The following is a 72089-nucleotide window of genomic DNA, read 5'->3' as shown; positions in this document are numbered from 1 at the left end:
ATTTTTATCGGCTCCAACTCAAGTGGTTTTGGAATCAAAAACTGTTCCTCCATCTTCTTCTTTTCCTCCTCTGAGCCATACCTGTCCTTCGGAGCTGGTGGAGTTGGAGCTGATCATTGTGGAGCCTTCAGAACCAACACCTGCTCTAATGCCATCAGTTCTGATTACTTGGACCTCCTTGGAGCCCATCGAGGAGTCTAGGAGCTGTCACTCGCCAGTCAGGTCTGGAGAGGATAGTCACACTGATCTTTCGGTTCCGACTTTACCTCTTGGGGCCTCAGCTCAGATGAGTTTGGCTCCTACCTCTCGGTCGGAGCCCACTGTCCTGGTGCCGAGGAAATCATTTGTTTCCTTGGATCCATGGTTCCTTCCCACTGGAGCAGAGGTGCTTTTGAAGCCACGAGGAGAGTAATATTCCCCAGGACATCCACAACTTCAGGGCCAACTACCTCTTCCCTAAAAGCGCCTGTGTCTACTTCTGCATAACAGATCCATTTGAAGCATAGAGACCCTGAGCCTCAGGAAGCTCCCTTGGGTGGTCCCTGCTCTTCTGAATCAGAAGGGTCCCCACTGTTCCCCTCTGAAGATATCTCATTTGCAGATATCTTGGAAATCCTAAAGCAGAAGGGTGGCTGGAAGCCCAGCAACCCTACTGAGGATGCGTCGGTCCTCCTGAAAGCTTTTGGGTCTCAGCCCTCCACCTCTTGGGTGTCTCCACCCTTCAATGAGCTTATGGAGCTGGTCTCAGGAAGGGAGTGAGAGTCTCCGGACACCATGGAGCCTGTCTCTAGGAGGCCCAATAAATTTATTTCTGCCCCTCACAATAAGACCTTTCTCACAAAGGGAGTGCCTGTTGATGCCATTGTGATGGTGGTAGCCATCAAAAAGGAGATGTCAGAAACTTCTTCCTCTGTCCATCCTCCTAACAGAGACTCTAGGATCATGGATAGGTACGGTAAGTGCATGCTTAGTTCAGCGACTTATGCCATGCGTTCACTAAACTACCTCACACATTTCACAAGACTGCAAAAAGACCTCCTAAAAGAGCTTGGCGATACTCTACAGGGTATGGTAGCTGAGGGAGCTACAGACAAGGTTGCATCCCAGCTTGCTACTCTTAATTCCATAGTGAACTCTTCCATGCATCTGATTTCATATGCAGCTGATGGAATGAATAGGGCAGCGGCTACAGGAATTGCTCTTAGGAGACACTCCTGGATGCACTTATGTTCCTTTGTGGAGCCCTTTAAGTCATCCTTTGTCAGCATCCCTTTTGATGGCTCATTTCTTTTTAGGCCCAAAGTTAAGGAAACTCTGACCAGGTGTGAGCAGGAAGGAAAGACTCTGTCTGCAGTCAGAGTTTGTTTTTCCACCCCTACTAGACCCTACCACAAGGGTCAAAAGGGAGGAAAGATGTGGTTCTGTAAAGCCCAAGGAGCCTTTCTGGACAAACATGGTGAACCGTCCTCCAGGGGCAGAGGAGGGGGCAATAATGGAAGACATGCCCTCGCAGCAGAGGGGGTCCACAAAATCAGGGCAACAGAGACCAGTTCTTTGGGAAGCCCTACCAGTGCTCCTGAAAGGAGGCTCAACTGTCCTACTCTGGAGGCAGTGGGGGGGGTCACTTATCTTTGTATCCAGATGCCTGGCTAAAAATAACAAATGACAACTGGGAACAAAGCATAATTTCCAGAGGATATTTTATTCCCTTTGCCATTCCTCCCCCCTTGATAACAAAAATTCCAGACGTTCCACCCAGTTGCAGGGAACAAGCAACAGTAGAGGTCCAAAAGTTGCTAGAAAAAAAAGAGTCATCCAACCAATCCCAGTAGACCAGATAGGATCCAGAACTTACTCAAGATTCTTTTTAGTTCCAAAAAAGACAGGGGACTGGAGACATATTTTGGACCTCAGCAGACTAAACAGATATGTCAAGAAAGAGAAGTTCCAGATGGTCACACTACAGTCGATACTTCCCTTCTTAGGGAAAGACAATTGGATGTACTCAATAGATCTCCAGGATGCGTACTACGACATAAAAATGGCTAGACCATCCAGGGATCATCTCCGCTTCCAGCTGGGAGACAATCCCTACCAGTTTCTTGCCCTGCCCTTTGGTCTCACTACAACCCCCAGAGTGTTCACCAGATGTATGGCAGTGATCACACCTCACCTGAGGAATTTGGGATTCCAGGTGTTTCCGTACCAAGACGATTGGCTCCTCTCCACCACCACTAGGCATCAGCTTATAGAAGCCAGGGACACTACACTTACTCTTTGCAATCAACTCAGGATTACCATGTTGTGTCTTTCGGCTTTTCCCAGTTAGGGGTTGCCACAGCGGAACTCCGGTCTGCTAATGATTGGCAGTAGATTTTTATGTGCCGAGTTGCCAGCCCTGACGCACAACCTTCAATGAAGGTACGCCCATTCACGCATGTCTCCATGCAGAAGACGCTCTAGCTGAGAATCGAACCGGACAGCGTCTTACTGTGAGTCGACAATTCTATCGCAGCACCACCACCGCGGATCAACTCAGGATTACCATAAACTTAGAAATATCTGCCTTGTCACCATCGCAACCTATCATTTATTGGAGCAGATTGGGACACCACCACCACTTTAAAACTTCCTTTAGAAAGGATATCAGTACTTCGTCAGCAAATTCTGAATGTCATTTCCAGAGACAAGGTGCCAGCCTCAGAAGTATTCAAATTGTTGAGTATGATGGCAGCTGCAATAACAGCAATTTCATTGGGTCGTATACACATGCGGATTCTACAATGGCTTCTGTTCATGCAATGGTCTTATCAAGAGCTCCCAATGTCACTTCTCATTATTCTAACAAACACATGCAAAAAGGATCTTCAGTGGTGGTTGACCTCTCTCCAAATAACGATAGGTCATCCTTTTACCCTACCCTCACCATCAGCCACGGTGACCACGGATGCTTCCCTGATCAGGAGGTGGAGCATTTTCAGGGAAGAACAGCCCAAGGCACATGGACTGAAGAAGAGACCCATCTGCACATCAATATCCTGGAGATGTGAGCGGTACTCTTGGCGTTGCAGTACTTTCAGAACTCTCTCCCTCTGGGGACAATTGCGATTCAAGCAGACAACATGTCGGTGGTCTGGTACTTAAACAAACAAGAAGGAACCATGTCCTATCCCCTTTGTCGAGAAGCCCTAAGTGTATGGCAGTGGGCTACATCCACCCAGTGCTTTCGGCTAGCAATGCACATCCTGGGGAAATCCAAAGTGATTGCAGACAAACTGAGCAGGGCAATTGTGTTGCCTCATGAGTAGTCCCACAAAAAAGAAATAGCGGAAAGAATATTCCGCAAATAGGGCCAGCCTTGCTATGATCTCTTTGCATCCCCCATGAACACAAAATGCAGAAGCTATTTTGCCCTGATTCCCCCTCTGAGAGATTCCCCAAGGGATGCACTCATATGCGATTGGCCTCTGGGTCTCCTTTATGCATTCCCACCAATTCCCCTGATACCCAAAGTATTACAGAAAGCCAAAGCCCTGGGAAGGACCATCATTCTAATAGCCCCTCATTGGCCTCGTCAGATTTGGTTCCCCTTCCTTTGACCTCATCTGTTGGAAGAGCCTTGGATTCTGGACTCAGTTCCAGACCTGATGCACTCCTTGGGGTCTCTTCATCCCTCCCTTCAGTCCCTAAAATTGACAGCTTGGCTGCTCCAATTCCCAACATAGCAGGGTTCCATAACCTCTCAAACGAAACACAACATATCTTAATATCTTCTCATAAATCCTCTACTAGGAAGTTGTACATCAGCAAATGGAAGAGATTTTTCTATATGGGCTTCTCAGAATAACATTGATGCTTACCAAGCCTCTATTTCCTCTATTGCGAAGATTGGGTGAAGATAGACGAAGGCTGCCAGCCTAGCCAGATAGGATTTTATACATAATTCTATCATTTGTAAATATGAATGGAAACTACAAGCTTGTTTTCTTAAATGAAAGAATATGCTGTGAAATGTTGAACTTAAAACAATGTAGCAACATTGCCCTCTGCTGTAAAGAAAGCTAAGTCAAACATTTCTTGTCTGTCCTTTGAAGTTAAAACTATTTCATGTCTGTCCCTTTGAAGTTAAAATTTGGAGTCGATGAGTCTGGAGTGAAGCATCCTACCTATTGTTTTAACTTAAGGAATAATTACTAGAACTTACATGTGGAATGTCTTTTATGGCTGTAGTTTCCTGCAGGTGCAAGATAACAAGAATGCAGTTTCTGTTAGCATGGGAACACCAGGAAAGTGTGGAAAAAATGATGTAATGAGAACAAGAACTGCAACAGCAATTTAAACAGAGAGAATCAGAAGGCATTAAGCATTTTTGTCTCGACCTCATCAGCACTCTGCCTGTTTTCTTATGTAAGTTATCTTAGACTTGTGTTTTCTCTTAGAAATAACTAGAAACTAGAAAGATTAAACTAAGTATTTTTCTGTGATGACAGAACTGTACTCCTGAATTATTTTAAGTATTTCTCTGTGATCTCTGAACTCTTGACTAGCGCTGTGTAGTAAGAAGTATTGTCTTGTGTTTGTATTATTTATTATTAAATATTTTAAAACTTTTCAACTGTGGCTATTTTGTAGAGAGATAAGTTAAGCTCTAAGAGTACATTGCATGCATATAAGTATCCTGTACCAAGTCACTCTAATAAGCCTTGACTGTTTAGTTATACTACCAATTGGATAATAATATTGCACAGTAATAATTGGACACCCTTTCATAAGGGCCTTGGAGTAGCTGATAAATATTAGTTGGGTGATGGCAAGTGGTACTACCATATAGTCTGGGTAAAAGAGGCACAGCTGGAGAACTTGTGCCAGCCTTCCCCAGAAGTGTCTGTGTGGTTGTATAAACTCTTATCTCAAAGTGTGTGTGTGTCAGCTACTTGGGCAGGGACATGAAGTACTGATTGGACAGAGAGGGTGCTGGAGATTTTAGCTTGCCCAGCTGGCTGAGATTTGGACCCTATAGCTGTGCCAGTTGGGAGACTTATTGGGGACCTGGAGAGCAAGGGACCGATCAGCCCCAGACTGACTGCAATCTCTGTGTTCTCTTAAGAGAAATTGCACTTTACTGTGTGTATTTGTTATCCTTTCCTCATATATGAGACGCCCTCTCTGGTGTTAGTGATGAGGATTGAGGCTCTTTGATTGCTGGGCCAAGGCATGGGCATCACATATTAATTGGTGGCAGTGGTTGGGATATCCACACCATATTAATTGGTGGCAGTGGTTGGGATATCCACAACATATTAATTGTTTGGCAGAGGTGGGATATCCACACCACATATTGATTGGTTTGCAAATACTAATTGGCTTGTAGTGGTGTGGGTAGAGTGAATTCCTGTAGCTTGTGTACAGTGAGCTTTGAAGGTGTTTTGTACTCTAAATCAGCCACACAGTGAATACTCAGAATTCAGATCACAATTGTTTTATTTCTTTTGTTAGCTTAGTTAGTCAGGGTGAGCAGCCAGGATGTCAGCAGAGGAGTATGGCAAGCTGACAAGGAGCCAGCTGGCAGAGATGTTCCAAGCTAGGGGACTGGTGCATGGAAACCTGACTAAGGCAGACCTGATTGCAGTCTTGGTTACAGCTGCATCAGAAAGGAGCAACCAGGAGGACAATTAGACTGGCAGTGGAGATATAATACCCTCAGAGAATGCACAGCTCAAGCTTTCTGCAGTGAACTTAAAAATCCAGCTGGAGCTAAAGAGTCTTGAGTTGGAGGCCAGCCATATGGAAATAGAAGCAAATGAGAGACTGCAATGTTTGCAGACTGAGGAGAATGAGAAACTGTTACATCTGGAAGCTGAGGAAAAGGAGAGGCAGAGGCAGTATGAGAAGGAGATGCTGAGTCTTTGCCAGAGTCATGGAGGTAATGCGAAAGGGAGTAACTGGACCCCAGAAGCACAAAAGGGCAGTACATTTCTTATGCAGTTTAAAGAGAGGGATACTTTTGATAGTTTCAATCATATGTTTGAGAGGGTATGTAAACAGTATGAAGTTGACCAAGGGCTCTGGGTACAGTTCCTGACCCTCTTACTCCATGGCAAATCTATAACTGTATTATCTAAAATGTCTGACGTTGCATGTTTTGATTATACTGCTGTAAAAATTGTCTATTAGAGTTTTTTAAGCTAACACCTGAAACATATAGGAAAAGGTTTTGTGAGCACAGACGCAAATTAGATGAAAGTGTGTGTGAATATGTTGCTGAATTGAGCACTTATTTCCATAGGTGGGTGAGTGGATGTCAGGTCACCACTTTTGAAGGGCTGGCAGACCTTTTGGTGACAGAACATGCCCTTAGCACTTTGCCTGAGGACATGAGGATCTGGTTAGCTGATAGACAATGTGCTACTTCAGATGAGTTGGGGAAGAAGGGAGACCTATACCTGGCAAGCAGGGAAGCCCTGCACAGGAAAGGGACCCCCGAGTACTGCACATGGGTCTAAAGGAACCCAGGGTGGGCAGCACAGACTGCCCCAACAGAATCTGCCAGCAGCAGGGGAAGCTACTAGTCCAGGTACATGTCCAGGACCTAGGGTTAAATGTTTTGATTGCAACCAGTGGGGCCATGTGGCATACAGGTGTCCATGGAGGCAAGGTGGGAAACTAAAGGTGAGGGAGCCAGTAAGTGGGAAAGACAAAATGCCAATAGTAGGTTGTCTTGAGACAACAGAGGTGCTAAACTACCATCCTGCAGATGTCCTGAGAAGGAAGGATTTGGATGAGGCAGTACCATGTGATTATTCAGTTACACATGGTCAGGCTAGGAGACAAGCATGTGGGTCTGGTACCCTGGGGGAGACCCAGACAGACTGCATACTTGTAGCCAGGACTGGTGAGGTGGTTACGTCAGGGAGGGAGCTACTCTGTAGCAGTGAAACTTAAGGTGAGCCATAGCTGCTTGTGGGTACTAATGGTCCCTTGGACAGAGTGACTGCAAAGGTAGAGGTGAGTGGTAGGACCCAGGCTGACAGTGTGGTACCACTGTCAGAGGATGCCAGAATTCCTGTGGAAGGGGAGCTGGGAAGGGTTACAAGGAGACAGTTGAGACAGGCTCAGCTCTCAGGCCCTACATTGCAAGTCCTGAGGCAGGTAGCTAGGGAGGCACCTGATTCTCAAGAAAAGGGGGAATCTGTATACTGGGACAAAGGGTTACTATACAGAGAGTGGACCCCTGAGGGGGGGGGCTAGAAGGTGAGAGAGTACAGCAGTTGGTAGTGCCTAGACCCTACCATCTGGTGCTTCTAGCCGTAGCCCATTATATTTCCTTTGCAGGTCATATGGGCATAAAATGTACAAAGAGGTGTATTATGCAGAACTTCTATTGGCCTGGAATTTCCAGAGATGTAATAGGGTTATGCAGGACCTGTGAGCAGTGCCAAAAGTTAGGCAAGGCAGGAGACAAGGTGAGAGCTCCTTTGATGCCTTTGCCTGTGATTAAGGAGCCATTTCAGAGGGTAGCTATGGATATTGTGGGTCTTCTTTTTTTTTAAAACAAATTTATTGTTTTAACATATAAGAGACATATCATAACAATTTTATACAAATAATTAAAAATAGGTATTATTATAATATTCAACAAAACAACTAAAGTATTTACAAAGACATCCACTACAATCAGATCCATTAATTAAACTAAAATACTGTGCTATTGAAATTAGAATTTTTTTAACAAATTTTGTAAATTATCCCATACAATAAAATGTGATGTTTTTCTAGTTGTTCTCATTCTAATTGTGCTTATTTCCATATGACACATTATATTCATAACATTTTTAAATTCATTGAACGAAGGAGGTGTATCTGAAATCCAATTTCTAGTTATTATTTTCCTAGCCACTGCTAGGATAGACCATAACAAGGGAAGCTTAATCTTTTAACACATTGAGGTACAGGTGTGTTGAATAATATAAGAGACTTAGAAATAATGAAATTATCTGTAAAAGAGCCTGCAAAAATTCATTAATTGACTTCCAGTATTCTTTCAACTTCATACAGTCATAAAACATATGAGCCCAGTCAGCATTAATTTTTACATTACATCTCTTACATAGATTATCTTTATTATTAATTTTATTCATCATCAAAGGTGTATAAAAAGATCTATGTAAAAATTTCCATGTATAAAGTCTCCAGACAATGGAAGATGTAGTTCTATAAGCAGATTTCAATATATATTGTTTATCTTGTTGAGTTGGTGGGTCCCCATTAATAGAGGTGACATAATTCCAGTATGAATCTACATTGTAAAAAGTTTCTTGTCTGATAATTTTATGTATATATGAAAGTTTACCTTTATCAGAAACTTTATGCTGTAAATTTATTATCAAGTAATCAATCAGTTTTGGAATAGATTCTTTAACTGTTATAGACATTAGATCTATTCTATCAATGAGATGTTGTCTAAAGATCTGAACCTCTAACCAGCAAGTTTCTCTTAGATCAAATTCTTGTTTTAAGAAATCTAGATTTTTAACTTTATTATCAGATATCAGCTGATACCAGTACTTTAGATTATTATCTATAGCTAAATGAGCTCCTTCAGAAGTAGATGACATAAGCATACCCTGAGTATAAATTATAGGGAATACAATAAAATTCCATTCCCTATACTTAGGGTGCATGAATATAAAGTTACAATAACTAATAATAATATTTAATGGGTAACAGACCATATGTTTAGGTGTAATAGGTGAAGTACAAAATTCCTTTAGCAACCACAACATGGAGTTATTTATAATCATATTTTTATGTGTTAAGGAGATTTTCATGAAGTGCATACTAATTAGCTCCCAATAATCTTTCCATTTTGCGACATATGACCGATCTATTAATAAAGTAATAACTTTTATAATAGAAGAGATAATATATAAATTAAAGTCTGGAAAAGAAATTCCCCCTTGAGACCAGCTATTAGTATGTTTCTTTAATGCAATCCTAGGTCTATTAGGTGCCCATAAGAAATTTAACATTAGTGTATTCAGTTTCTTGATAGTTATTTTTGTAGGTGAAAGTATTATTGATTGTATTAAGTATAAAATCTTGGGGAATATTATCATTTTAATAATTGTAAGTCTCTCCTCCATAGTAAAAACATATTATTCCAGGTATTAAAAAGATTTTATATATTAAGAAAACAGGTATTATAGTTATTATATATAATAGATTTAATATCTTTAGATAGTATTATACCTAAATAAGTTATCTGACCTGAGTTGGGTACATATTTAGTAAAATCACTAATGAGAGTATTTTTTCGTGTATATATAGGTAGTATTTTAGTTTTTTCTTCATTGAATATTAAACCAGAAATACTTTTAAAATTCATCATTTTATCAAATAAAGACTGCATAGAAGAATTAGATCCTGCTGATGTAGTTAGAACATCATCTGCAAAAAGTTGAATTTTTGATGTTGTATTTTCTTCTATTTCAAAACCCTCTATGTCAGTACTGTTTCTAATCAAATTAGCCCAAGGCTCCATTACTAAAGTGAATAATAGTGGAGAAAGTGGACATCCTTGCTTTGTACCTTTAAGAATGGGTACTTTTTGTGAAACATATGTTCCTACCTTAATATAAGCCAGCGTTCCTTTGTATAAATGCTCAATTAAATTTACAAATGCATCAGAGAAATTTGTGCACTTCAGTAAGGTAAACAGATAGTCCCAACTTACTGAATCAAATGCTGAACCTATATCAAGACTAATAAGTGTTAAATCTTTCTTTTTCCTATTTGCAAAATCAATTAATGTTAAAGTTCTTCTTATATTATCAAAAGTATTTCTATTTACAATGAAGCCCGTCTGATCTATGTCTATAATGCCGGGATAATTGTCTTCAATCTATCAGCAAAAATACTCATAAACATTTTATAATCAACATTAAGTAATGAGATGGGTCGATATGAAGAACATCTAGTTGGATCTTTATTAGGTTTTAAAATTGATGAAATAAATGTATATTGCCAAGATGGGGGTTATTAACTCAGTTTGGGCCAGAATAAAACCTTATGTATTAATGAATATGTAGTTTTAGAAAGGATTTTATATATCTCTGGTATAATACCATCATTACCCGGTGCTTTGTTTGATTTAAGCTTATTTATTTGTGTAATAACTTCTGTATATGAAATACTCTTGTCCAATAGTTTAATCTGTTGTTTATTAAGCTTTTTATTCATGTTTGTGGTTATAAACTCCTTTATTTTATCTTTAGGTTCCATATTAATGTTGTTATGGTTAATCTTGTGAAAGTGATTTCTAAATTCATCCAGTATTTCTGGTATACTAGAAACATTCTTCTTTTTCCTTAGAGAAAAGATTTCTTTGATATGGTTTTGTTTATTCAATCTTTTTGTTTTATTTTTAAGTCTATGTAAGTATTTGGGGCTTATTGAATAAGACAAAAACTTGTATTTCTCTAAAGTTATTTTAACTTTATGAGTTAAAATTTCTTTGTATTTCTCATTTAGTTTATTTATTTCTTCAATAACTTTCTTGTCCATAATATTTTCTTTATTATTATGTTTATAAGAGTCTAGTTTACTTTGAATATCTAACAATTCCTTATCCCAAGATTTCCTTTTGTTATTATACCATCTGATACTTTGTCCATATAGATATGATTTTAAGGCATCCCAAACATAGACAATGGAGACTTCAGGAGTATTATTTATGTCTAGAAAATGTTGTACTTCTGAAAGTATATATTCTTTATAGTCTTTTAGCTGAGTTAAGTATGCTGGTATCCTTTTGATTTGAACATTATGAGTATTTTTATCATGAATTCAAAACAATTGAGTTATGATCAGATATAGGACATGAAATGATTTTGGAATTAATTAAATCTGTTACCATCTGGTTAGAAATAAAGACCCTATCTATTTTTGAATAAGTTTTGTATCTGTTAGAAAAAAAGGTGTATGGTAATGATTTTGACTCTATCTGATTATTAATATCATTCAAATGATAAGAATTAGCAAAATCATTTAAATGTTTTGCATTAGATGTAATTCTTCTTTTCTTTATAGTGGTAGTATCACTTTCATGTAGTATACAATTAAAATCACCAGCTAAAATAATATCCCCTATAGAGAATGATATGATCTTATCAATATGATGTTTCACTGTATTAATACCAATTCCAGGTATCCAGTATACATTAATTAAAGTGTAAGTCTTCCCATTAATTTGTATTGTAACTATACAAAACATTTCTTTGTCATCCTGATAAGACTTAATGGTTTTAGGAATGGGCATACTTTTATTCCATAAAATAGCCACTCCTCTTTTTTTCTGAGTGTGCTCTGAACTAATCAATACTGCATACTTATTAGTGGCTAGTTTATCAATATCTTTTTTCAAGAGATGGGTTTCTTGCAGAAAGACTAGATTGGCCTTGTGTAGATTAATGTATCTTATTAGGCTTGCCCTTTTACACGGATTATTCAATCCATTAATGTTTAAAGAAATTCCTTTTAAAGATGTCATTTGGCATTTTTAAAACTCAAGAATCTTATGATCAAAATAACAAATAACAAGATAAATAATGTTACATCTCCTCTTTTAGGTGTACCTTTAAATATAGCTGTATTTATTAAATCTCTTATGGGATTTTGTATAGGATTCAATTTTGTTTGTAGTGACAATGAGTGTACAAAATATATTGTGGATGTCAAAACTATATACATATAACAATGAACAAGTGAAAATAATGTAAGGATTAAACCTTGCATCCCGCCTGGAGTTGAAAACTCCAACTTAGAGCAGTATTTACTACTCAAGTTAACCCCTACCCTAAGCAGCAGTACCTCAGCTACCACCTTATCAATTTAATACTAGTTATATTTAACTGAGGTTAACAGTTTTCAATTCAATTATCTATCAAGACAAAACTACACATTTGGTAAAACAGCATCATATAAACTAAAATAAACTTTTTTTTTTTTTTTTTTTTTTTTTTAAACTGTTCATACTATTATATAGATCTATGTAATATATAACACTTGAATTCTAATAGCATTCAAATAATCTTAATGTTAGAAATCAAGAGGAGAGAAAATTATGTTCTAACATTCATTTAAATCAAAAACTTTGGCTAATATGATTCAGACATTACATGCATTAAGATGCATCTATTTTCTGTCATGTGAATTCTGTCAACAGCTTCCAAAAAAATCTTGAATTGTTTGTATATGAGCATTTACTTAAACTCATTATTGTCAATAGAGTAAAATATTGTATTCATAAAATTATTATAAATCATATTGCATAGTTATGCAGATTCTCAGAAACACCTGCGTCATTACCTAAAAAAAAAAAAAAAAAAGCCATCACACACATAAACACAGACACACACACATACATATACACACACACACACACACACACACACACACACACACACACACATACATATACACATACACATATATACATAGATACACACACACACACACACACACACACACACACACACACACACACACACACACACACACACACACACACACACACACACACACACATATATATATATCTGATCTCACTGAGTTGTGTGTTAGTAGAGCACTATCCTACTTGCTGTCCCTAGAATAAATCTGTCTGCTTTATACAAAATAATGCACAGCAAACACATATTAGTAACCAGATTTTACAATCATGCTAACCTACTGCTTTAAAATATATCACATGACATTTCTTCCAGAATAGAGTTATAAGATTATTTATGCTTGCCAATCAGATGAATTAAATGAGTTATAGTAAAGTATATGTTTGGGACACAAGTTTTAACACAGATTATTATGCTACCGTTAAGTAGATTTTCAAAAACATTTAAATAAATGTTTCATTTTCTATGCCTTCTAAAATAAGATATTTACTTGCTACAAGAAACTACATCATCCAAACTCATCATAACTGACATATTTTATGAATAGAGTATTTTTCCTGAATCTGTGGTGTGTCAGTGTGATAACCTTGTCAATGTTTATACTAACTGCTTTCAGTTTCTCTGTGAAAATTCTGTGAGTGAAGCTTCTGAGGAAACTCATGGACACTATGCATGAGACAGCCCACATCCCAGATTGTCTCCCTTAACATTTTGGCGGGAAACTTATTAAAACTTGTAGCAAACATTCATTTTGTCAACAGAGTAAAATATTGTATTCATAGAAATTATTATAAATCATATTGGATAGTTATGCAGATTCTCAGAAAAAAAGCCATCACACTCACACACACACACACATACATACACACACACACACACACACACACACACACACACACACACACACACACACACACACACACATATATATATATATATATATATCTGATCTCACTGAGTTGTGTGTTAGTAGAGCACTATCCTACTTGCTGTCCCTAGAATAAATCTGTCTGCTTTATACAAAATAATGCACAGCAAACACATATTGGTAACCAGATTTTACAATCATGCTAACCTACTGCTTTAAAATATATCACATGACATTTCTTCCAGAATAGAGTTATAAGATTATTTATGTTTGTCAATCAGATGAATTAAATGAGTTATAGTAAAGTATATGTTTGGAACACAAATTTTAACACAGATTATTATGCTGCTGTTAAGTAGATTTTCAAAAACATTTAAATAAATGTTTCATTTTTATGCCTTCTAAAATAAGACATTTACTTACTACAAGAAACTACATCATTTAAACTCATTATAACTGACATATTTTATGAACAGAGTATTTTTCCTGAATCTGTGGTGTGTCAGTGTGATAACCTTGTCAATGTTTATACTAACTGCTTTCAGTTTCTCTGTGAGAATTCTGTGATTTGAAGATTCTGAGGTAACTCAAGGACATTGTGCATAAGACAGCCCACATCCCAGATTGTCTCCCTTAACATTTTGGCGGGAAACTTATTAAAAACTAGTGACAAACATTCATTTAGCAGTGTAAATGCATCTAAACATGACAGAACCTCCACAATGTATTCCACAGATCATCACAGCCTCTATGCAAGTGAAATTAAACTCAAAATCACCAACAAGCAATAAAACTCAGCATTCTTCTCCCAACTCAATTTTCATACAAATCCTATTATTCACTGTGCCCACACAGTCTAAAGCATTTCTATATATTAATACAGAAAAGAAAAAGAGAATAGAAAATAAAAGGGAGTGAGGCAGAAATAAAAAAATGTAAGAGAAAGCTGTAAGAAGTATATACAATGGAATGTTACTTACTGTTTATATTAATAGAGTTAAAAATAAAACATATTATTTACTCTTATTTAGTTCTGATTATTATTAGTTAAAGCATGACAGATTATTTACAAACAATCATAAGCAGTATAATCAAGAAAGTATAATTAGAAATAGCATTTGAAGAACTTATAAACTTTTACAAGAAATAAATATGTTATTATTCTATTAATGATATTTTCATTACTGTTCTCTCCCTGCCCTCCCCCACCCTTTACCCACTACATAATCTAAATAGAATGTCATTGTTTAAACAAAGAAAATAATAAAAGAAGAAGGAAAAAAAAGGTAAAGATAAAAAATGTATCAAATTACTAACCTTACTTTTTTCAGAAAGAAAAACAAATCGAGTCACAGCCTGCCATTAAATCCTCAGGCATTTTGACTGGTTATGAAACAAAACATTTCTTTGCACATAGAGAATAACTTTGATTAAATCTTTTCCAAAATATTTGTGGCTTTCTGGAAATGCAGGAACTATATTCAAAAGATTAATAATGAACTAAAATGATGAGAGAGAAAAAAACATATAACAAATCATTTGTTTTTAGTCTCTTCTTCTTCTCTGAAGTCTTCCAGGAAGCTTCAGTTGCCAATCTCTTTAATGAAGAACTAGCCCATTCCATTTCTTCTATTTTATCCAAAATCCTTTTTCTTTGACAAACAGTAAAGCAGAGTCTAAATCATCGAAGACCTTAGGACCATCAGGAAGGAAGATTTTAAGCTTGGCAGGAAACAGAAGGTATGTTTTAAACTGTGCTTTTTTTAAGCTCCCTTATTAGTGGCAGAAAAACTTTTCTTTTAGCAATTACCATGGAAGAATAGTCATTGTCAAAACGCACAGTTGTCTCATTAAACTTAACAGGAGATTTAGCCCAAGCAGATTTAAGAACCATCTCTTTATCAAAAGATGATAGAAATCTAACTATAACTGATCTAGGATAGTTTTTGTTAGAGTTAGTATTAGCTATAGATCTATGTGCTCTTTCGATACCAAAAGAGAATGCTTCTGGTAAATCTAAAGTTTTAGGGAGCCATGTTGTTAAAAAGAAGTAATATTGTTACCTTCAATATTTTCTGGCAGTCCAAAAATCCTAATGTTATTGCCTAGATCTATTTTCCAGGTCATCCAGCTTTGTTTGTAAATGTGTATTTTGTTTCAGCAGAAACTCAATGTTGATTTCCTGTTCTTGTATTTTATTTTCCATGTCATTCACAGCTTCTTCTATGCCTGTCATCTGGATCTTCTGTTATTGCAGGTCCATATGTAACAAGTCTATTTGTTTTGTAGTTTTTTCTATGAAAGTGTCTATTTTAGTATCCGTTTTATCCATCTTAGCAGTAAGTTGCTGGACTATAATTATCAGAGACTGAAGTTCTTTCTTGATGCTGGAGTCTTGAGAATTTGTCTTACTGGAACTCATTTCAGACTGATAAACTAACAGGAAAATTTCCAAAGTAATTTCTGACAGGAATATTATTAAGATTTCCTTTCTTTTTAGATATAGTTCAAGAACTATATAAAACAAACATATTTAGAAAGAAAATTACTTCAAGAATTAATTTTTTAAGTAATTAATTCCTGTCAATGTAATGAAATTGGTGGAGCTGAAGAAATCTGCTGCTATCCTGTGTTCATCCTTGATATTGTGGGTCTTCTGAGTACCTCGAGTTCCACAGGAAAAAAGTATATTCTAGTGGCAGTGGATTATGCTACACGATACCCTGAGGCAGTGGCTTTGTCCTTCATTGAAGCAGAAAAGGTGGCAAATGCTTTGTTAGAGATTTTCAGCAGGGTAGGTTTCCCAAAAGAAATACTGACTCTGGTGCCAATTTCATGTCAGACCTGCTGGCTTGTCTGTGGAAGTCATGTGGAGTGAAGCATATGAAGACCACCCCCTACCATCCCCAGACTAATGGTCTTGTTGAGGGGTTAAACTCTACAATCAAGTCCATGCTACGGGCATGTTTAAGAGGGAGTGGGGCAAATATTTGCCCCATCTGTTGTTTGCTTACAGAGAGGTTCCACAGGAATCCACAGGTTTTTCACCCTTTGAGTTGCTGTATGGGCATAGGGTGAGGGGACCTCTAGATTTAATTCGAGATAAGTGGGAAGGTGAGTGTGAGTCTCACAAAGAGTCTGTTGTGGCATACATCCTAAACCTCAGGACAAGGCTCAGGGAACTCATGGGCTTGGCCCAGGAGAACCAGGCAAAAGCCCAACAACAGAAAAATGTGTGGTATGACAGGAATGCTCAAGCTAGAGAGTATGCTGTACGCAGCAGGTAATGGTTCACATTCCTGTCAGACACAGCAAGCTGCAAGCAGCTTGGGAGGGTCCCTACAAGGTGGTAAAAAAAGTAAGTGATGTTAACTACATGGTGGAACTGCCAGGCAGATGGTAGGGGCACAGATTGTACCATGTTAACATGATGAAACCTTACCATGATTGGGAGGCCCTTGTGCTGAGCATTTGCATTGGATTGCAGGAGGAATCTGAGGGAGATCTGGGGGCTGCTCTCCTCAATGAGGCTTGGGCTGACACCTCAGTTGAAGGGGTAGCAATGTCCCAGTAGCTATCTCCTACCCAGGTTTGAGAAATACGAGCAGTGTTGCAGGAATTTGGGGACATGTTCACTGGGAAACCAGGGTGCACTCACCTGGTGCAGCACCAGGTGGATACAGGACCCCAAAGGCCTATTAGGCAGGCCCCTTATAGAGTGCCTGAGAAAGTCAAACAGACTCTGAGGGAGGAGGTATAGGAGATGTTGGAACTAGGGGTTATTCAAGAGTCCAACAGTCCCTGGGCCTCCCCAGTGGTGCTGGTGCCAAAGAAGGATGGCAGCACCAGGTTCTGTGTTGACTACAGGAAATTAAATAGTCACACAGAGTTGGATGCTTACCCCATGCCTAGGACAGATGAGGCCCTAGAACAGCTGGTTGTGACTAAGTATCTTATAGGTTCATAGGTTCATAGGTAGGTACTAGGCTATCAGCCCTAGGGCCCATACAAGCCTAGCCAAAAAATGTACCCTGGCTTTCGCCACCCAAGAAAATTATTTTCCTGTGCCCCTGTCAAGCAGAGCCACAGAAGTGATCCCCGGGGTGAATTTCCCATTTCCCATCCAATCATCAAGATTTTTCTTGAAGATTGCTAATGAGGAGCTCTGTTTGACATAGATAGGTAGTCTGTTCCAGAGTTTGGGAAGTCCCTGGGACAGGAATCTATCCCTCCAGCATGTTCTGTTTATTGTGGTGACAAGATTAAGGTCCCTAGAGTGTGTAGCTCGGAAGGATTGGGATTTCTTTAAGTGGAGCATGTCCAACAGCTCTGGATTTGACATAGCTTTGTATGTTAGGCAGAGATCGCCCCTGAGTAGGTGATATGCGATAGAGTAAAGCTGTAGTTTTTTGAGACGGTCTGCATAGGGCATCTGTTTGAGGCCAGTAATCCTCTTTGTGAGGTATTTCTGTGGTCTTTCCAGTTGTTGTAGATGTCTTGTGAGGTACATACCAAGAGGGGCGTTGTACTCTATAATGGGTCTAGAGTGATGAGTAGAGGGGAACAATGACCTCTTTTTTTCTGGATGAGAATCCTTTTGTGATGAGATGAGCCACGTAGAAGGATTTCCTGACCACTGTGGCGATGTGATTATCAAAGGAGAGACTACTGTCCACCTGTGCCCCAAGGTCTCTTATCACATTTTTGGCATTAAGTAGACTACTAGCTATGTGGTAGTTCATGGGTACAGAGTTTTTACCAAAGGGGATGACAATACACTTTTTGGCATTGAGCTTCAGGCCATGGCTTTGACACCAGGTATCTGTCTCAGTGAGGCCCTTTTGTAGTTTGTCCACATCATTAGGAGTTTTGATTATGGCTCCTAGTTTGCAGTCATCTGCAAACTTTGTTAATAAAGACCTTCTGTGTTGGCCTGCACTTCAGAGAAGTAGATACCAAACAGGAGAGGACCCAGGACTGAACTCTGTGGTACTCCACTTGTCACTGGTCTGATGTCGGATTTGGAATCTGCTACTTTCACAGTGTGGGTTCTGTCTGTGAGCCAGTTGGCAACCCATCTTGTGACATAGGGATTTATACCTAGTTTAGTGAGCTTATCTATAATTCCAGAGTGGGGGATGGTGTCGAAAGCCTTGGCAAGATCTAGATAAGCTGTGTGAACCATTTTACCCTCATCTATGGCTTTGGTGACTGCTTTAAAGAAGTCAATCAGGTTTAGGAGACATGATCTGCCTTTTACAAATCCAAACTGAGTAGGGTCCAGAGTTTGGAGATTACCAATGTCTTTGTTTATGAGTTCCACAATGATACGTTCCATGGCCTTGCAGACCAGGCTCGTCAGGCTAATGGGGCGGTAGTTCCCGGGGTCCGTCATAGCTCCCCCTTTGTGGAGTGGGATAACTGTCACGGTGCACCATTCAGTGGGTACAAAGCCTGAGGTGAGGCTATGATTGAACATGGTACTTAGGTAGGGTGCCAGTTCATTCTGTAATTCATGTAGAACGCAGCCTGGGATATTGTCAGGTCCCATGGATGCTGTATTCTTGGCTTTGGAGAGTGTGTTTTTTACCTGTGCAGCCATGATTATAGGAACTTTGCATTCTTCTGGTATAGAGATGGGCCCTCTAGGGGGTGAGAGGGGGGTAAAGTTAGCACTGAACCTAATTGTAGGATGTTGGCAATATCAGTTGGTTCTGTATATTTAATGCCATTATGCTGTAACTCAGAGCAGATCTGAGTGTTCCCATTTAGATTCTTGACATAGCTATAGAATGCTTTGTGGTTGTCTTTAGGGTCAGTGGCAATTTTATTTTCGTAACTAGCTTTGGAGGATTTTATAAGGGTGTTGGGTTGTACCCTAATACTTTCCAGTGTATCAAGAAATGAGGAGTGTGAATCCTGGGGCATGGTGGGGGGTCTGTAGCAAGCTACAATTTGGATTGCGGTCTTGCCCAGAGTTAGTTGCAGTTGGATAATCTCGGATGCATTATGCTGTGCAACTAGCCTGGAGGTGTGGATATCCTTAATGAATATGGATACACCTCCACCTTTAGTGCTTCTTTCTGGGTTAGGTGGCCAGAAGGTGTGGTATGAATTGAAGCCTGGTAATGCAGGGGTGCTCTCTGGAGCTTTGAACCAGGTCTCTGTCACTGCACAGATGTGAATGTTTTCCATTTTAAGGAGTGCCTCGAGTGAGTGCATTTTGGGGTTTAGACTTCTAGCATTGAGTAGCATTACCCTCAGATTTTGCTTGCTTGTACCTGTTACGGTGGTGAATTTGTCATTTGAACCTTGCCTAAAAAAGGCACTATAGGGGGTGGCAAGAGCCTTAGCCAGTATCCGGAATCCTAAGGGCAACAGGTGCAGGCCATCTCTGGCAAAGCATCGTGGACTGTCGATCATGTCATCCCAGGCAGACAAATACTGGATCCCCTTAGAATGACACCAGAAGCTTAGCCAATTGTTGAAGTCAATCATTTTGTCCTTGTACTGTGATATCATTCTGGGTGATGGCAGGATGCTACTCAGTGTTAGGGTCATACCTGCCTGGGATACAAGATCGGAGAGCTCCTCCATGTCTCTTTTCATGTAGTCCAGGGAGGTACATCTCAGGTCATTCCACCAACATGAACCATTGATCTTACCAAGGGTTACTGGCAGGTGTCCTTGACTCCCAGTGCTAGAAAGAAATCAGCCTTTGTGACCCCTTTTGGCTTGTATGAGTTCACAAAGATGCCCTTTGGGATGAAGAATGCCCTAGCAACTTTCCAGAGGCTGGTATATCATATCCTAGCAGGATCAGAAGGGTTTGCCCTTGCTTACCTAGATGATATTGCCATCTACATCCATTCCTGGCCAAAGCATCAGCAGCATGTCAGGGAGATGCTGTGCAGACTACAGAGGGCAGGGTTGACCATTAAGCTGAGCAAATGTCTGGTGAGTATGGCAGAGGTCTCCTACCTAGGACATAGAGTGGGGAGTGGTAAGATAAGGCCAGAACCTGCCAAAGTGGAAGCCATTCAGGCATGGCCTGCACCTGTTACTAAAAAGCAGGTGAGGGCATTTTTAGGGACAGTAGGGTATTACAGAAAGTTCATCCCCAGTCATCGTACCATAGCTGCTCCCCTCACAGACCTGACAAGGAAGAACAGGCCAGATAAGGTAGTGTGGTCCCCAGCATGTGAGCAGGCATTCCAGAAGTTTAAAGAAGTTTTGGGAGGACCCCCCTGTGTTAGCCAGTCCAGATTACAGCAACGGATTTGTTGTGCAGGTGGATGCTTCAAACCATGGGGTGGGGGCTGTACTTAGCCAGATTTCTTCAGAGGGGGAAGAGCACCCAGTGGTTTATCTCAGTTGTAGGCTCCAACCCAGGGAGGAATGCTATGCAGCTGTAGAAAAGGAATGTCTAGCCATAGTGCGGGCATTACAGAAACTTCAGACTTATCTGTATGGAAGGAAATTCACTGTTATGACAGATCAGAACCCCCTAACATGGTTAAACAGAGCCAGCCAGCAAAATGCCAAGTTGCTAAGATGGAGCCTAGGCTTGCAAGCATATGATATGTCAGTGCAGCACTGCAGTGGGAGTAGCAATGCCAATGCAGATGGGCTCTCAAGACAGGGAATGGGGTAGGTATATTCAGATAGACCTGACCCTCTCAAGCAGCATTTCTCACTTGAAAAACTAGCTTGAGTTCTCCGGGGGGGGGGGGGAGATATGTCAAGATTGGGTGAAGATAGATGAAGACTGCCAGCCTAGCCAGATAGGATTTTATACATAATTCTATCATTTCTAAATATAAATGGGAACTACAATCTTGTTTTCTTAAATGAAAGAATATGAACAATGTAGCAACATTGCCCTCTGCTGTAAAGAAAGCTAAGTCAAGCATTTCTTGTCTGTCCTTTGAAGTTAAAATTTGGAGTCGATGAGTCTGGAGTGAAGCATCCTGCCTATAGTTATAACTTAAGGAATAATTACTAGAGTTTAAATGTAGAATGTCTTTTATGGCTGTAGTTTCCTGCAGGTGCAAAATAACAAGAATGCAGTTTCTATTAGCCTGAGAACACCAGGAAAGTGTGGAAAAAATGATGTAATGGGAACAAGGACTGCAATAGCAATTTAAACAGAAAGAATCAGAAGGCATTACATATTTTTGTCTTGACCATCCAACTCATCAGCACTCTGCCTGTTTTCTTATGTAAGTTATCTTAGACTTGTGTTTTCTCTTAGAAATATCTAGAAACTAGAAAGATTAGACTAAGTGTTTTTCTGTGATGTCAAAACTGTACTACTGAATTATTTTAAGCATTTTTCTGTGATCTCTGAATTCTTGGTAGCACTGCATAGTAAGAAGTATTGTCTTGTGTTTTTATTATTTATTATTAAATATTTTAAAACCTTTCAACTGTGGCTGTTTTGTGTAGAGATAAGTTAAGCTCTAAGAGTACATTGCATGTATATAAGGATCCTGTACCAAGTCACTCTAATAAGCCTTGACTGTTAAGTTATACTACCAATTGGATAATAATATTGCACAGTAATAATTGGACACCCTTTCATAGGAGCCCTGGAGTAGCTGATAAATATTAGCTGGGTGGTGGCAAGTGGTACTACCATATAGTCTGGGTAAAAGGGGCACAGCTGGAGAACTTGTGCCAGCCTTCCTCAGAAGTGTCTGTGTGGTTGTATAAACTCTTATCTCAAAGTGTGTGTGTGTGTCAGCTACTTGGGCAGGGAAACCAAGGAAACCAAACAAAGCACAAAAAAACCAATAAAACCAGGTCCAAGTCAAAGCACGAGATGAGAAACCAAAGTGCAATAGCGTACTTCAATGTTTAATGCCCGCTTTCGTCATTCAAACATTGAAGTACGCTATTGCACTTTGGTTTCTCATCTCGTGCTTTGACTTGGACTTGGTTTTACTTGGGCAGGGACATGAAGCACTGGTTGGACAGAGAGGGTGCTGGAGATTTTAGCTTGCCCAGCTGGCTGAGATCTGGACCCTATAGCTGTGCCACTGGGAAGTCTTATTGGGTACCTGGAGAGCAAGGGAGCGACCAGCCCCAGACTGACTGTGATCTCTGTGTGCTCTTAAAGAAGCTGCACTTTAGTGTGTGTATTTGTTATCCTTTCCTCATATATGAGGCACTCTCTCTGGTGTTAGTGGTGAGGATTGAGGCTCCTTGATTGCTGGGCCAGGGCATGGGCATCACATCTATATTAGAATTTTGACTATGCTTTTCAACAAAGGAGTGGTGGCAGCTACAATTCGTGTGCAGCTTGCTGCCATCACTAATTTTCATTTTGGTACTGAAGGCTTTAACATAATGTCACACAAGCTATCCAAAGCCTTTCTCATAGGGACTTTCCATCTTAGACTACCAGTTAAATCCCCTTATACCACCTGGAACTTAAATTGTATGCTCTCACGCATTATTCTCCCACAGTTTGAGCCAGCTTCTTCATGCGATTTGAAATTTTTGTCTTGGAAGACTATCTTTTTAGTAGCCATCACGTCTGCTCAAAGAGTCTCAGAACTACAAGCCTTGTCCATAAAACCTCTGTATTTGGTTTTTCATGCTGACAGAGTTTCACTGTGAACAAATCCTTCATTCTTCCCTTAAGTTTGTACTGAAACTAACCTTAACCAAACTATAGATTTACCAGTTTTTCCCTAAACACACCAACAATTTGGAGTATATGCTGCACAAACTTGATGTTCACAGACAACTCAGATTTTACCTAGATAGAACCAAAGAATTCAGAAGATCTGAACAACTTTTTGTTTCCTTTTCAGATTCTAGAAGGCAAAAACATCTCTATCAAAATGGTTATCTGATTGCATCAGTTTCACTTACTCAGCTGCCAATTTACCTCTACAACACAAAATTAAGGCTTATTCAACCAGACATGTGTCCACATCTTCTGCATTTTCAGCTAGGCTACCAATAGACAATATTTGTGCAGCAGCCACTTGGTCAAAGCCGCATACCTTTATCACTCATTACAAAGTTGATAGGGCCTTCAGGAACAGGGCCTCCTTTGGTTCTACTGTCTTGAGAAACATACTCCCGTGAGCCTCCCAAGAAAGATGGTGCTTGGAACACTACCCATCTGTAAGAATGAACAGTGAGATAGAACAACTTCACATAAAGAAGTTATGTACTCACCATAACGTTCCATGTGAGTTGTTTATCTTGCCTTTATTCTTACTTCCCACCCTCCTACCCCTCCAAATTTTTTTTGAGAACCATGATTCATGTTTTATCATGGTTGCCTTGTCTTTCATATGGTTTTTACCTTAAAAAGTGACAGAATGGCATATGGTATTATTAGAGGCAGCAAACAAGATCTGAGGTAACTCAAGGTGCATCATGGGATAGGGACTGGGCCTCGTGCTGTCTGAAGACCTCAAGCTTTGTAGTTGGCCGATTCGGAGCTGAGGATTGGCTCTGAATTGATCTGCAAGAATGAAGGCGAGATGAGGAACTCACATGGAATGTTATGGTGAGTACATAACTTCTTTTTTGTTTGAAGTAGCAGAACACTGTATCTAGTTGATGAAAATTCATTTTCTTTAGTCTTTTTTGGTTATTATTACTTCTTAGTTAAGACAAGGAGCCTAGCATTTGTTAAACTTTTGATCTGATTATGTTCCCATGCACACTTATTATTCCTTTTCCCGCAGAGTGCCTGAAACAACATTAACTGATACTTTCTGTTAGGTGTAGTTCCTTATGCAAGGATGCAGCCCTATTCTTTTGCATGGTACCAGTTTTAAATTCCAAAACACTCAAGTGAGTCCCATAGGAATAAGACTGTATGGATTAAAATGCGGATTTGCACAGCAGTAAATCAGGGATGACTTTTTCTGAGTATCCTCTCTCCTAAAAGGTATGGCTATTTTGGAGTTATTATTCATAAGTAGATAGGCATGTGGATACAGGCTTCCACACTGCAGAGGTACAGAGGTAGCTTGCTACCTGAAAAATACCTTTAAAGTATAACTGTTAATGTCAACATTCATTGATCTGTTTTGCTGTTTTTTTCCCCATTTACTTTCTTATAAGTTATTAATGAGCTACTAGACTATCTGCTCTTGCAGGCCATTTTAAGCCTAGTCAATTTCCCTTTTTGTGTTCAAAATAGCCTATCCTGTTTGGTTAGAGATTGGCTTTACCCAGCCCATGGTCAATAACTATTACCCCTAATGAGAATAACTGAGATCATACCATATATAATTTGAGAGGACTCGTGCGTGGGATAAAGCATTTAGGAACTGCTCATTAGTAGTACAGGGGATAGTTTGGGGGTAAATTTTCTTTCTCATTTATAGATCTGAGTTGCGCTTGAAAATAGATAAGAATGAACTTTGTTTTATATGGATGAGAAGTCTGCTCCACAGCGGCAGTTTCCTCTGCGAGATATACTTGTTCCTACAAACCATTCTGTTGATGATCTTAATTTCTGAACTCACAATTACAGAGAGGGAATTTAATAAAGCCTACACAGACTTTTTTTCTGTGTAGGCATCATGGCACGCTGCTTACATGAAAGTAAGCAGGTTTGCGATCCAGTAAATAGAGCTGGGCAGCACGCATGCAAACACCAACATGGAGGTATCCATGGCATGCAGATCACCTCATAAGCAGGTGAATTGCATGCAAATGAGGGAGGTAGAGTGATCCAGCAAGAAGACAGGCAGTCCTGCTGACCCCATGTTGGTGTCCATAGTGTACACAGAAAAATTCCGTGTACAGGATTTGAAATAGACAACAGGGGCAGTAAAGGTGTAGTTTGATGGACAGAAGTACCATAGCAGACACAGATATGAGCCACATTATCCACCGTGTCCAAAACTGTATGGGAAATAATTTTATGGGAGTGCGGCAGTGCACATATGTGCTGTTATGAATAAAAAAATGTATAAAAACCAAATGTATCAATATGTTACAGTAATGTATTACAGGACCCTGTGTGGAGTTTCTATAATGGTGGAATGGTGCTGTTGTCAATGAGGCGGGGCCTGGAACCATGTAGTTTCCAGGTTGTGTGCACGGATCCCTCTGCAAATGAGGTGGGGTTACTGAATAGCACAAATGGGTATCCGTGTCCACAGATCTCATCCATGTAGGGACAACCGTGTTGGTGTCCAGAGAAGAGGTAGATGACATCAAGGGGTGGATGTGTCTGAGGACTTGTAAGCTCATTGGTGCTCAGCTGTGCCTGTTTGCATGGTGTGCTGCTGTGCTCAGCAGGGGGATGTATAGTTTTGGTGAGCTTTGTTTACCTTTGGGGCATGTGTTTGCATGGTGGACCACCATGCTGAACGTGACCTTTCTTGGGGGTATGTGCAGTGACTACTGTGCATTGTTTAGGCTCGTAGCATGTGTTTGCATGGTGTGCTACAGTGCTGAGCAAGGAAGGCTGTCCAAAAAATATGTAGCCAATCACACAAGCTGCACCTACAGCAGAGCACTATAAAGATTGCATACCCCCTACAATCTGATTTCACCCCCATACTCTGCACCAGTGGAGTGCAGACTTGGGATTTTTAATTGAAGGAATGCTAGGGGCTGCTGCAGGTCTGCTCCATCTGTATGTGCTAGATGCTGAGGTTGATGGTGCTGTGGCTGACAATAGGCCTAGACTGAGAAGAAGAGTGTTCAGGCCCAGGGTAACCTTCTTGGAGCTACATGAGCTGGAGACTGCAGAGAGCTACAGGGTGGAGAGGGATATAATACAAGACCTCCTTGAGCTCTGCCACCCTCAACTCAGACCCAGAGCCAACAGAGGGGAACCTATCCCAGTGGAAACAAAGGTATGTGTAGCTGTTAAGGTACTAGCTACAAGTACTTTCCAAAGGCCAACTGGGGACTTGATGGGGGGCTTGCAGGCATCAGTATCCAGGGTACTCCACCAGTTTCTGGATGCCATGCTACCACATGCCGGTGAGCATCTTTATTTTCCCCACACTCCTGAGGAGAGGGCCAGCAGTATACAACACTCCTGCTCTGTAGCACACTACCCTGAGGTACTGGGTGCCATAGAGTGCTCTCATGTACACATCAAGGCACCACCCGGTGAGGAGAGTAGCATCTATGTCAACCGCAAGGGGTATCACTCCATCAACTGCCAGGTCGTATGCAATGCCTCAGGGTATTATGAATGTGTGTGGTGGCAGCCCTAACAGTTATCATGACTCCAATATCTGGCATGCATCATAGCTGTACCAGATGTTCGCTAGGGGGACAGCCCACATGGCCATTTTCTGGCAGATGCTGGCTACGCACTGGAACCATGGATGATGACACTCATCAGAAATGCATGCACACCCACAGAAGAATGCCATAATGAGGCACATGCACAAACTAGAAACAGCATAGAGCATGTATTTGAGCTGCTGAAGTCACGGTTCTGGTGCCTTGATATTTCTGGTGGGGCCCTGCAGTACTCTCCAGCCACATATGCACATATGTTCACAGTATGTGCCATGCTACACAGTATGATCCTGCAGAAACAGCTGCGGCAGGATAAGCAAAGGGAAGGGATGCACAGCTCCCCACCAGTGCCTAGATCCCCACAGCAACACCCACATGGGGACTCGGAGGAGGAAACCCCTGAGGATGTCCCTGTAGGCAGACATAGGCATTCCCAGTATCCTCTGGCCTTGGCCAAGAGATAACCCATAGCAGATGCACTGACAATCTAGAGCCCTCGGGACTGACACCTTACTCCGGCTTGCATACATATAGTAAAAATGATGCCATCTAGCCCACACAACCTGTACCTAATCATGTATTGGCTGTGTACTGCATGTATCACACAGAATTAGCCCCAAACTACAGGTCTGTCAACTGCTGCATTCGCAAGATAAATCACTCACCTGTACACCACTTGTAAGGGGCACTAAAATATAGTAGCATGTGTATGGATCTTCCGCATATATGCAAGAGAATATAGTGGGCTACTGGGCTATTTGGAGAGATCTAACAGAGACTTGGGACAACAGGTACTCTATCCAATAGTATGTTCTCCATAATATGTACTAGGCCACATGGCTGGAAAATCCACTGCATTATTCATGGGAGATGGCAAACAGTGGGATCACAGGACAGTCACACAACTGTCTATGCCAGCAGAGCATAGGTGGTCGTCCCACACCCTCAACTGATGTAACAGTAAGTCTGCAATGATGTATCAGCAGACCAGCCAATTCCAGGGCTGTGATATAGAACTTGGCCACACATTGTATGTCTCATGTAAGGCAGGGGTGACAATGTATGTCAGTATGCTGTTTGTGTGAAGAATTACACCTTTGTGTCTGGTGGCTGGTTTGGCTAACTGGCCTAGGGACGTTGGCATGGGTGGTGGTGTTGATGGTTTGAATCTGCCAGCATCCACATCTTTTGCATGTGAGGTACTTGTATGATGGTATTCCCACAAACTGTCATACCCCTCAATCTGTTATGGCAAGAAAGCTGGACAAAGTCAGAGGAAATGGGGAGACAAAGGGCCAAAACTACAGACATTAGACATGCTGTGATGAACCTAGAAGGTGACTAGTATAACAGCATGTTGCAACAGAACAGAATAACTGCATGATGTAAAGGCCATCACTTAAATGTGTCAGTAGTTAGTACAATTCAGTGATTGCATTATTGCAGTATTTTACCAGAACACTACAAATGTATGAGGAACAGACTAGACATATGGGGTCAAATGCTGGACATTCTGCTAAAACATGTACAGTGAGAGGTATGCAGATTGTCACCCTGTGTGTGGGGTTACATTTTGTACCCCAGTCACATACTAAGTACAGCACACAACTAAAGAATGCCTTGGAAAATTTCAGGGAAGTGCCGTACTGTGGAAACAGGTGTAGCAGCCAATGTCCGCAGCAGACAAAATCCTAGACCGGAGTACAGGTAGCTCTGGCCTGGAGTCACCTTGTAAGCACTGATAGTCCCACTGGGCATGCTTTTACACCAACTAACTTGAGTGCAACTCTGATGCTTCTTCCTCACAAAGACCTATGTGGAACTATGTCTGTACATACAGACAGCTATGTATGCCTATCTGTCTGTCCCTATCCCCCTCACACATGATTGTTTAGTATCACATATACATAGAATACCAATATCTTTATAACTATATATATATATATATATATATATATATATATATATATATATATATATATTACAGTGATACATAGACCCTCCACTATACCTGCCTAACGCATTTATATAACGTACACACCCAGCAACATTTACAGAGAGATCCCTGTTATACACACACACACACACACACACACACACACACACACACACACACAAATAAATAAATAAATAAATAAATATATATATATATATATATATATATATATATATATATATGTGTGTGTGTGTGTGTGTGTGTGTGTATCTGGAGATGTAAGAATGTCCCCACATACCCTCTGAATTCTGAGGTTATCTGCACTTACACATCACAACAGCTGTCTGAAGAAACACACACCAAGGCTGCAACAGTACATAATCAACTCACCCACAGACCCCTGTGCCTGCAGAATGTCACTTTGTAGACCAACACAGGTGAGCAGGTGTTGTAATATACAATGGTTCAACACATGCCTTGGACAGGCCTTATTGTCCCTGGCCACAAGTTTGCTTATCTAACTGCAACCAGTCACATATGGCCATACTGGTAACTATACACACATATGGATATTAACAGGTATCCCACTCATTGGACACTAGATACAATAACAATATTTATTTATTTATTTTATTTTACAGTTTGTTTGCCAGGATAGTCCATTGGGCCGAGAAGAGCCCATTTTCAATGGAGTCCCGGGGAGAAAAGCTCCATAAAGACATTATACAATGTAAACAAATCATAAGCAATTGAGTGATATAGTAATACAGGTGAAAAACATAGTATTTAAATATTGCAATATACAGTAGGAATTTAAAATGACAACTGAAGAAATACCAAGTACCAAGCAATATTACCCTGGAAGCCAAACATGCTAACGCAAGGCTACTTTATGTTCTCCACAAGTAATGTGCTTGCAGCCACATGTACAACAGACGTAACCTGTGGTGCATGCGATAAGTACTGCAAGCTATAGCGTGTAATAGTAGACAGGTAGGGGTACTAATCTCACATCAGCCAACATTGTGTGTGTGTGTGTGTGTGTGTGTGTGTGTGTGTGTGTGTGTGTGTGTGTGTGTGTGTGTAAATATATCCCCTTGTAGCACTACAGGCATACCCATATGGGCTATCTCCATGCAGTGTTTATTCACTAATAATAATAGATACCAATATATTAGAAGTTAAGGAACTTAGTACAAAATGTAAGTCATTTGAGACCAATAGTAACTATGAAACTATGGTCACAAATCTTTCTAAAGAACTCACACAATACGATAAATTGACAAAAGAGAGGAAAATCAAAAAAATTACCAGGGACGTCACTGACTATAGTCGTGGACGGCCCTTTGAAATACAAAGGTCTGTTAGATTTAAGGACATGCATATGGGTAAGGGCAGGGTGGAACCAAGAAAAAGGCCTAGATCCATTCTTAAACGCAAAGATCAAACATATACCAGTACCTCCGGTGAGGAATCTTCTCTCACCGACAGTGATGGTGTTCCATCAGGAAGCTCACCAGCCAAAAAGAAAAGTAATGTTCCTATCCCTTTAGGAGGAACAATAAACGCAGAGGCGGGCGCAAACATTCAAAAAGGTTTAGATATGGATTCAATCGATGGGTTGATACAAGTGCTGTTGAAATAAATGAGAATGTGTTCAATAATGTTCTTAATCTTTCCAAAACTGCTCTAACTGTAGATCAACACAAGATTTTAAATAAAGGCTTGGGATTCATACCCAGTTTTTTCTGTGATCAATATCAGATAGTTACTGACTTATTAGAGTTTTGCCTTTGCCTTAACCTTAAAATATTTTTTGCAGATAAAATAATAGTAACTCTCAAAGATCAACAGAATTCCATTTTCTTAAATCTACATTTCAACCCCCTATGAACACCTATGTAGCTACCTTTCAACAGGCAGTGCTTAGAGAATTACACTTCCCACCATATACCAGTGACATACTACATGACAATATCAATGAGGTAAAAAGGAAAGCCTTGATGGAACTTGAAAATAATAACAAAATAGTGATCCTTCAGGCAGATAAAGGTGGAGCTGTGGTCATTTTGGATATGGATTATTATATCCAAGAGGGTCTTCGTCAACTGTCGGACTCAAAATGTTATATGTACATGGGCATTGATCCTACTCCTACATTTAAAAAGGAAATCGACGGATTTTTACAAAATGCAGTTGAGGAGGGGATTATATCCTCCAACACAGCTAAACATCTTATGGTCAAAGACCCATGTAAGCAGATATTATATTTACTACCCAAAATACATAAATCTCTGACTTCTCCACCTGGAAGACCTATTGTTTCAGGCCATGGCTCATTGACTGAACCTCTATCAGTTTTCTTGACACAACAATTGCAACCTCTTCTAGTCCATGTTAGAGCTAGAATCAAAGATACCACGCAATTCTTACAGATTATAGAGGATTCACAAATTGAACCAGATTGGTTATTATGTACATTAGACGTAAAATCTCTATATACAAGCGTCCCACATTGGGCAGGGTTACAAGCACTCCATTTCTGGCTTGAGAAATCCAATCTATATCCACCTGGCTTCAATATACTCATCATTTGCATGTCTGAACATGTTTTAAACAAAAATGTTCTATACTTTCAAGGGGAATGTTACTGGCAACTCCAAGGCACAGCGATGGGAGCATCTTTTGCTCCCATTTATGCGGACCTTTTTATGGCCTACTTGGAAGAATGTCTGATATATAACACATCACATAATATCTATTTGGTTGAAATGGACATTTGGCGAAGATATCTTGATGATTGCTGGATGGTGTGGTGTGCTGATATTGAATACCTTCAGGAATTCCTGGAATATCTTAACAATAATGTGTGGAGCATTGAATTTACAGTTAACAGCAATTCAAACTCTATCAAATTTCTGGATGTTACGGTTTATAGAAACCCGGATAATACATTGGGTACCAAAATACATAGCAAATACCCGGAATATAATACATTACTACATGCATCTAGCATGCATCCACGCCACACCGTCCGCAATATTCCAAAATCGCAGTTTCTTCGCATGAAACGTATCAGCTCTTCATTGGATGATTACGAGAATGCCAGCAATGATCTGACTAAACGAGTTTTGGATAGAGGATATCGTCCCTTTGATATTATATCAGCCAAAACATGTTCGGACAGACAACCAAGAACCCAATTGTTGGAGTATAAGACCAGGAAAGCTAAGAAAGATGATTGTGCCCTGAGATTTGTTACAACATATGGGAGAAACCATCAGATCATCAGAAATATCATGGATAATAATTGGGAGTATTTTACGTGCTAATGAATATCTCAGACAAGTATTGGGTGATTGATGCCAATTTTCATATAGAAGGGGTAGAACATTAGGTTCTCTTTTCTCACATTACAAACATCATGACAGTGGGGGAGCTAAATATAAACAGCTGACTATCAGTGGTAATGAATTGGTGGGTACTTTTCCATGTGGGCACTGTATGTCCTGCAACCAGGTGAATAAAACTAAAGAATTCAGTAGTGCCAACACAAGCAAAGTGTATGATTTAAGAATCTTTGGGAATTGTTCAACTAGCTGGGTAATTTACCTGGCTACATGTCAAAGTTCATCGTTTTATGTAGGCAAAACTTCACGGTCATTAAGAATTAGGATTGGTGAACATAGGAGCAATAATAAAAATAAAAAACTACTAATGCCTTGTATCAACATACACTGAAACACCCTACAGCCAACTTTAGGTTCACCATTATCGACCGAATAGTGGGGGACAGAAGTCACCAACAAGGTTGGGAAAATACATTGATGTTCAAAGAAAAATATTGGATAATCCATCTGGGGACCTTGTTTTCTCCAGGTCTGAATGACCATTTATGAATTATAATTCATTTAGGGGTTGTTGTCCTATTGGTAAACAACACTGATGGCTCACAGATGTTTTTCTATTTCTTATCATATATTACCATTATACCAATTATATTGGGGTGATTGTCATTTTTGCCATAAATACAGTGTTACACATTAGGGCTACTATGTGTGGAATAGCCACTTACCATACTTAGCATTATACACTGTTTTGTTAATAGTATATATTTTCTCAGTAATATATATTTTTTCAACAGAATGCTTTTTCTAGATTGCATGTGGATGTTACAGGATTATTAGAATTAATATATTAATAACTATTTCTACTGTCCCATATATATATATATTGATATACTTGTGCAGGTATCATGATTATATATTATATATTGTGATATGTTTATTTTTATGCTGTTTGCTGCCTGGTTATTTTCTATGCAATAATAGAGGATCCAAGCCTAAAGATAGAGGGTATATATGTTTAGCTGTAATCAGCACCACAACAATCAATATGATTGGTGGAATTACTATGTGTCAGGATATATAAAGTGTGCTTCATACATCGGTGGTTCAGTTATTTAGCTTCACTGATGAAGGCTTGATGCCGAAACCTGTTTGAACAACCGTATTGGTATTATTCGGGGCATTTTCATGTCCATTTTGTATGGAATAAAGCTTTGGAACTAACTTGCTGGCCGTTGGTGTTTTTTTTCATGGTTGGTTGGCCGTGCAAGCTCCACGTGAGGGGTATGGTGTTCTTTATTCACTTTATGGCACTGTGACTAGCTGTTGGCCTCTACATTGCCCTCCTCTACATAATCATAACTGATGACCCAGACACAGGATGTTTGTAGATATGCCAACTCCATCACCACACCTTCTAGATTTGTAAGTGCAGAAAACCCAGTTGACACATAGCAAGGGTAGCAGACCTTATCACAAAGTATGAAAGCACGAATATGCTGACTGCTCCCATTGTCCCTGATAGACTGTTCTACATATATGCACCTGGGAAGCCATGCACTTATACTGCCATACCTTGCTGACATCATATTTCTGCTGTACTGATATGCCATCCTGTGCTGCTGTATTGCCACCATGTGTCCATTGTTTATCCCCTCAGACTCCTGGAACAGAAACATACACAGGTCTGTGACACACCTGTCAGTCTGTAACACTCCTGGTCTTCCATCATGCAACAAAGATATACAAAGTGTGATGTGCAGTCATGACACTTGCCAGCATACAGTACCTATTGTGGCCCACAAGTGACATGGCAAAACTGCACTACACAAGTACATGTCAAGTAATATACACACCCTGTGCATCAGACACATAGTAGCATTTCCCTGTATCGATGGCAGGGATGCAGTACAGGTATCATCACATGCACAGGGTGTGGTGTGGTGGTGCCGGAGGTCTAGGCTGTGCCAAACAGTTGACAGCATATGTGAGATGGAGAGGTGCTGTGTGTCTGTTGGTGACCTGCATGTGACAGTAGTGTTTGAGTGTGTGTGTGTGTGTGTGTGTGTGTGTGTGTGTGTGTGTGTGTGTGTGTGTGTGTGTGTGTGTGTGTGCGCGTGTGTGTGTACACAGTCAAGCCCAGTGCTAGCCCTACACATGTGTATGTTGGACAGCTGTGGACCATACATGGTAGAGTGGACAGTTCACATTCTTTGGCTATGGACCTGGAAAATGGCTCTGCCAGGAGTAGAACTGGCACCACCATGCCCGAGGTCATATGCGGTGCTAGTACTTAACAGTGACTGTCTACTTGGGCTATCCCCCATGGGACTACCCAGGGCCACATGCCTATGGCCTGCCACATCATGATGTAGACAGCACACATCCCTCTGTAGCACTGGAGGTACTGCCACTACAAGAATGTAACTATGCATGGCCATTTAGACACTCAGCAGATGGTGTTACTGACCTACAACCACATATCCGATGCCCAACTCCAGCCAGATGTTCCAACACAGACAATGTACAGTCCAAGACAGATACTATCTCATCCCACTGTCTGCCCACTGCATATCCAGGGTGTCCCCAGTGTGGTGGAGGCAGTCACAGATGTCAGACTGTGCTGTGTACATAATCCTAAGCATCCATCTGATGTTGTGTTTAGACCGAGTGACCCATGATGTGACACCTGCAACAGGGGGAGGATGAACAGTAGGTCTCCTGTGAGCACCCCTGCCAATCCACCTGTGTGGGACCTCACCAGCTCTCTGGCTATGGCCAGTGTCTACACTCACTGACACCATAGTTGCCACACTGCCCTGTTCAATGCCACCACCCTCTGACTGTCCAATATCTGTGGCCTCTGGGGACTGGGGATGTGTGGGCATACTGTGTGCAGTGACAATGGGAGCAGAAGAGGGATGTCAACCTCTGGGCCAACAAACCCACCTGTGCCTCACTATGGCCACCATCATCATCAGAGCCCAATGAGACAATGACATCAGGTTGTGAGGGGGACAGACTCCAAACCCCCGTTCACCTGTGAGAAGCAAGACAAAAGCAGTACATTACCTACACTTTCATGTATGGTACTCCACACAGACTCATACAAATGATGATCCACAACTGCATTACCGGTGTTACATCTTCTCATCTCTGCTCCCATGCATAACGGACAACCTCACACCAACATACCCAGACAAGTCAAGCCTTTTATAACATGCGCTTCAGCCATATCCAGTTAAAGTTTCCAGCATAATTGGCCTGTAAAGTAAGCAATATGATGATATATGTGACAGAACACATAAAACCCTGTACAGCTGTCTTGAGAATGATACACCAGTACTACTGTCACTGCCTCGGGTATGTGCCATCTCTGTTTTTTGTTTGAACAGGCAATTTGGAGTAATTGCCTCATGTATACCAGGCTGTATAGCTGCTCATAACTATCAGTGCAAACATGTCAAAGGTTGTTAAAATACACACTTGTAATTACCTGGCCTACGGACCGTAGTTAACTGTTCCAGAATGGAACATACAAAGATTCTACTCTGGCTAAACACAACATTTCTATATAGGGCAATATGGCAGCCCTTAACTTTCATAGGGTATATAGGATCCATAATAAGCAGTATCACACTTACCAGGTACAGGACAATGAACTTGGGCCACACCTAACGGACGTATGAAAAGGTGAGGGAGTTATTGCCAGCACCACCAAATGTTGCAGCACTACAAGGTAATGTGTGCATATAGCCACATGTACAGCACATGTGTAGCTACTGTGATAATGGCTGTATTACTGACATTCTTAGTATGTGTATACAACTCAGTATAATCCCCATCCCCCCCCCCCCAATGCAGATAGACCTGACACCGTTGTACAGGTATTTACAGTCTGCCACAATGACTGATACAGTATTACACTGGTGAACACAATACGCTTACCTGGACGCTCCTCTGCTGTCAACACTGTGGCACCGACCTCCACGATGTATGGTGTGATCGATGCCTGGGAGCTGTCGTGTGTTCCTAGGTTCACCAGGAATTCCTCTGTGGCTGAGAGTAGTTGTTCCATCTCAGGCCCTCCACCGGTGGTGGCACGATCCCTGGCAACATCAGTTGCCCTTCGTCGTGCAGCATTCAGCATGTTGTGGGCTGGTATCAGACCTGCTCATAGGTCATGTTGGCCAGTCTGACATCCCACACAAGATCTGCCCACAGTGCTGCCCGCTGTTCCTGATTATGCCTTCCCCTGGACAGCAGGATCTGATGATGCTGTCTCAGTCCATCCACTATGATATAATTTTCTGTAAGAAAAAAGGATGAGCATGCCAGCTCTTGTTCTCAAATATTTATATAACTGAAACACTCTTAGTACAAACCGCAGTTAGGGTGGAGGTTTGGTAGATTTTACAAGAGCTGTTGAGTTGTTAGAGACAGCTGAAGCACTCTTGATGCAAACAGCAACTTAAATTGGAGCTTTCCTGAACTGTTGAGCTGTTAGCAGCAGCTAAAACTTTCTTGATGCAAACAGCAGTTAGAGTGGAGGTTTGCTAACACTTACAAGAGCTGTTAGGCTGGAAAGAACAGCTGAAGCACTCGTGATATAAACAGCAATCTAAGTAGGAGCTTCCCACTTCTGGTTAAACTGTTAAAAACTCTTTATTATATAAAACAGATAAAACAAACAGTAAAATACAGGATAAGTGCTTTCGGTTATGCTTAACCTTCTTCAGATCCTGTTAGAAGTAAGAAAAACTTCCTTTTTAATACAAAGCAGTTGCCACTCCCATTCTGAAGACAACATTCCTTAAAGTGAAAGCTTAAATTGTATTTACTTTTTATTTTTCAGGCCTCGCTCTTTCAATATAGGTTTTAGGGGTACTACCCCATTCAAGCCTGGGGGATGATCTGCTCTCACATCCATAACCCACCTTGCTTCTTCAGCTTCCGTTTTATTCATTAAGTCACCACCTTGTGTACTTTCTTTAATGTGTGATAAAGCCATAAATCTAAATGAATGGCTAGCAAATCTAGAGATGTGCTGATAGAGAGAATTAGTTTATACCTTGTTTCTTATATCACATAGGTGGCGAAGAATACGTTCCTTGAATTTTCTGTTCATTTTACCTATATAATAATGTGTGCAGATACTACAGGTTGCAACATATACTAGGCTCCTGCTGTTGCAGTTCACTAGCCCTTGGAAAGTATATATCTTATTTGTTACAGGATGTATAAATGTATCTTGTGTGTTAATCCAAGCACATGCTTTGCAGAAACCTCATTTGCATATACCTCTGTTAGGCCTTGTAGGGGCAGCCTGAACAATATCATTCCTCATCTCTATTCCATCTTTTTGGCATAAAAGCATCTTTAAATTCTTTTTGTTCTTAAATGCAAAGCTGGGTTTTTCTCCTACCAGTTCTTTAATTCTAATATCTAAAGTTAAAATCAGCCAATAGTTCCTAAAAGTGCCACATATAGCTGCATTGTCTGTACTGTATGTGATCGTACACCTTACTTTGTGTTCTTTGGGAAAGCTTTCTTTATTCTGCTGTACCACTTGGTCACTCCTCTTAGAATAATGAGGTCTACCTTTTTACTTTCGTATTCCCAATGTTTGCTCTTTGCCCTTAGTAATCCTAGGGCCTATACAAGCCTAGCCAAAAAGGTAACCTGGCTTTCGCCACCCAAAAGAACCACAGAAGTGATCCCCGGGGTGAATTTCCTATTACCCATCCAATCATCAAGATTTTTCTTGAAGAGTGCTAATGAGGAGCTCTGTTTGACATAGATAGGTAGTCTGTTCCAGAGTATGGGAAGTCTCTGGGACAGGAATCTATCCCTCCAGCATGTTCTGTTTATTGTGGTGACAAGGTTTAGGTCCTTAGAGTGTGTAGCTCAGACGGATTGGGATTTCTTTAAGTGGAGCATATCCAACAGCTCTGGGTTTGACATAGCTTTGTATGTTAGGCAGAGATCGCCTCTGAGTAGGCGATATGCGATGGAGTAAAGCTGGAGTTTTTTGAGACGGTCTGCATAAGGCATCTGTTTGAGGCCAGTAATCCTCTTTTTGAGGTATTTTTGCGGCCTTTCCAGTTATTGTAGATGTCTTGTGAGGTACATACCAAAAGGGGCATTGTACTCTATAATGGGTCTAATCAGTGATGAGTAGAGGGGAACAATGACCTCTTTTTTCCTGGATGAGAATCCTTTTGTGATGAGATGAGCCATGTAGAAGGATTTCCTGACCACTGTGGCCATGTGATTATCAAAGGAGAGACTACTGTCCACCTGTGTCCCAAGGTCTCTTATCACACTTTTGGTGTTAAGTAGACTACCAGCTATGTGGTAGTTCATGGGTACAGAGTTTTTACCAAAGGGGATGACAATGCACTTTTTGGCATTGAGCTTGAGGCCATGGCTTTGACACCAGGCATCTGTCTCAGTGAGGCCATTTTGTAGGATGTCCACATTGTTAGGAGTTTTGATTATGGCTCCTAGTTTGTAGTCATCTGCAAATTTAGTTAGCCAAAGACGTTCTGTGTTAGCCTGTACTTCAGGGAGGACCCTGGACTGAACCCTGTGATACTCCACTTGTCACTGGTCTGAAGTCTGATTTGGAGTCTGCTACTTTCACAGTGTGGGCTCTGTCAGTAAGCCAGTTGGCAACCCATCTTGTGACATAGGGATTTATACCTAGTTTAGTGAGTTTATCTATAATTTCAGAGTGGGGGATGGTGTCGAACGCCTAGGCAAGATCTAGATAGGCTGTGTGAACCACCTTACCCTCGTCTATGGCTTTGGTGACTACTTCAAAGAAGTCTATCAGGTTTAGGAGACATGATCTGCCTTTTACAAACCCAAACTGTGTGGTAAAATGATAGTTTTTTCAAATGAACTACGTTCAAACATACATATTCATGATTTGTACTATTCATGCTGATTGGCCCTAATGTTCATTAACTTTAAGCACTGATTGGCCCATTCTCCAAGCCACTTATTCAAAATTGATATTTAAACAATGCTTAGTAGTTATGTTATTTTTACATCTGGTGAAGTGTTGAAAGAAAACGCAATTATCATATTTCACTGCGTTAATGACATTTTCTCTGTGTGTTATCGGTGTTGGGATTTTAATAATAAACTACATTCCTATATTTTAGCTTTCCCTTCATTGGACTTCTACAGCGTATTGGGTGTGTGTTCCTAGTATTTAGCATCTACCTGTGAAAATACATAGACCTCAGATCTTTGGCAGATGCTGGAAGTCATAAAACAATTACATTCCTCCATATGTCAAGACTAGCAATTATTTCACCTGAAAGACAATACAGAAGGCTCCCTAGTACAGTCTGTTGCTGCATTAAAACTGAAAGGTACTATCTTTTATTGCCAAGCCATGAAGTAATTTAATTTCAGCTATTTTTCAGAAGTTAACCTCCTGTAGTCCAGTTTCCACTGTTAAAATGTATACATTTAAACAGTTACAATAGTGCATGTGCATTTCTGTTCTCTTCCAGTAGGGCACACTGTGTGATTACATTTTAAGTTCAACCACTTTACAAAATACCTTTTCAACACACATGTCTGTACCAACCAGTTTAATATACATATGACATACAGTTCTAATACAGTTGTAACATAAGCATCTTATATAAATCATGTTATTCACAAATGACATATTACAAAATTCCAGCTAGCTGTGCTTGGCAGTATCTCCTTTCATCACAGCAATCATGACTCCCACATATGGCACCCCTCTCAGCTTTACACAACATTTTCTAGGAGTGATGTTCCACAAGGCCATCTTCTGGGTAATTCAGGTTATGCGCTGGACCCATGACTCATGACACCCATCAGAAATGCACAGACACCCACTGAGGAAGGATACAGAGATGCCCATGCTCAAACTAGAAGCATCATAGGGCATGTATTTGGCATGATGTCACTGTTCCACTGTCTAGACACATCAAGGGGTGCTCTGTAGTATGACCCAGGCAACTGCCAGAAATTCTCTCAATTTGTGCCATGTTGCACAGTTTCCTCTTGAGGAAACAGCTGCAACAGGGAAAGTGAGTGCCAAGACCACATATTCCTGGACCACAGGCGGAGCCAGCACCACCAGCATACAGATGAAGATTCTTAGGGAGAATTTGCAGCTGCAGAGGGAGACAGCAGGTGCACAAAATGCCCTTGCCCTAGCCAAAAGGCAAAGGATAGCACACACTCACCACCTAAGTGACAAATGATAAAACACACATACACTCTCCAGCTAAGGAATGCACACAACAACCCAAGCACATACAAATAGTAAAACTGATGCCATCCAATATCTATAAACTTTACCTCCCCATGTAATGGCTGTGTATTGCTAGCATTGATGATAGAGACACCCCCAGGACATAACCCATACCTGCAGTAATGTCAAGGTAAGTATGAAACTTGTAGTATACTGATATAAATACATACTGTTAGTCATAAATGTACTTAAGCAGGACATATGTGAGGTGCACACCAATGGCATTATTGGCTTATAGGACTGATATCTGGAATATACATATGTGCATTGTACACAGCCTGCAGCAAACCCACTGTGCAGAAACCAGTTAACAGGACAATTATATTGACAGTTTCACAAGCAGAGCAATACGCAGAAATGCAATATCACTGCTATGAATGCATGATTTACAATACTAACTGAAACAAAATCCTTCACAACTGAGCATGTACAAAACTATCCCACATATGTATAACCCTTAGTCAAAACAAAATGAACAAAGGGCAAGGCACAGTCATCATCATTTGCACAGGTTGGAGGTGGTTGGCAGGAGGCCAAGGCTGACACCAAAGTAGTGAGAGTGTAAGAAAAACAGAGCATTCAGTAAAGTATAAAATATTTGTGAGACAGTAACAGGAGATATATGACAGTCAGCATTAAGGTTTGCTTAGCTTGCTTTTGTGTCTGCATGAACACAATCAGCCTCTGTGCTAGCACTACATCCTGTCATGGTGGACAGGTGTGAGACATGCAAGGCAGAGTTGTCAGTTCAGTTTTATTGCTGCCGACCATGCAAACTGCCTCTGCCAGGAGTTGCACTACCACTTTCACATCATCCCCTGTTAAAAGTGTGGGTGCTATCAGAACTTGTGCAACTCCTGCTGGATGAAATGTCTTCATGGTTGCATCCAGGACCATAACCCCTTGACTTATCACTTCTGGGTGTGGACACCTCAATCACTGATAAAGCAGTGGAAGCAGTACCACTATGGGAGCCGGATCTGGCATGGCCACATTAGCTAACACCAGTGGATGTTGTGCCTGTATAGACACATGGATGCCAACCCTCCCCCAGCAGACATTCCGTCACAGCGACAGCCCAGTCCAGTGTGTCACTTATCCTATCCAAGGACTCACTGACATAGTTGAGGCAGTCATGTACTTCAGAATGTACCATATGCAGGACTCTCAGTATCTCTTCTGAAACACTGTTGGAATGTGCCTGTGCCTCCATGATATGGCTGTATACATATGTTTGGTGGGACATAGTGACACACCAGCATCAGGGTGAGGATGAGGGTGGACAGATGGCTTCTTCTGAGCACCTCTAGCAACCCTCCTGCATAGTACCACACCCTCACAATGGGTATATGCAGACTTAACCAGCACTGGATTAACAATACTACCCCAATCAACTGTGTCATCTTCAGTCTGTCCTATATCTGAGGGCTCAGTGGAATGGGTGTCATAGGCATACTGACTGTGTCTGAAATAAGGCCAGGGGAGGTGACAGCCACAACCTGTGTCAGACGTTTTTACATATTTTCTATGGCTTAAAATTGCTTTTATTTTTTGTATTACTGTATTGCCTTTCTATATTTTGAATACTGTAGTTTGTTTTCTTTACCTTGTGTTTTGCTTGCATTCTGTTTTAACAGCATATTAAAACTTCAAAAGAGACCATAGCTCTCTCTGTTCTGAGTCAGGCAGAAATAAGAACTGATTAATTAAGGACTCATTCATAAGACAGAAGAGGTCACTTGTTAACCGAGGGGGTGGAGCTAGGAACTAAAATTTCTATTTAAGGAGTAAACTAAAACATTTCAGAGCTTTACCAGAAAGGCTCATCTAGACTCTGCTACACTTTGCTGTGAAGGAAAGGTTAGTTTGCTTTTATTTTTTGTATTACTGTATTGCCTTTCTATATTTTGAATACTGTAGTTTGTTTTCTTTACCTTGTGTTTTGCTTGCATTCTGTTTTAACAACATATTAAAACTTCAAAATAGACCTCAGCTCTCTCTGTTCTGAGTCAGACCACTGTCTTTCTAGTTGCCCGCCTCTTATGTTAATCTGACCATATATCTCATTTCTCTCTACTTTCACTGGCTTATGTGAGTAATCACAAAATCATCATTTTTGAAATCCCACCCCTTCAATTATTTAAATTTATTGGCCATCCTACAGTATTTCATAGTACCAAAATACAAAAGTGACCACCCCTTTCAATCCATCTTGCTGTTTTAAAAATAGTAACTCTCCACTAAACCTTAACTTTTTAAACAGGTAAAACTCAAGTTACCTACTCTCACATCTAACTTCTCTAGTGCACACTGCAGAGTGCATTCTTTTCAATCTTACCTTTAAGCATCCCTGTGACTAGCACTTTCTCTAATACCTGCTGGGAAGCACTAGGAAGCCTTAAACTCATACAAACACTGAACTCTCCTTGTTAACAAGGAGAAATTAATAGTAGGCACTAAACAGCCTATAATTGCAAAGTACATTGCTAAGGAAACAGCTCCTATACTTTACAAAGAAAAAAAAAAAGCCCCAAACCAGGCATGTCCAAGGGTCAGCTTCCGTTAATTTCTCCTGTCCACCTGGTGAATCTGGGCATACTGGGGCAATGCAGCAATTGCCTCATGTACACAGACAACCCTCTCCTCCTACCACCCAACACTACAACCTGTGAGAGATGCACTTACATAGCCAAAATGGAAGCAAAGCTCTCTCCACCCAAGATTGTGCTAAACAGTCAAGAGGAGAAGGTTAACACCCACACTAAACCTCAAGCAACACATAGCCCTTCTAAACCCGCACCACCAACACCCACATATAGCAACACTAAATCCACATATGCAGAGGCCCTTAACTGTAACCTGCCCAAGCAACAAAGACCTCTGAAGCTGAAACACAAACAAACACCAATCACAACCAATGTGTCACATAGTTCACAACACCAGTGTGCCACCCAGAAACAAGGCAAGACAATGTACCTAACACTTTAGTCATAGGTGACTCTATAGTCCGGCACACTGATGTCCCTCTCACCAGGTTGAATAAGGAGAAAATTACAGTCAGCTGCCTCTCGGGTGCCAGGATCCGCCACATAACGCATGCACTCAAGTCACTCCACAACAAGTACAACTATGACTCTGTCATTGTCCATGTTGGAGTGAATGACTTGAGACATACCTCCCTGGACTACATGAAAAGAGACATGGAAGAGCTCTTGGATCATGTGGCCCAGGCAGGTATGACCCTAGCCCTGAGTAGCATCCTGTCTTCGCCCAGAATGATACCACAATATAAGGATAAAATGATTGACTTCAACAATTGGCTAAGCTTATGGTGTCATTCAAAGGGGATCCAGTATCTGTCTGCCTGGGATGACATGATTGACAGACCACGATGCTTTGCCAGAGATGGTCTGCACCTGTCGCCCCTGGGATTCAGGTTACTGGCTAAGGCTCTTGCCACCCCTATAGTGCCTTTTTTAGGCAAACTTCAAAGGACAAAACCACCACCATAACAGGTACAAGCATGCAAAATCTGAAGGTAATGCTACTCAATGCTAGAAGTCTAAACCTCAAAATGCACTCTCTCGAGGCACTCATAAAAATGGAGAACATCGATATCTGTGCAGTAACTGAGACCTGGTTCAAGGCTCCAGAGAGCATCACTGCAATACTAGGCTACAACTCTTACCACACTTTTCGGCCACCAAACCAGGACCGAAACACTAAAGGTGGAGGAGTGTCAATATTCACCAAGGATATTCACACCACCAGGCTAGTTGGCCAACACAATGTGTCTGAAATTCTCCAAGTGCAACTAACACTAGGTAAGACTGCAATCCAAATTGTAGCTTGCTACAGATCCCCCACCATACCCCAAGATTCTCACTACACCTTTCTAAACATACTGGAAAATATTAAGATAGAACCAAACACCCTAATACTGGGTGATTTTAACTACCCTGCCATTAACTGGGAAAACTACTCATGTCCCAACACCTTTGCTAACAGTTCTTGGAATTCATAAATTCCAACGCCCTGGATCAACTAATCCATAGTCCCAACAGGGGCTCCAATATCCTAGACCTGGTCATTACCAACATGGGAAATCAATGCTCCATACCTATGGTCACCCCCTCGTTAGTCAGGTCTGACCATAAGCTAATCACCCTTAACATCCACATCCCACCCCCACCCCCCAGTAAAGAAACTACCATAAAAAACTTCTCCAAAGCCAACTTCATGCTACTCAAGTCAGAAGTGACAAACTTCATGACACCCATGCAGACGGGAACTGAAAGTTCAACTGCTGAATCCTACACTAAGGCACTGTATGAGCACATCCACTCATGCATGAATCGTGCCATCCCAAATAGAACCAAAATGCTCTCATCCAAAAAAAGGAAGCCAATCTGGTGGTCCCCTGCCATAAACAAACTTTACAACAAAAGGAAGAAACTTTTGCAGAAAAGAGGAAAATCCCAGGATGCAAAAAACTCCCTTACTAGTCTCAGTAAGAAACTGAGATGCCTCATAAAATCCTCCAAAGCTAGTTACGAAAATAAAATTGCCAAAGATTCCAAAGACAACCACAAAGCATTCTATAACTATGTCAAGAATCTAAATTCCTGTCCCTTCCCTATTATTTATCTCACATTCTCCTTCTACTTCTCTACCCCTCTGAGCTTTAACTGTTATCTCTATGGCAGATGCCATATGGCATATCCTTTATGCACTAGGTAAAATTGCTTTGAAACTGACCAAACTTTATCTATGATCTCTAACTGTTTGAGTTCCTTAATGTTTGTTGATTGTATTAACAAGTTGATTTTTATTTCTATTTTTATTGTATGTTTTTATTAACAACAAGTCTGTTCATTTATGTTTTGTGTGGAGCTTTTCTCCCCGGGCCTCTACTGAAAATGGACATATATCCAGCTAGACTAGCCCGGTCAACAAATGTAAAATAAATAAATGGCAATGCTCAGATCTGCTCTGAGCTAAAACAGAATGGCATTAAATATACTGATCTGAAGGATATTGCCAATATCCTGGCAGATCGATTCAGTGCCAACTTCACCCCCCTCTCACCCCCTAAATGGCCCATCTTAATACCGGAAGATTGCCAAATTCCAGTAATAACGGCCACACAGGTACAAAACGCACTCTCTAAAGCCAAGAATACAGCATCCATGGGACCAGATGACATCCCGGGCTGTGTACTACATGAACTACAATATGAACTGGCACCTCACCTAAGTGTCATGTTTAATCATAGCCTCACCTCAGGTTTCGTGCCCACTGAGTGACGCAGAGCTACAGTTATCCCAATCCACAAGGGGGGATCCACCTTGGATCCCGGAAACTACCGTCCCATCAGTCTGACAAGCCTTAGCTGCAAGGCCATGGAGCGTATTATCATGGAACTTATAAACAAAGACATTGGCAACCTTCAAACACTGGACCCCACCCAGTTTGGGTTTGTGAAGGGCCGATCTTGTCTCCTGAACCTGATTGACTTCTTTGAATCAGTCTCCAGAGCCATGGACAAGGGTAAGGTGGTCCACACAGCCTATCTAGACCTTTCCAAGGCCTTTGACACCATCCCCCACTTTGGAATCATAGATAAACTTACTAAGTTGGGCATTAATCCCTATGTCACCCAATGGGTTGCTAAATGGCTTACTAATAGAACCCACACTGTAAAAGTAGCCAACTCCAAATCCAGCTCCAGACAAGTGACAAGTGGAGTACCTCAGGGTTCAGTCCTGGGGCTGCTCTTGTTTGGCATCTACTTCTCTGAAGTACAGGTCAACACTAAGGGACTCTGGCTAACAAAGTTTGCAGATGACTGCAAACTGGGAGCCATTATTGAATCCCCAAATGATGTGGATACTCTACAAAAGGGCCTTAATGAAACAGATGCTTGGTGCCAGAGCCATGGGCTCAAGCTCAATGCCAAGAAATGTATTGTTATCCCCTTTGGGGAAAAACATGTATCCATGAATTACCATATAGGTGGCAGTACACTAAACACAGAAAGTGTGATAAGAGACTTAGGGACACAGGTGGACAGTGGTCTCACCTTCGATAACCACATCGCCACAACAGTCAGGAAATCCTTCTATGTGGCACACCTCATCACAAAGGGCTTTTCATCCAGAAAAAAGGAGGTCATTGTCCCACTGTACTCATCTCTCATTAGACCCATTATAGAATACAAAGCCCCATTTGGTATGTACCTCTCAAGACATCTGCAACAACTGGAAAGGCCTCAGAAATACCTCTCTAAAAGAATCACAGGCCTAAAGCAGATGCCCTATGCTGACCACCTTAAAAAACTCCAGCTATACTCTGTCGCATATCGTCTACTCAGAGGCGATCTCTGCTTAACATACAAGGCCATGTCAAACCCAGAGCTGTTGGACATGCTACACTTAAATAAATCCCAATCCCTCAGAGCTACACGCTCCAGGGATCTAAACCTTGTCATCACAATAAACAAAACATGCTGGAGGGATAGGTTCCTGACCCAGAGACTCCCCAGACTCTGGAATAGATTGCCAATACATGTCAAGCAGAGTGCCTCTTTGAACCTCTTCAAGAGGAACCTTGACGATTGGATGGGAGAAAGGAAATTCACCCCAGGGATCACGTCAGTCACCCTGCTAGACAGGGGTCCAGGAAAGTAAATAATGTGGGAAGAAATAGCCAGGGAATTGTTATGGCTAGGCTTGCATAGGCCCTAGGGCTGATAGCCTAGTACCAACCTATGAACCTATGAACCTATGGTACTCTCTGGAAGTAGTGGAGGTTGAGATGGTGATTTTTGTCACCCAGGAGGAGCTGACAGGGCTGGTAGAGGGTATCATAGAAGGGGGCTTGGTGCCAAAATCAGCCATGTTGAAAAAGTGCTTCATTATATTACAAAGATGATGCCACTTTGAGCACTGACACAGGAAACTGAGACAGAAGACAGTGATGACAGTTCTGAGGGTGAGGACTAAATCATCACTGTACTTGGGCTTGATGTGAGGATCCATCTGATTTCCCCTACCCATCCCCAATTATGGTATCCCCAACCTTTTGTGTCTATTACCATCTCTGTCTGTCTTGTATGTCTGTGCCTCCTTCCTCACCTACCCTACCTACCTAAACCTCATATTCCTAAGCCCCTTTCCCAACATCCCTTGCTATTTTTTGTGAGACAGATGCCCTTTTTTTACTTTCAAAGAAAGACCCATATATAGCTCTCCACTTCACTTACATGATTTATTGGCACCCTTGATTTGATACAACTGGCTCTACCCTTGATATTGTGACAGTACAAATTCAGCAAATTCTGCGGTAGTGGTGCTGCGGTAGCATTGTTGCCTCAAAGTAAGACGCTGTCCGGTTCGATTCTCAGCTAGAGAGTCTTCTGCGTGGAGACATGCGTGAATGGGTGTACCTTCGTTGAAGGTTGTGCATCAGGGCTGGTAACTCAGCAGGTAAAAATCAACTACCAATCATTAGTGGACCGGAGTTCCGCTGTGGTGACCCCTAACCGGGAAAAGCCGAAAGACAACACACACACAAATTCAGCAAATTCTGTGTACAATTCTATATTTATGTTGTGAAGAAGTGGATAGCTATTGTTCTCTGCACCTACCTTCCTGCAAATTCCTCTTTTTTCCCCTGTGTCCTACCCTATGCTTGCCCCCCCACTGCCCCCTCATTTTACCACTTTCCTATTAACCCATTTTTCACACTTAGCACAAAATAGAATCTCACACAAGGCAAATATGGCCAAAAATGGCCCATAATAAAGCCTTCACTTTTTGTCCTCAGCATTTGTAGGGAGTTTGGCATCACACACCAATGACAAGTGAAGGTGAATGGCTATTCATGTCCTGTGGCAAAACCTGGTCAGTTGTTGCCATCACCTGCAGTAGTCCTGTTATCCCCAGTCAAAGGTGCTTAAACATGCCACACTGTTGCAATACAGAGTAAAGGCAGTACTTTGCAACAATTACTCTAACAGTTCTTTGACTGCTGGAGGTGACAAAGTGCAACTTCTTTTGCGGAGTGTTGACATAAATCACTTGTCTGAAAATTGCTTTTTGACCATGCCATCACGGGTTTGATTCCAGATGTGTATGTATCACATCATTTCTTACTGTGATGTTATATTTTTATGATATGCTTAATGAAATATATCTTAATTTTTAATCCAGTTACGACCTTTTATGAACAGGTAATGAATACTGTGGCAAATAAGCATTTGCAAAGATGTCCATGCCCATAAGGAAGAATTATTGAAACATCCTTATTCTACTCATGTCTTAATCATGTTTTTCCTCTCCTTCAACTTCTTGATCACCATCGCCGTCAGGTAATGATACAGAGCATTACAGATTAATAATGTGCATACCTATCAACCTGGAATCATTAAAAATCTGGACAAAGGCCCATGAAAAGTAGGCATAAATGGCCAAAAGTCTGTATGCTGATTAACATAAAAATTGCATATATGATTATGTAGCTCCACCCACTCCAGTGAATTATGGGATACCAACTTTTAAACGCAAAGCCTTGCACATGTCATCACCTGCTGCTTCCTGCTAGCTGAATTCCTTTTTTCTGCTCAGTAGTTAAAAAACAAATGTATTTGATTTCTTTGTGTCTTACTACTACACGATTTAGATTGTATTTAAGTGGATAGTCTTATTGGTCTAGGTTCCTAAGAATAATTTGTAGTGAAAATATCTTGCAGCAAGCCTAAGTATATTTACATTGCTAAGGACTTACACTGAGCAAAGGTAAAGAAAGAGCAATGGTAAATTCAGTAACTGCTGCTCGCTGGTTGACATGCTGTTTGGAAATCCTGATAGGACAAAGGTACTGCTGCTACCAGTTTAAGTCATGAATGGAATTTGAATCTCACTACTTTCACCAAATAATATGAGGTATAGGGGTTAAGGAATCTAAATCCATGCTACTGACACCTTTTATGCATGTAGTAGGGTGACTGGTCTTAAGACATATTGGGGCTGTGAACTACTGCCTTGGGTTAAGACCAACACCTGTTACAATCAAATAAGCTTTACATTGTCTGCTACAGAATATAGTTATGATTACTGATGCCCCAGGATTTTATCCAATTCAGCCTGAGTCCAATGTATTCCAGTTCAAACTTCATAACAGTAACAGAGTTAGACTGTTTTGCATACAACAAACACACACACACAGTATTTCCCAGAATGGGCTACTGATACCTCTCTACTAACAATGTCCCTTTCTCATATTCACAATATGCTGTGCTCTCTACCAAACCATATCTGTTAACTATGATCTCAGTCACTCACCAGTCTTTCAGTTGACTGATTAGTATTCAGTTATAATAGCTAATGGTCAAACAGTCTCCTTTCAAAATAAGAAAGAGAGGCTGACAGTACCATCAGTTTTGTAAGGATTCTTTCCTCTAGTTAAACGAACATCAACCCAAGCTTGAACAAATGAAAACTCTTTACTTTTTTAAAAGTTCTGATTACACATATACATTACAGTTGCACATGGAAAAGAAAATAGACTAATGATTCAAACTCTAAGCTAACAACTTCTTAACTCATTATTACATCCGAGTGATGCCTCCAGGTGCATCTGCAGTTAACGCCTGCTGACGCCTCTAGGGGTCAAATATTGCTTGTTCATATTTGCATCAATAATTCCAAAACCATGCTATGTATGAGGTTTTAAAATATTTCATCTTAAAGCTTACACAATGGCAAACTCAACTGCATTAATATTTTGACATCTGTCTAGTGCAGGTAAATAGATATTAACTGTTGTTTTTATTATATTAACTTGTATAGATATAATTTTCACATTTTTCTAAATATCTCAAGAGTCAAGTAATACAGACAGAACTCAGCCTCATATGAAAGCTCTCAGCTAGATGAATAAAATGCTGCCAACAATATGTATGTAACTTGAGGGTTGCTGAGATATTGTAAGTTGATTACAAAATATTACAAATGTAATAGTTACAGTGTTTACTGTAACTTATAACATTTGGTTTAAGACCCTAGAACCTAAAGAATACTACCACTATAAAAATAGTTTGTGCTGAACAGTTTGCCATTTAAACTTATGTCATAGCCCCTAAGGTTCCAGAGATAATGAACATTTATTTGAAATGTGAGGACATAATTTGATTCTGTCAAAACGCTTAGGTTCCTCCCATTGGAAGTTACAGTACAAACTTCCTGAGCTCCACTGGAGTGAATGAGTTAAAATACTTTATATCAGATGCAGCTCCCTAGAAAAGGGTGTCCGACCATGTAAGGCACACTTTGTTTACAAATCTGTCTTCTTGCCACAACGTGCTACAGCAGCAGCACCTACCCCTTGGAAACATACCTCTCAACCTCTTACAGCAAGAAATCTGGAGAAAGCCATAAATAATGGAGGAACAAATGCCCCAAAATAGGCACAATTTTTAAATATAGCTCTTACAAACTTAGAAAGTTGATGAAGTCAGAAACTCAAATGTTTGTCATCATTTTCTGACTTTAGTCTTTAATGACTTGCCAACGATTTGTCAGAAAACCATAGATCTGATGTTGTCAATCTTCACTTAATCCTTGACAGTGGGTTTGGTTCCGAACCAAGACATCTGTTTACTTCAGCTCGCACTCTCCAACCTCTCAAGCCAGGTTCTACCTGTAATGCTCTTCACAGAGATTACCTCAGATCTCGTTTGCTGCTTCGCAGACCAGATGCATTTGTTCCTTCTCTCGAGCCTTGGCATAATTTTTCTGTGAGTATTGTCTAATTTATACACTTTCTTCTTGTTATAACTCTTTATATTTCTACCTGCTCCTCCCATTCTTATCACAGCTAATTTTTTCCTTTGTCTTTCTTCTACCATTAGTAGACTATCCAGTACCATCGTGGGTACTCTTTTCTCTTTCTCTTTCTTTACCATTTTTACAGTATTCTCACATACCATTTTTGGTATTTTCTAACCAAAAAAGGGGGCTTTCTTTCTTCTTTCTATAGTATTTCTCTCACTATCTTCTGTATTGTGTTTGCTGACAGTCTCTTCTGGTTGCTATGGCTGAACAACAGGAAAAACTTTCTCCTTCTAAATCCACTAAAGTCACCTCTGGGTTTAAGATGTGTAAAAATTGTGAGGCCAAAATGCCCAACTCAGGCGGGCATACCCTGTGTGTGTACTGCCTTTGAAAAATATATTGACAGGAAAACTGTAAAGTTTGTCATGGATTTTCAACCTGAACCCTAACAGAAAAAAGAATAAACAAATTTTGAAAGGACTCCTTAAATCCGGATTTGACTAGGTCATTTCTGAGTCCAGGACCAAAGCTAGGACTTCATCTTCTTCTTCACCTGCTTCAAAGAAAAGGCCTTCCTTGGTTCCAAAGTCCTTGGAACCACCAAGCAAAATACCAAAAATTTCCTTGGTACTGAAGAGTTTAGTGGCACCAGAGAATCTGACTGGAACTACTTCTAAATTGGCTTCAGAGCACACAGCTTCTTCTTCAGCACCTACTGAGACATTGGTACTGAAGCAGTCTTGGCTGCCTCCACTCCCAAGAACATCCTATTCCCCATCTCCCTCCACTGCATCTGTTCGAGCTACTAAGAGTCTCTCAGAGACAGACATCATGAGACTGGTGAATCAGCTGCTGGTGCTGAGGGAATTTTCCTCAGTTCTGAGCCACACCGGCATCAGAAGCATTCATCCTATGACCCATACCCTCCTCCTGCAACTCTTGCTGAGCCTTTGGAGCCCTTGATCCCGACCCTCCCAGCTCCAACTGTCTCGGTTCCAGTAGCATCTTCATCTTTGGTTCCGAGAACCGCCTTGAGTACCTCCGAGATTTCAGCATCGGAGACCTCTCAGAGTTGAGACTCCCTGGTCAGGCCCAAGATACATGGTACCTTTTAAGCTCTGGAACCATCCATGTCCCTTAGCACCTCGGCCTTTGTAGTGTCAGCTCAGGCTCCTGTTCTGGGGACTGCCTCCTCAGTGCAGGTTGGACCCCCATTCCAAAGGAGTCTATTTTGGTTCCAGGCTCCCATCCATCTATGGGGGGGGGGTAGCCTTCTGGATTATAGAGAAGGCATTGTCTTTTGGAGACTCATAGTCCTTGCCATCCCTGTCAGGACAGATTTCTGTATCTCATTGACCTGAGCTACCATCAGTCTCATCCCCAGGAAAGAAGGAACAAAAGTTTTAGGTAACACCTATCTTAGTAGTCTCCTCTTCAGATACTACCCCGGTTCATCCCCCTGAGGAAGTTTCTGTGAAAAGAAAGTGCAAGTGGAAGCACTTAGACTCTCTGGAAGAGTCTTTTACTGAAGATACTGACTTTGATGAAGGGGAAGGTTCCTCCAGGTCACCCCCTGATGATATTTCCTTTGGGGACATCCTAGAACTCCTGAAACAGAGGGGTGGTTGGTCTTCCTCCCAACCTTCCTCGGAGGATTCAGTATACTTGGTGGCTTTTTGTGCCCAAACCTCTACTTCTTGGATCTCTCCACCTGCTGATGATCTCATTAAACTGATTGCTCAGAGGGTGTGGAAGATGCCCGATGCCACAGAGCAAATCCCTAAGAGACCTGATCAAGTATTATCAGCCTAAGGAGGAACCACATTGGGTCAAAGGAATTCCCGTTGACTCCATGCTGGTAGTGGCAGCCACCAGGAAGGAACTTGCCAAGGAAAGTCCTACTATGCATCCACCTAACAAGGAGTATAGGATTTTGGATAGATTTGGGATGCAGATTTATACTTCATCAACCTTTGCTTTAAGGTCCTTGAATTATATGGCACACTTTACAAGACTACAGAGGGATCTGATCAAGGAGCTTTTGGATACTCTCAAGGGAGCAGTGGCTGAAGGGGTACAAGATAAAGTTACTTCTCAGCAAGCTAGAAGCTATTTCTAACTCATCCATGAGGCTTGTTGTCCATGCAGCTGAAGGGATGACTAGGGCAGCAGATTCAGGCATAGCCATTAAAAGGCATTCCTGAATGCACTTGAGTGATTTTGAAGAGCCATTTAAAACATTATTTGTCAACACTTCATTTGATAGATCTTCTCTGTTTAATCCTAAGGTAAAAGATACCTTAGCCAGATGTGAAAAGGACTGGTAAGACCCTTTCTGCCATTGGCATACCTTTCTCTACTCCTCAGAGACCGTACTCTAGGAACCAGAGGAGTGGGAGACTATGCTTTAAAAAATCCAAAGGGCCTTTCCAGGATTCATGAGGCAAAGACTTCTCCCAGGGCAGAAGGGGAAGCAATGGAAGATGCCACCCTAGAGGCAGAAATGGTCCACAAAACCACAAATCCAGAGCGATTTTCTCTGGAGCTTCCTACCAGCACCCTTTAATGGGTGCCCAATTGCCCACCTCTGGAGGCAGTCAGGGGATGGTTTTCTCTGCATCAGTCTGCCTGGCAAATGTTACTGGCCAAATGGGTGCAGGGAATTATATCCAGAGGTTACCAAATTCCTTTATCACAACCTCCAAAACCCCAGAAAAAGACTCCCGGACATACAACCCAGTCTCAGGGAAGCAGCAGTTCTAGAAATTCAAACACTGCTAAGCAAAATAATCATCCAAAAAGTCCCACCCGACCAGAAGGGATCTGGATTTTACTCAAGATTCTTTAGTGCCCAAGAAAACAAGGGACTGGAGACCCATCTTGGATCTTAACCAATTCAACAATGCAGTTCAACAAACCAAATTCTGGATGGTCATGGTTCAGTCAATATTTCCAATCCTGGAAAATGATGAGTGGATGTGCTCTATCGACCTCCAAGATGCTTATAACCACATAAAAATGGAAAACAACTCCAGGAGGTTTTTGCACTTCCAGTTGGGAGTCAGTCATTTCCAGTTCAGAACACTGCCCTTTGGACTCACCACAGCCCCCAGAGTGTTCACCAAATGCATGGCAATGGTAGCAGCTCATCTAAGACTACAAGGGTTTCAAGCATTTCCATATCTCAATGACTGGCTCCTCACCGCTGCCACCAGGTGTCAGAATGGGCAGGAGATTACACCATACATCTCTAGGAATAACTATAAATTTCAAAAAGTCCACACTTTAACCCACTCAACAAATGGATTTCATTGGAGCTCACTTTGACACTGTATCAAGAATTGCATCTCTCCTTCCAGAAAGGCTACAAAGTATAAGATCCCTGGTCTGTCAGTTACTATGCAACATCAAGGTCCCAACAAAATTAGTTTTTCAAACATTAGGCTCCATGGCAGCAGTAATCACTCTAGTTCCTTTGGCAAGGTATCACATGTGGATATTGCATATTGCAGTGGCTACTAGTGTCCCAGTGGTCTCTCATACACCAGCCAATGTCTCAGCCAATTCTGATTAGCAGTTATTGCAAGCATGACATGTTGTGGTGGCTACACTCCAACCATATTCTTGTGGGTTGTCCTTTCATTCTTTCCCAGCCCCAAGCCACAGTGACCACGGACGCTTCCCAGACAGGGTGAGGGGGCATTATCTGGGAAGGACAGTCCAAGGCATGTGGTCCCAATTGGAGGCCAACTTGAATATCAGTGTACTAGAGATGAGGACAGTGGAGTTAGGATTGCAAGCATTCTAAGATGTCCTCCCTGTAGGAACAGTAGCGATTCAGACAGACATGTCAGTAGTCTGGTACATAAACAAAGGGGAACCAAATCTTACCCATTGTGTCGAGAAGCATTCAGAGTTTGGCAAGTTTCTTCCAAATGATTTCTCACAGCAATGCACATTCCAGGGAACTCCAATGTGATAGCGGACAAATTGAGCAGAACTATTCTCTTGCCTCATGAGTGGTCTCTCAATCCAACAGTGATAAACAATCTTTTTCACCACTGGGGTCAACCTTGCTGCAACCTTTTTGCCTCTCCTCTAAACAACAAGTACAGAAGTTACTTTGCCCTAATCCCTCCTCAAGGGGAATCACCCAGAGACGCTCTTCTCCATGATTGGCCATCCGGTATGCTTTATGCCTTTCCCTAATTCCTCTCATTTCACACTTTCTGAAGAAAGCCAAAAGGATGGAAAAGTCAATAATTCTCATTGCCCCCTTCTGGCCTTGACAAGTTTGGTTTCCCTTCCTATGGCCTCATTTAATTTGAAAACCATGGATTCTGGACCCAGTTCCAGATCTACTGTCTCACCCAGAGAGCTTGGTGCATCCGAATCTCCAAAACCTCAAGCTCACTGCGTGACTTCTCCAATTCCCATGATTGCCAGGCATCCTTCTCTTTCCTCACCTGTCCAACAAATTATCGCTCATCACAAATGATTTACAAGGAGATTATACCAAAGTAAATGCAAAAAAATTGCTAGATGAGCTCTGGATAATGAGATAGAACCTTATTCCAGGCCTATCCACAAAGCATTAGATTTTCTGGCTTCACTTTACCAGATGGGTTCCTCTGCTTTAACAATTAAAGTACACCTATCTGCAATTTCAGACTTCCATATAGGACTGGAGAGTGACCCTCTGATGTCACACAAACTATGTAAAGCATTCCTAGAAAGTCTTCTAATGATAAGACCTCCATTTAAAGAACCTCTCCCCCTTGGGATTTAACTACGGTTCTTCAGGTCCTGACTAGTAGCCCCTTTGAACCATCAGCAACTTGTAACTTAAAATATCTGTCTTGGAAAACCTTATTTTTGGTGGCTATCACTTCTGCCAGAAGAGTCTCAGAACTTCAGGCCCTATCATGCGAACTTCCATACTTAATTTTTCATAAGGATATTGCTGCACTTCAAACTAATCCTTCCTTTTTCCCCAAGGTTGTGTCTGAGACTAATATTAATCAGACTCTACAGCTACCAGTCTTTTTCCAAAATGTTTCAAACAAGGGAGAATATGCTCTCCATTTACTTGCCATGTGCAGACAACTATATTTTTATCTTCACAGGACTAAAGTATTTAAAAAATCAAACCAACTTTTTGTAGCATTTTCTTCTCTCCATCTTGGTAACCCAGTTTCTAAGGTTACCTTGGCCAAGTGGCTTAGAGACTGCATCACATTCATAGGTTCATAGGTTTGTACTAGGCTAATGGCCCTGGGGTTTTTACAAGCCTAGCCATAGGATTACCCTGACACAGTGCCACCTGACCTTAGTTCCTAGTGCCTCTGCCGAGTAGAGCCACTGGTGTTTTCCCCAGGGTAAATTTTATGTTTCCCATCCACTCATCAATATTCCTCTTGAAGAGAGTCAGCGAGGTGCTCTGCTTCACATGTTTGGGAAGTCTGTTCCATAGGATGGGCAGTCTCTGGGTTATGAACCTGTCCCTCCAGCATGTTTTGTTAATTGTGGCAATGAGGTTTAGGTCTCTGAAGCGTGTGGTGCAGAGGGATTGGTATTTTTTAGATGTAGCATTTCTAACAGAGCTGGGTCAGACGTGACTTTGTAAGTCAAGCAGAGATCGCCTCCTAAGTAGGCGATATGAGATAGAGAATAGTTGTAGTTTTTTGAGTCTGTCCATATAGGACAATTGTTTAAGGCCTAGGATCCTCTTTGTGAGGTACTTTTGCGGCCTCTCCAGTTGTTGCAGGTGTCTAGTGAGGTACATGCCAAATGGGGCATTGCACTCAATGATTGGCCTAATGAGGGAAGAGTAGAGGGAGACAATGACATCTTTCTTCCTGTATGAAAATCCCTTAGTAATGAGATGTGCCACACAGAAGGACTTTCTGACCACAGTGGCAATGTGGTGATCAAAAGAGAGGTTGCTGTCAACCTGTGTTCCCAGATCTCTTATAATGTCTTCTGTGTTCAGTGGACTACCATCAATGTGGTAATTCAGGGGAACTGGGTTTTTCCCAAAGGGGATGATGACACATTTTTTGGCATTGAGCTTAAGGCCATGGTTCTGACACCAGTCGTTGGTCACAGTGAGACCATTCTGTAGGATGTCAACATCACTTGGGGAGTTAATAATAGCTCACAAATTGCAATCATCTGTGAACTTTGTCAGCCAGAGTCCCTTCGTGTTGGCCTGGACTTCAGAGAAGTAGATACCAAACAGGAGGGGACCCAGGACCGAACCCTGTGGGACTCTACTCATGACTAATCGGCAGTCTGACTTGGAGTCAGCTACTTTCTCAATGTGGGTTCTATCTGTGAGCCAGTTTGCAATCCACTTAGTGATATAGGGGTTGATGCCAAGCTTAGTGAGTTTTTCTGTGATTCCTGAGTAGGGAATGGAATCAAAAACCTTGACCAGCTCAAGGTAGGTTGTATGAACCACCTTGCCTTCATCCACAGTTCTGGTGACTGACTCAAAGAAGTTGACCAAGTTGAGCAGGCATGATCTACCCTTCACAAAACCAAACTGTGTGGGATCCAGAGTTTGGACACTCCCTATATCCTTGTTTATTAGGTCCAGGTTGATGCATTCCATAGCTTTGCATATCAGACTCATCAGGCTAATGGGGCGATAGTTCCCAGGGTCTGTAGTCACTCCTCTTTTGTGGAGAGGGATAACTGTAACAGTGTGCTATTCAACAGAGACAAAGTCTGAGGTGAGGCTGTGATTGAACAGAGCACACAAGTGAGGTGCCAGTTCACTCTGTAGTTCATGTAGAAGACAACCAGGAATATTGTCAGGTCCCATAGAAGTTGTATTCTTGGCCTTGGACAGTGCTGTTTTAACCTGTGCAGCAGTAATACTGGGTGCCTGGCAATCTACTGGTATTGTGATTGGTCCTTTGGGGGGGAGAGGGCTAAAGTTGCCATTGAATCTGTTGCCCAGTATACTAGCAATATCTGCTGGCTCAGTATAGGAGTTACCAGTGTGCAGTAGCTCAGAGAAAATCTGGGTATTGCCGTGGAGATTCTTTGCATAACTATAGAAGGCCTTGTGGTTGTCTTTACTATCTACTGCAATTCTGTTTTCATAGCTAGCTTTAGAGGATTTGATGAGGGACCTCAAACTTTTTGTTGAGGCAGATAAGAGAGTTTTTCCAGTCTTGGGACTTCACCTTATTCCGCATCAGTTTCCTCCTTCTGTTGTAGAGTTTGTTTATGGCAGGTGACCACCAGTTTGGCTTCCTTTTTTTGGAGGAGACTGTCTTGGTTCTATTGGGTATGACGAGATCCATGCATTTGTGTATGTGTTCGTACAGAGCATTGGTGTATGATTCTGCAGTCACGCAACTATTCTCCACTTGCATGGGTGCCATGAAATTAGCCACCTCTGTTTTTAGGATCCCAAAGTTAGCTTTGGAGAAGTTTTTCATGGTGGTTACCTTTGCTGGGGGGGGGGGAGTGGATTCCCAAGGTGATTAGTTTGTGGTTGGATCTAACCAGGGAGGAGCTTACTATTGGTGTAGAGCAACAGTCACCCATGTTAGTAATGACCAGGTCAAGGATGTTGCTACCTCTAGTGGGGGTAAGAATGAGCTAGTCTAGGGCATTGGAATTAATGAACTCCAGGTAACATTGGTCAAGTGTATTGGTATATGAGTAGTTTACCCAGTTAATGAAAGGGTAGTTGAAGTCGCCTAGTAAGAGAGTGTTAGGCTGGACCCTAATATTCTCCAGGGTGCTTAGGAATGTGGAGTGAGAGTCTTGGGACATGGTTGGGAACCTATTGCAGGCTATGACCTGAATCTCTGTCTTACCCAGTGTTAGCTCCACCTTAAGTATCTCTGATGCATTATGTTGGGGTACCAGTTTGGAGGTGTGTGCATCCTTTATGAATATGGAGACACCACCACCTTTGGAGCTTTGGTCTAAGTTCTGGGGACGAAAGGTATGGAATGAGTTATAGCCTGGTAGTGCAGGGGTGCTTTCTGCTGGTTTGAACCAGGTCTCTGTTATAGCATAAATGTCGATGTTCACCATTTTAAGGAGTGCCTCAAATGAGTGCATTTTGAGATTTAGACATCTAGCATTGAGCAACATGACCCTCAGATTGCATTTGTTTGTAGCTGTTACGGTGGTAATTTGGTTTTTGGAACACCACCTGAAAAAGGCACTATAGGGGTGGCAAGAGCCTTGGCCAGTATCCGGAAGCCCAGGTGTGACAGATGCAGGTCATCTCTGTCAAAGCATCGAGGTCTGTCAGTCATGTCATCCCAGGCAGACAGATACTGGATTCTCTTAGAATAACACCACAAACTTAGCCAATTGTTGAAATCAATCATTTTCTGCTTGTACTGTGGTATCATTCTGGGTGATGGTAGGATGCTGCTCAGGGCTAAGGTCATACCTGCCTGGGCTACATAATCCGAGAGCTCCTCCATGTCTCTTTTCATGTAGTCCAGGGAGGTATGTCTCAGGTCATTCACACCCACATGTACAATGACAGAATCATATTTGTACCTGTTGTTGAGTGACCTGAGTGCATGCGTTATGTGTCGGATCCTGGCACCTGACAGGCAGTTGACTGTTACTTTCTCCTTATTCAGCCTAGTGAGTGGGACATCAGTGTGCCTCACTATCGAGTCGCCTATGACTAGTGTGTTGGGCATGCTGTTTTGCCTTAGGGGCTTTGGTTGAGTGGCACACTGTTAATTAGAGTTATGTGTCTCGTGATTAGTGTTGTGTTGTAGTGGTCGAGTGCATTTCTGCCTTGGAGGGCTCTGCTTGTGTAGCTTTTCTTGAGAGCCTCCACAAAGGTGGGTGTGTGGTTTGTGTTTTTATGTGAAGGCAGTGCTAGTGTGTGTTCCAGAGGGATATGTGTTCCATGTGGTGTGGTGCAATTGTTGACCTTCTCCTCTTGACCAGCTATTCCAGTCTTGGCTGGAGAGTGCTTGGCTTCCAATTTGGATATATAAGTGCATTCTAAAGGACTCCAGCTCCCAAAAACAGTTCAAGCCCATTCTAGAAGACCAGTAGCTACTTCTGCAGTATTTCATGCCAGAACTTCTTTAGACAACATTTGTGCAGCAGCCACTTGGTCTTCTTATTATACCTGTATCATTTATTACAAACTGGATCAGGTCTCAAGGGGACGAGCATCCTTTGGCTTTATGGTGCTTAGGAATATTCTTCCATAAGACCTCTCAAGGCTAAAGTAGCTGGGGACTCTGTCCTACTGTCAAGGATTAAGTAAAGATTGACAACATCAGATAAAAAAGTTACATCTTACCATAATGTTCCAACTGTGTTGTCAATCTTCACTAAGCCTTGACATCCCTACTTCCGTCCCCCATCCTGAGACTCTTAGTAGACTGAATTTAGCCCTTGGCTAGCTTTCCTTTAAGGACTCCTATTTGCCCCCAGTTACTCTAACTGTCATGTATTCATGACCTTTTATGTCTGACTGCCACTCCTTGGGAAACTCAATCTGAGGTAATCTCTGTGAAGAGCATTATGGGTAGAGCCTGGCTCAAGAGTTTAGAGAGTGTGAGCTGAAGTAAACGGCTGTCTCGCACAGCCGGCCTTAGGCATTGGCAAACTAGGCAACCTCCTAGGGCGCCGTACAGCCCGATCATATAAAGGGCGCAATTTTAGTTATTTATTTATTTAAATGATTTTTTTTTTTTGTTATCCAGTCTGAGTTTGTGATGTTCTTGGTGGTACACTGTCCATAAAACAGAGACTGCCTGTAGCAGCGAGGAGATTCATTTTCTTTTTTATTACAAAAAAAAAAAAAAAAACATTTTTAAGGATGTTCTTCTTTAAGTATGCTCTCCTTTTATGGCCACAGATGATGAAAACAGGTCGCAAACACCAGATATTCCTGTGCGACAGATTATGTACGTCTTTGTTTTGGGGGCGCGGAATTTGAATTGCAGAAGACGTTGCGTACTGGAGCAAGAATGTACAAGTGAGAGGTAAGGAGCCTGCCAGGAAATGGTATTGAGTGGGGTCAGCAAACTGAGCATTGTTTTCATCTGTTGTGATGAAATGTAGATGAAATGATTCTCATCCCTTGAAAAAGTATTTATCATAGGTAAGGTAATGATGTTATGCTGGCAGTTAGTAGCATTTCTAAAATGAAAGTTAATAGCATTTTATCACTACTTTTGAAGGAATACTTATCTGCCAGAATTATTTTACCTTTTACAAATGTGGACCACTACTTGCTGCTGTTTATATTTCATTCAGTGTTAATGAGTTTCACTCTACATGTTGTTCTATAAATGTAATGCACTTTTTTTGCCAAGCTGAATTCTTTACTATTTTCAGAATGACTGCTTACAGAATATCTGAACATAAAGACAGCTCAATTTCACTGATTAAATGAAGAACTATAATAAAAAGGACTACAGCCTTAAAGCTGCCTTTCCCCATCCTTGTAAATAGTTCTGTCCTTGGTAAGCAATAATGATTTTCACTGATTTTTGATCAGTTACATGGGGGAAGTTGTTTCAAGATGAGAATGTTCACATTTCCCTTCAATTAAAACGCCTCTTTTTTCACTCTATGATTATGTTTTATCTGCATTTTCATGACTGTGCCTGGCATATGCTGTATTCTAGTACTGATCATGCTTTGTATTATTATTATTCACCTAAATAAGCAGGACTAACATTAACTATTAGCACAGTTTCTTTGCTTAGGTCAAAACAGAACTTTAAAATTGTCCTGCACAAAATAGTATTTTAACTTAAGCAAGAATTTAGACAAAATTTGAAATTCTGTCTCTGTCTTCAAACAATGTATAATATTTGGTTAGATTTATACATGCCTGTATAAGGGTGGGAGGTACCTGTATTACCATAACACTGAAGCTTATCATGCCCAATTAACTTCTTATTGCAATGAAGTCATTTAGTGGTAGTGCATTATTAATAATTTCTTTGTTTAATACAAACAAATTGTGTTTTGTGTGCATGGGCACAAAGGATTTTACAAGTAATGTATTTCAATCATCAAGAGTTTGCTGTTGTTGAAATGCTAAAGGACTTGCTCCTTGCAATCACACATAGCTTAAGATTTAGTAAAACTGCATGATAAATAAACATGAGGTAGGTTACTGTGGGAGGGATTCTGAAAAGTCTTACACTGAGCTACTCTACAATCTTCAGGTGTAATTTAAGAGACAATATAAAAAGAAACATCTTTCAGCTTTTCCCGGTTAGGGGTCACCACAGCAAATCACCAGTCCAGAGATTGATTGGTAGTGGTGTTTTTATGGTGTTGAGTTGCCAGCCCAGCACCTGGCCTTCACAGAAAGCACATGCAAACACACACACATACCTGCATATCTTTAAAACTCACTCATCCGCTGGGAGGACATGCAGACTCTGCACAGAAGGCACTCTAGCTGAGAATCAAACCAGACAAAGTCTTGTTATGAAGCAACAATGCTAACCACTGCACCACCGCGGCCACTAATTGAAGAGGCAATGTACCAAATGCTATTCGTATGTGATATGCAAAGGAATGGTACTGCTGAAAAGGAGGATTTGATCCAATGCACAATGCAGTGTATGTTGGCTTTCCTTACATTACTGGTCATATGTAAACATTCACAAGTGTTAATTCCAAAAATACTAGCACCATTGTATTTCAAAGATTTTTGAGTAATTGAAGGGGCAATATAACATGCATGTTCTTAAAGCTATAAATTCTTAGACAGAAAATTTTGTCATTAGTACCTGCAACCCTCAAGGATATGTTCAACAATCAGAAATTTCAGATAGAAAAGAATATATCTTTTTATGATGCATAAAGTGGATAAACTATGAAAATTATAACAGGTGAGAACTGTGAACATGAGAGATGAGGGATATGCCATTAAACATGTGATGTAACAAGATGTACATACCTAACAGAAATGGAGTATGAGCCATGCACCCATAATATCTCATAAGGTGAGTAAGGGTAGAAGATGTGTTTTTCTCAAAGTGAGTCAATGTAGCACTGCAGTCAACATGCCAACACATTGTAATGTCTATTGGAGACAATGTACATGTTATAGTGCAAACTTCATAAGAACATAATCAGAAGCATTTCTCACAAAGTTTTCATGACAGATTTACCATACGTAAACTGTAACAATAGTCAATAACTACCTTGATTATAGCAAGCTCAGATGCTCATAATCCTAGTACTTATTATACAGCAGGAACTTCTCCCACAAAGTTTTCATGACAGATTTACCATACATAAACTGTAACAATAGTCAACAACTACCTTGATTATAGCAAGCTCAGATGCTCATAAGCCTAGTACTTATTATACAGCAGGAACTTCTTATTGTAACATTTGTTAATGTCTGTTATGTACTTCGCAGATAAAGATTCTAGTTGTCTACTGATGTACTATGTTCTTCATCTGTAAATATGTTTGTAATTAATTGCTATGTTAAATTGTTAATCGCTATGTAATCCAATGTAACTACTGTCTGTTTATTTTAACTGTGGAGCTTTTCTCCCCGGGCCACCGCTAAAAATGGAGTCGGACACTCCCGGTCAACAAATGTAAATAAATAATTAAATAATCAGAGTGGCTACTGCAGCAGTGATCATTCAAACAAATACTGTTAAATTAAGTTTACTTAAATAAATGTACTCTGTCCATCATTGGATCACTGCTGTAGTAGCCTTAGTTGTAAGGGTCGTTTACCATAGTATATACTAACTAGGTGGAGGAAGGATGAGGGTGCAGATGCCGCTGGAGAATGATCTGAGCAAAGTCTGATCTAAACTTATAGAAACAGTTGAGTTTGAGTGTCTTGTCAAAGTATATACTGATGACCAAGTTGCTGATTCTAGAATACTTCTAGAATCCATCCCTTTCTAAAAAGCCACAGATGAGGCCAATGGCCTGGTAGAGTGAGCATTGTCCCTGCATGGAATTGCTTAATTCTGTTGGATGCAACAAAAGGTAATCGAGTGAGACAATCATTTGGAGACAGTCTATTTTGACCCAGTATGTTCTTTATTCTTAACTTCATAAAAAAATAATAACTGATCAGAATTTCTTTTTTTGAAAATGTTTTTATTAAATTTTTATAAAACATAATCAGTTCAAAATTTGTAATCAGAAATGTATATACATATTTAAAAGTAAGAAAAAAACTAATCTTATAGGGAACATGGGCGAAATTCTTGGCTAGGCTTATAAGGACCTCCAGGCCAATAGCCTAGTATCATCCTATAATCCTAAGAACCTATGAACCTTAATACAGAAACAAAGAAATAACTATTTACAAGAGTGTCCACCAGCCTTCTAGTCATTCCTGTTGTTGCATGCCTGTTCAATACCAGAATTTTTTTTTGCATTTTTGCTTGTCAAGCAGTTCTTTAAATTTTGTCCATACATTGAGGCAAGAGGTAATTCTGTTCATCCTTGATATTTTAAGGGGGTGGGGTGCTGCAATCCTGAGTATGCACTCCTTTGGATGAGATGCCTAGTAACTATGAACCTGTTTTCAGTTTGCCATCCATTCCCTAGTGCAATATTACCAGCTTACTGTTCTTTTTAATGTAACATAGGCAATTTATTCTTTATTGACAGCAGACACTGAATTGGCAGATGAAACACTGAAATATAAAGTTGTTTGCTTGCAGCAACATTTTCATTAGCTACAGATCTCTTTAATGTGGAATTATTCAGATGACTTTTACTTCTGCAGAAATTGTGCATATTGACTGGTATTGGTGGATTGTAATGACACAAGTCTGAGTGACCTTTATGGTTAAAATGTTCTGATTTGGACGGTTTTGCCATTGGTTCATATAGCAATAACCCACGCCTGGGTGTGGGTAATGCTAAATTTACCCACGGTTGGCGTGGTTTGGTCCCGAGGGTGAAGCCCGAGGGACCAAACAAAGCCAACCGTGGGTAAATTTAGCATTACCCACACCCAGGCGTGGTTATTGCTATTATACTATGACATTATTTAAGAAAAGAAACTATTACTTTTCTTAAATAATGGCATAGTATAATGCCTGTTTACTGCCCTTCCGCAGATGTCTGGCATCCGCGGCAGTTCTGATGTACTGCGCCTGCGCAGTACATCAGAGTTGTGCAAAAAGCAACGGAGAAAGCAAGATCTCCGTTGCTTTTTTTTTAGTGTTTCGCTATGTTAAATGAGTTTAACATAGTGAGACAGTTTTAAAATAAGCAAAGGACATCTCCGTTGCTTATTTTAAAACTGTCTCGCTATGTTAAACTCATTTAACATAGCGAACACTAAAAAGCAACGGAGATCTTGCTTTTTCCGTTGCTTTTTTTTAAAACACTGCCTCGCTATGTTAAATGGGTTTAACATAGCGAGACAGCTTTAAAATAAGCAATGGAGATCTCCGTTGCTTATTTTAAAGCTGTCTCGCTATGTTAAACCCATTTAACATAGCGAGACAGTGTTTTAAAAAAACGAGTTTACTAATGGAAAAAAGTCCGGGCGACCGGACCTTTTTCCATTAGTATAACTCGATTTACAACGGGCACGCTGGCCAATCAGCGTGCACGTTTTGGGGGGATCATGGTATAATATAGCTTGTTTCATTGCTTAGTGGAAAAAATGTTCGTGTGTCTTTTGTGAAATGTGGCACAGCTGTGTGTAGGGTTAGTTTCTGTGGTGTTGCTTTTGGATTTAAACAGCAGTATAGAATGGTAAGGACAGCAAAAACTGTCTTTTCCTGTGCACTTGTAGTAGTGCAAAGGTTGCAGAGAAGATAACATCTGGAGTAAGTGTTTACTTCTCTTGCATTAAGTGAATGTACCTGTGTCTTGTTCGGCTGTTATCTGTGAATGTTTCATTTGTCCTCTCACCAGGTTTAGTTATAAATGGGTGATGTGATCATGACAGTGCTGCTTGCAGATCTTTGGTTGCTTGCAAATCTGTGGTTGTGGCAGTTTACCTCTTTCTCAACTGTCTTATTTTGACTCCAAATTTTGCTCTGCCCCTCTTAATCCCTCCTAAAACTGGCAACTTTTCAAAAAAAAAAAAAAGGTGAATTACATTTAATAAATTATTAAGACAATACAATCAAGAAGCATAAACAGGTAAATAGAAGCATAAGTGTTTTGCAGAAAAAAACTAGTGATTAATTTAAAGAAATAGCATGCAAAGTGAGTAGAAACATATAAACGGGTCTCCCTTTGTTTTTTGTCATTCCAGTCCTGACACAGACAGACCAAATGTTATATTCAAGGCAAGGGGGCTGTGAAATGTAACTATCAAAGCATTCTTTAATAAATGTCCTGTAATCAAAAGGACAAAGCCTCATATACCTGGGTGAATGGTACCTGCCAGCTGATGGCGCAGCCATGGGCACCTGCTGGGACTGCATTATGTCATAAAGTAAAGTGTGTGTGTGTGTGTGTGTGTGTGTGTGTGTGTGTGTGTGTGTCTCACCTGGTTCTGATTTTTGATGTTATTACTTGTCAGATGAACTCTGGTATTAATTTTGGACTTCGTAATTTTCGGAAAATGCTTGGTAATGAAAAACCCATTACAGTAGAAACTTATTTTCATACATTTAAAAAAATTGAAGGAAATAACTGTAATGGCTTTTATGGGGAATGATGTATCTGTGGGTGTAGCTCAAATAGGGGTGTATCATGAGTATGACGTGGGTGGGTGGGTGGGGGTGCCAGAACACTACTTCTTCTAGGGTGCCATTTCAGCTAAGGCCGGCCCTCCTGTCTCAGTTCCGATGTTCAGAACTGAACCCACTGTCAAGGATTGATGAAGATCAATAACACAGATGGAATGTAAGACATAACTTTTTTTTTTTTTTTATGAAAAACAGACTAAAAATATGAAGCAAAACTCTGTACAGCTGAGAAATATGTGTGACTTTTAATCAAATGTAAGAATTTGCTGCACAAAGCACATCCTCATGTAAAAGAAATTTGTTTTCCTTATAGGTACCAAAATAGTTTCACAATTTCAGAACATAGTTGTTTGTACTATGTATCATACTGAGTGTGGGTTTTCTGCAACCTTAGAAGTGGAACTTAGAAACAAATTTCTCTCAACATATGAAGCAATTGCGTGCCCCTCCAAGTGCCCAACTCGTAACTGTTTTACAACTTCAGAGACAGGTGCTTAACCCATAACGTTATTTTCTTCTTTTCTTTTAAATAAGCAGTAAACACATCTGTGGCTTCAGCCCTTTATTCACCAGTTACAATGGTATTAGCAGCTATTTTCACTGTCATTAATAGAAATACTAGTAACTGTAAACTGTACATTAGCAACCATCAGGATGACTGAACCAGATTCCTACACTCAGTAAAGAAGAACACCCCCACCCACCCAGTCCGCTGACCCCTTACTCCTCCTCGCTTCCTGCTTTTGTCTCCTCTGTTAGTCTGGGCACCAGTACAACAGTTGTCTGCAGCTCTAGGTTGCAGCAGTTTAGCCACCCAGCAAGACCAATGCGTTCCCTGCTGAGTGCCAAAATGTCCCTCATCTGCACCTGGGTCTGAGTGCCATGATCGGTCTTGCGCTGCACATCAGTTTGCTCAAGAGACAGCAGGAGGCAATTTTTCTGTTGCAATTCTTCCAGGACTTCTCTGAAGTGGTGGATGTCTGAGATATTAATCTCTGCTGTTAGAGCCCCTGCATGTTTCATTTTTAATTTTCCTACAGATTTAATGTGGACAAAAGTTTTTGATAACACTGCATTTGCTTAAACAACTCTTTTAATAACCACATTTTCCTTCAAAGATTTTTTGCATGATGAGGTGCATTGTGCACCACCGCTAAGCTCAGCTAAATGGAGCTATATTGATGTGTTTGAAATGATAAACATGTACAAGATGTACACCTGTGCTTTGTTTCGAGCCCAAGACCATCAGACCTGCAGACTACTGCATTAACCTACCATGCCACACAGCTGTTAATTAAAACATGTTGTTTAAGCAAAACAGTCATTGCAAGTTACTATCATTAAGCATGTTTAAGCACAGAGCTGCATCAAGTAAACTTGCTGAAAGAGTAATGGAAAAACTGGGAGTGTGACTTAGAGTTTGGTACAGGGCTACACCACTAGAAAGCCAGACACAGAATAATGGATGTAATAGAGGTATGTCACAGCCTGTATGTGTGCACTAATATCTTGACAAACACACATGCTGCAACAGTGAGTCAGTAGCTCAGTCTGTTAAATGCTTTGTAAACAGTAATTTTTGCCACACATGGTCTTGGGTTCAAATCCAGTGGTGTGTAGCATTTACATTACATTATTGTGAAGCCATCAATGAATGACAGAGTCATCCACTCTTTATCCACACAATGCATTTCAGGTACAATGTCTGCTTTTCAATGATGGCAGTCAAATGCCCGCAGATAGGGACACAGTTGACATATCCCTATAGCAACATTTTAATGTGTCAGGCCATGCATTAATATGGATTCACAGAGGATTTTAAGTTAGGTAATGCAAATAAGGCCCACTAATATCAGAGTGCAGCACACAATCATTTCATAATGATATTACATATTAGACAGCACAACTAACATACACATATGGAGGTCCTGCTAGTAATAAGGACTGCCAGCACACAGGTTCCAAATGACTACCATATTGTAACACATGGCATAGCAGTTGCCCAAATAGTTGACATAATGATGATTTACCCCTCTAAGAGACTTTAGTTACACAGTAAATGCATTGCCAAAAACTTTATGTATCTGCAGATATCAACAGAGGAGTATTTTATTGTACTCCATCAGGTATGTAAGTTTACAACATGATACATATGTGTGAATATATTTAGAGGGAATGGGGATTACAGCATTAAGCCATTCTTAGAATTGTAATGATAATGTCATTCATCTTCACATTTGTTACACCTACAGAGGAGGAACAGTACATCAAGGGTGGAATGTTTTTTGTCAATGTGGCACACTGGTCTCATGAGAATGTCCCCTTATAGTGGTTGTAATAGCTCGCTGCTATTTGTTTGGCCCTGTTGTTTTGACATATTGGAGGGAGTTACCCCAATGGGCCACACTACAATGGACTCCTGTGTTGGGTGTGTGATCATACAGAATTATCTGTCAGGGCACAAATAGGAATAGCTGACTGTTGATAGTGTCTTAGTTGTATCTACATCCTTAGTATCTCCACAACACCAAACATAAAATTATTGCCCACCACAAAAAAAAGCAAACCAGCCAGTAATTAACACTTTTTGTGGATTTATTAAAATAACAAACACGAAGATCAACACCAGCACACATTTTTTACTTCTCTAGCACCTTGGCTGTTATGCCTTTACAGATTATAGCTCCCATTTCCAAACATTCCCTTTAAATACATTTAGCAATTACATCCATTATCTCATTTAAGAATTAAATCATTAAAACCTTAAAATTAAATTAAAGAAAGCACTTCCAATGACATTGTCTATTAAACCCCCTGGAATTAGAGTATTACATTTCAAGATAAATACAGATTCTTTTTTTCCAAAGCTTTCTCTTAATGTTACTAACATTCATTTCCTCATCTTTAATCTGTTCTAAAATAGTTGCTTGTAGTCCATGGAGGTGCCATTATGACATTCTAAAAAATGTAAAGCTACTGGGCTCTCTGCCCTACCTTTATTTATATCGCTCAAATGTTCTTTTAACCTAGTTGCATGTATGCAATATGAGTGACCACTGCAGCTGCAGCCCTCCACTGTGAGGTCCTCCTTGGTGAGATCTGACCACAGATCAGTCTCATTAAAAGTAAATATCAGACCTAACCCCTCTCCCCTTGCAGAAAATACAGACATATACTTCAACAAAGCAGTTTATTACCTCCTATGGGATGGTTTACATAGCTTGACTGCATCCCCCCAGATGGGACAGGCAGGTATGCCGAGCTCTACACCCATGCTTATGTAAACAGAAGTACAACTGCATAGACTTGGCTGTACCTGACAGGAGGAAAATGAGCTTCTCATGGCACAGCAAACCTTCCTGGTGGACAACTGCTATTAGCAGGCTGTACAATAAGAAGTGGGCATTGCTGTGTGACAGTTGGAGTGAGGGTGCTCCCTAAAATGGAGACACACCCTCAGCTAAAACAAGAACATAGTGTTGTGACATCTTGCAAAAACAGTATGTGACAAAATTAGCAAAGCAGAACCACAACACACAGCATAGTTACATGTGTAACCTCAAAGAAAAGGCCCAGATTGTTGTTGAACTCATGCTTAATGATACCACATTATAATGTGTCTGTACTCATAGCTAACCTGTTGTCCCACAGGTTCTGCATCAACTTCACTCCGCTGTCCCCATGTGCTACATGACATTCCTACAACCTGTCTCATACCATCTATATCTACAGACCAGGTCATAACTGGCCTCTCTACGGGGGATAGACAGCATCTGTTGGACATGATAACATCCCAGGCTATGTCATACATGGGATCCAACAAGGATTACTAACACCATTGGCAACTCCTTGCAATCATACTGTATCCATTGGCTCCAGCCCCACTGAATGGACAACAGCAACTGTTATCCCGTTGCACAGAGATGGTGCATCCACCAACCACCAGAACTATAGACCTATTTGCCTGAGCAACCATATATGTACGCCCGTGGGCAAATCATCATGGAGCTGAAGAGCAAACATATATGTAGTCTACAAACAGTTGTCTGTACACAGTTTGGATTTCTGACAGGAGCTCATGGCTGCTAAACTTAGTGGACATGTCCAAGGCAGTCACCAAGGACCTGGGTGAGGGGACATTAGGGCATACAACCTCTTGGACTTAGCCAAGCCATGTGACTGTATCCCCACTCAGGCATCATTGACAAAACCACCCAATTAGGCATACACGGCAATATTATAGGGGTCACTAAGTGCCTCACTAATGTAACACATACTCAAAATAGGGGAATCCACCTCTAATAGCTAATATATAAGCAGTAGTGTTCACCAGAGTTCAGTCCTGGGTCCTCTACTGAATCTGTTTAACCACAATACAAGCAAAAACTGAATGTCTGTGGCTGACAACATTGCCTGATGCCTGCAAACTGTGAGTGGTCATTGAATCTGTGAGTTATTTCAATATCCTACAAGAGGGTATTGATGAATAACTTTACTAGAAAGGCTCACCCAGACTCTGTTACACTTTGCTGTGAGGGAAAGGTTAGTTTGCTTTTTATTTGTTGTATTACTTTATTGCCTTTTTCTATTTTGAATATTGTGATTTGTCTTATTTACATTGTGCTTTACTCGTATTCTGCTTTTAACTGCATATTAAAACTTGAAAAGAGACCACAGCTCTGTCTCTTGTGAGTCAGGCAGAATTTTTTTCCCCACTCTCCCACCTGGTTACTGTAGTGCTCTTAAACACCACTGTCTTTCTAGTTGCCTTCCCCTTATGTTAATTTGACCATATATCTCATTTTCTCTCTGTTTTTACTGGCTTGTGTGAGTAATCACAAAATTATCATTTTGTGAACTCACTCCCCTTCAATTATATAAATTTATTGGCTATCCTACTGTATTCCATAGTACCAGAATACAAAAGTGACCACTCCCTTTCATTCTGTCTTGCTGTTTTAAAAATAGTGACTCTCCACTAAAACTTAGCTTGTTAGACAGGTGAAACTTAAGCTACCTACTTTCACATTTAACTCCTCTAGTGCACACTGCAGTGTTTAGGATAAACCATTTGTTTTTTCATCTTACCTTTAAGCATCCCTTTGACTAGCACTTGCTTTAAAACCTGCTGGAAAGCACTAGGAAGTCTTAAACTGATATAAGCACTCAACTCTCCTCGCTAATAAGGATAAATTAATTATAGGCACTAAACAGCCTATAATTGCAAAGTACCTTGCTAAGGTAAGGGAAAACAGCTCTTGTACTTTACAAAAAAAAAGTACCAAACCAGGCACGCCCAAGGGTCAACTTCTGATGATTTCTCCTGTCCACCTGGTGAATCTGGGCATACTGACTCTCTTTGTAACCCTTCCCATCTCCCCTTCCACAGAAAGTCTGGTATCCTCTGACAGCGGTGCCTCA

The sequence above is a fragment of the Protopterus annectens genome, chromosome 8.part0, assembly GCF_019279795.1.
Source record: "Protopterus annectens isolate FY-2018-M chromosome 8.part0, PAN1.0, whole genome shotgun sequence".
Taxonomy (NCBI): domain Eukaryota; kingdom Metazoa; phylum Chordata; order Ceratodontiformes; family Protopteridae; genus Protopterus; species Protopterus annectens.
The sequence above is the reverse complement of the archived record's forward strand: the minus strand, read 5'-3'. Positions refer to the sequence as shown.